The sequence below is a fragment of the Brassica napus genome, chromosome A2 (genome assembly GCF_020379485.1).
Source record: "Brassica napus cultivar Da-Ae chromosome A2, Da-Ae, whole genome shotgun sequence".
NCBI classification, from domain to species: domain Eukaryota; kingdom Viridiplantae; phylum Streptophyta; class Magnoliopsida; order Brassicales; family Brassicaceae; genus Brassica; species Brassica napus.
This window is the reverse complement of record NC_063435.1, coordinates 9,744,202-9,806,824: the sequence shown is the minus strand read 5'-3', so window position 1 is coordinate 9,806,824 and position 62,623 is coordinate 9,744,202. Positions and strand designations below refer to the sequence as shown.

At 37.3% G+C, this 62,623-nt stretch overlaps 4 protein-coding genes across 4 annotated transcripts; 3 read left to right on the top strand and 1 right to left on the bottom strand.

The window, feature by feature from the left end:
• Positions 1–11,149: 11,149 nt before the first annotated feature.
• On the top strand, positions 11,150–13,636 carry LOC125584160. The gene is made up of 5 exons (XM_048752161.1): positions 11,150–11,345; positions 11,427–11,699; positions 11,818–12,001; positions 12,094–12,804; positions 13,378–13,636. Exons 1-5 carry the CDS (start codon positions 11,150–11,152, stop codon positions 13,634–13,636), a joined length of 1,623 nt encoding a protein of 540 aa, XP_048608118.1.
• A 4,096-nt stretch (positions 13,637–17,732) lies between these two features.
• On the top strand, positions 17,733–19,850 carry LOC106393526. Its single transcript, XM_013834220.3, has 6 exons — positions 17,733–17,941; positions 18,043–18,315; positions 18,414–18,623; positions 19,107–19,267; positions 19,341–19,415; positions 19,504–19,850. The coding sequence occupies exons 2-6, from the start codon at positions 18,048–18,050 to the stop codon at positions 19,636–19,638; spliced, it is 849 nt and encodes a 282-aa protein (XP_013689674.2). The 5' UTR covers positions 17,733–17,941; positions 18,043–18,047; the 3' UTR covers positions 19,639–19,850.
• A 5,854-nt stretch (positions 19,851–25,704) lies between these two features.
• On the bottom strand, positions 25,705–26,133 carry LOC125584157. Its single transcript, XM_048752156.1, has one exon. It carries the CDS (start codon positions 26,131–26,133, stop codon positions 25,705–25,707), a length of 429 nt encoding a protein of 142 aa, XP_048608113.1.
• A 1,730-nt stretch (positions 26,134–27,863) lies between these two features.
• LOC125585198 lies at positions 27,864–29,451 on the top strand. Its single transcript, XM_048753811.1, has 6 exons — positions 27,864–28,052; positions 28,154–28,426; positions 28,524–28,733; positions 28,822–28,967; positions 29,041–29,115; positions 29,204–29,451. Exons 2-6 carry the CDS (start codon positions 28,159–28,161, stop codon positions 29,336–29,338), a joined length of 834 nt encoding a protein of 277 aa, XP_048609768.1. The 5' UTR covers positions 27,864–28,052; positions 28,154–28,158; the 3' UTR covers positions 29,339–29,451.
• The last annotated feature ends 33,172 nt before the right edge of the window (positions 29,452–62,623 follow it).

Below are 62,623 nucleotides of genomic sequence, written 5' to 3'. Positions count from 1 at the left end.
GTTGATTCAGATGGTGCGTCATCTGAATATGATAACTTTAGTTCATACAGTGTGGACATAAATTGCTCGATGAATTACACGGTTCTTCAGTGTTTTCCAAGCTGGATCTTCGTCCAGGGTATCACCAAATCAGAATGAGTGAGGCATATATTGAAAAAACAGCTTTTAGAACGCATGAAGGCCACTACGAGTTTGTTGTGATGCTTTTTGGCCTTAGCAATGCTCCAGCTACATTTCAATCCCTCATGAATGCGATCTTCAAGCCATTCTTAAGGAAGTTCGTGTTAGTGTTTTTTGACGACATGTTGGTGTGTAGTAAATCAATGGAGGAACATTGCAAACATCTGAGAATTGTATTGGAAACATTGAAGCGTCATAACCTGCTGGCTAACCATAAGAAATGTCTCTTTTCTCAGGATCATGTAGAGTATCTTGGTCATATAATTTCTCGAGAAGGAGTTTCAACAGATCCTGCAAAGACAGAGGCAATGCAGAAATGGCCGTCTCCGAGAAAAGTTAAAGCGTTGAGAGGATTCTTGGGACTTATGGGCTATTATCGAACATTCGTACTGGGATATGGCGTAATAGCTCGACCATTAACAGATTTACTTAAGAAGGATTGTTTTGACTGGACCGTTAAGACCATCTCCAATGGGGGTTCTCTCCATTGGGGTTCCTAATATATGTATTATGTATATATATATATGTATATATTATATATGCGTAAATAATTGTGGGGGCCACAATTATTGTGGAATCCCATAAATAAAGGTTTTTAAGGATTTTTAAAACCCTCTTTTAAGAACCTTTATCTATGGGGTTCCACAAAAATTATAGACCCCACAATTACTTATGCATATATAATATATACATACATATATATATACATAGCACATATATTAAGAACTCCAATGGGAAGAAACCCCATTTGAATTGCTCTAAGACTCTGTTGGCTTTTCATCAGTTGAAGCAAGCTATGTCTACAGCGCCTGTTTTGTGCTTACCGAACTTTCAAGAGCTGTTTGTGATAGAAGCAGATGCATCGGGGTTTGGATTGGGTGCTGTTTTGATGCAGAATCATCGTCCTATCTGTTATTTCAGTAAAACCTTGACGAACAGAGAGCAGATGAAACCCATTTACGAAAGGGAGTTAATGGCTATTGTGTTGGCGGTTCAGAGATGGAAGCATTACTTAATGGGGCGGCATTTTGTGGTCTATACATATCAGAAGAGTTTGAAGTTCTTACTGGAACAACGAGATGTTTCGATGGATTATCAGAAATGGCTCACAAAGTTGCTGGGCTTTGACTTTGAGATCATTTACAAGGCAGGTTCAGAAAACAGAGCCGCAGATGGATTGTCTCGTATTTCACCTGAAGACAAGTTTGACAGTGAGAGTCTGCTGTGTGCTTTGACAGTTTCTTCTAACTTGCAGATGCAAGATATATTTGAGGAAGTCGATTCTGATCCTGGTATTCAACAAGAAATTCAGGAACTTATTCAAGGGAAGAGTTCGAAGAAGCATTATACGATCATTAAGGGTCGGCTCTTCTATAAAGGCAGATTGGTTATACCTAAGACATCAAAGTATATTGGAATTATATTCCAGGAGTATCATAATGGATTTTTCGGCGGGCATTCTGGCATGTTGAAAACAATCAAGAGAATTCAAAGGTTGTTTCATTGGTCTAAGTTAAAAGACGATGTTCAACACTACGTGTCGGAGTGCACTGTATGCCAGACCCACAAATACTCTACTCTGAACCCTGGTGGTCTCTTACAACCAATTCCACTTCCTACTGTGATCTAGTCTGAAGTATCTATGGACTTTGACAACTTACCAAAATCAGAGGGATTTACGGTGATCATGGTAGTGGTGGACCGTTTGAGTAAATACGCTCACTTCATCGGCTTGAAACACCCATACACAGCCACTTCAGTTGCTGAGAAATTCATACGAGAAGTGGTGAGATTACATGGATATCCAGCTTCGATTATATCAGATCGAGACAGGGTATTTTGAGCAAATTTTGGAGAGAATGCTTTCGTTTGTGATATACCTTGGATTTGACCCATTTTTATCCATAGTATATTAGTATTTTAATATATATATATATATATATATATATATATATATATATATACCTATGTTTTCTACTCTTCTAGGTATGTTTTCAGGTTCAGGTGCATTTCGGAGTAAAGCTATGACTTTGGAGCATTTTGGAGCTTAAAGGACATTTCACCCGAGCTGACCACTTAGAGGTCGACGAGAGGAAGAATAATCGATCGATGTGCATCATTGCTGACGATCGATATCAGGAAATGCCTCGATAGATGAAGATTAATATCGATCGATGTACACAAGTACCATCGATCGATGTCGAGACAACAGACACGACATTTTAGATTCAGCAGACTTAAAAACCAAGGTCAAGCCAAATTACCAAAGTTCACAATTTCAAAAACCCTTTAACAACAACAAGAGCTACTCGAACTCTTACTACCAAAATCCACCACCCCAGACTCAGGAAAGCAAGATCGAAGAAATGCTTGATCGAGTACTGTTGGGACAACAACAAATCACCGTGGATTTCAACGGTAAGATAGACTCCGCCTACAACAATCTGAACACCAAAATCGAGACCTTAGGGACTCAGGTGAGAAAACTTGAAACCAAAGTAATTCAGACGGGCGAGACTATAAAGAGGCAAGAAGCTTTCGCTAGAGAGGCATGAGCCAACAAAGGAAAACACCACGTAAATGCCATCATAGATGATGAATTCTGGCAAGTGGTGAGAAATGAAAACCTTGAGGAAGGAGATTTCGAAATCGAAAGCTCTATGAGTCTCGGCGGATCCCAATGGTGTCGACCGATGTCGATGAACTCGCATCGATCGACAGACCATGATGAAGAATTCACAGCTAAGCATCCTCGGTTGAGCCAACCATCGATCGACATAGTGAGTCCGACGTTGATCGTCAGAACATACCTCCCATCGATCGACAGGCACCTCTGACATACCGAGTGCGGTTACCCTCAATCAATAATGATTACATCAATGCACTCAGACCACCACCTAAACCATTAGCAAACCTACCTGAACCAAAACCCAACCCTTTAAATAGTTCACCAGAATCAGTTCAAGGAGAACAAGAATCTGAAGGGAAAATGTTAAGGAAAAGAAAGGAGAAGATTCCTAAAAACTTTAAGAGGGAAGCTAACGATAAGGAGATGGATGGTTTCACTAAACGAGTCCTAAGAATCCCAATCGAAATTTTTTTTGATGAAGCTTACTTTACACACCAGTTGTGGATGTTCTTCAGAGAAACAAAGGTAACTGAGGAGGACATTAGGAGAATGTTTCATCAAGTTAGAGAGAAGATGAAACACATGATCACATTGACGAAGAAGAGTGATCCTGGGAAGTTTGCAATACCATGCGTAGTCAAGGGTGTTGAATTTCCCCATTCAATGTGTGACACAGGAGCATCAGTTAGTATCCTCCCTAGGATCATGGCAGACCAGCTTGGTTTGACCATCGAACCCTCAACGAAATCCTTCACCTTTGTAGATCTTTCATAGAAACGATCAAGAGGTATCATAAGAGATCTGGAGGTACTGATTGGTAATGCTCTTGTCCCTGTAGATTTTCATGTCTTAGACATCGAGCTTAACTGGAACTCTTCACTTCTGCTTGGAAGATCGTTCCTAGCTACAGTAGGAGCTGTATGTGACATGAACAAAAACAAATTGTGTCTAACGCTCATAGACCCAAACATCCACTACGATCCCATCCGACCTAAGAGAAAGGTAATTAATTATGTGGATTATGGTAAAGAACTCGACTTCATTGGCGCATGCCATTGTGGAGCAGGGTATGAATCGGAGTACGAAACAGAGTACTCGGAATCGATCGACACCCAACCTTTCCATCGATCAATTCCAATGAGTCAACGGTGACCGTTGACCGCAACAACACGTCACTCGACGTAATGCACCCAGTTGACCATTTCGCTTCACCTAATCATTGTTACCAACATTTTGCCTTCCAACCTCCAACCAAGAGAGGACATGATGATTATTCCATAGGCAGTTGGGCAGACAGTGGTTTCCATGAAAGTTTTGCAGTTGACACTGTAATTACTTCACCTAATGAGGAACATACCGAGGAATACGATGAGGATTATTGGAAAGAACGTGCAATAGAAATGTCTTTGCAGGATGAAAGACTTGAAACACATAAGTTCACCAACATGTTTCCAACATCATTCGATGCTTTTTGCACTCCACATCGGTCGATACCCACCCTCGTCCAGCAAAACAACCGCTCACATCGATCGACACCCCGAAAGGAACATCGATCGATAATCGCGCCGCAGCGAAAATTCAGGAGCAGGAGAATATTCCCTCCCTAACTAGGTTTACAGATACCTATATAAATAGTTTTGCACCTCTGAAACTACCTACACACATCAAAGCAAACACACAAGCAAATAAGATGAACACTCTTCCTTTTACATCAACAGAAAAATTCATGAAGAGCGATCATCTCAAGAACACAAGTTCTGCAGAAATTACTCTACCATCAATCGATGTAACTGTATCTACATCGATCGATACTACTCGAAACCCTAATCTCTCTATTTCTAAAATGAATAATTATGCAAACATTGATTACGGTTTTCTAACACCTGATGAATTTGGTATTTTCAGGGACCCAGATGGCAACGCACGTGCAATGGATGGAAGGATTTTACAAGTGTTCAGAGAGGACATAGCAGACATCCTTCAAGTAGCCAATGGACCAGACAACCTATTCTCATAGCAATGTGGCACTCCAGACGTCATTCAAACAGATCGTAACAACCACGCAGGAGTCGCCACAACAGAGACCAACCCAGATTTATCACGCCAACCAAAAGGGCAAGCATCGATCGACGGTTTAACGGGGAAATCGATCGACAGGGTAACACCAACGTCGATCGATATGGATGAACCGACGTCGATCGACAGACGGTATGAATGTGGGAACCGCGTTTTCGACATGTATGGAGCCAAAAAGTTCACTTGGGAACAAAGGGACGAATATGGAGTCTACAGAGATGAGCGTGGACACGCACGAGGCGTAGCTGGTGAGATGATACCTGTTACAAAGGACAACATCAGGAAAATACTGGAAAGAGCATCTCTTTTTGAAGAGAGCCACATTTGTCTTCCAGAACATGCCACTTCCTTCACACTCACAAGACTGGCACCAGAACTCTACACCAAAGATAAAATCGATGAGATGGTGTTTGGTATTTGTCGAGCTCAGGAGAAACTGGAAGAGGAGCTCAAAACATTGGTGGAAGATATACATCAGCCTTTGGATAGAGGCTACAATGAGCTTTTCAGATGTATGGCAGAAATGAGGACAGAAATTGAGAGCTTACGTCAGCAACTTGAGAAGGAAGCTACGACCTCAGCATCGATCGACGCACCACGTGCAACATCGATCGACGTCAGTCTTCCTACAGCTCAGATCCCTGCAGAACCGCAATGTTCAACACAACACATGGATGAATGGGAAGTCTCATACATCGACACAAGGATAAACGACGTTTACTGCCCTCTAAACAACGTGGACTGGCTAAGCACTAAAATCGAGCTACTACAACAAAATCTGGACACCATTCGCAAGAAGGACCAACAACCAGCCACATCGATCGACATGTGTACCTTCACATCGCTCGACGCCAAAGTCTCAGCCATGAATGAGAGGCTGAGGACTTACGAGGATATGCATGACCGCTTTATATCACCAGTCATGACATATTTTAAACAAATTGTCTACTCAATTACTTCATGCCCAAAAGGATATTGAGAACATTACTAATCAAAGTTTTTTGCAGGCAAAATCAGCATCGATCGACAGGCTACGAGGACCCTGGATCGATGGCAAGAAACCTGTGGAGTTACTTCCTTACACAGCAGCAGAGGTTGACAATATCACATCCAAGATCTACACTGCTCTAGACACCATGGAGGAACGACTTGACAAACGCTGCGATGACATCTACTTTCCATTCGACAACAAAATCAGTGGACTAGACAACCACGCAGAATGGCTACAGAAAGAAGTCAAAGCCATTCAGAGGCAACTCGCAGCTCAACACCAGATATCAGCATCGATCGACAGGACAATAGCGAAATCGATCGACGGCAACTCACCGAGATCGACCAACAAACACATAATCGCATCGATCGACGCCGAGTCTACACCAATCGGCGAGCAGCTGATACACAAGACAGTAAAGTCAATGCAAAAGGAACTGACAGATCTTTCAGCATATGCCTATGACAACATAGGCTGGCACCAGGTCAGCATTGACAACGTTCAAGAAAGGCTACAGAACATCTCCAATGTACTTGAGAAGATGGATGACAAATGGACAAGAAATGATGAGGCCACAAGAAGTTTCATTGCATCTTGGTCCAGAATGCGCAGAGATGACGTGGATGCTTGCTTTCCAACAAGCAGCTGCTTCTCTACCCAATAGCCAATCACTACCACAGTCAAGCTAAATGACTATAACCAAGCGCTGAGTGGGAGGCAACCCACTATTAGGTATTTTACTTTGGTTTTATTAGCTAACATTTAATTTCTTTCGTTTTATTTCTTTTAGATTTAGGAGACCCAAGTAGGAGGACTTGAATATCGACCGACGACGAGACGTCAACATCGTTCGACATAGGCAACCACACGACGATCGATGTAACACTTATACATCGATCGATATCTAATCCGGTCAGATGTATCTTCCTTACTTGTTACATTTCGTACATCATAAACTTTTCATCATAACTCCGACTGAGTTACACTGGGACAGTGTAATTTAAGTCTGAGGGGAGATTTACTGATATAATTTATTATATTCTTATGTAAAAAGGAATTTCAAATAAATTATGCTTAGCTATTGAAAATAGAGACTATAATCTTATATTGATTTAAACATGAATATCTAACCAATCTTTAGCACCATTTTAGATTTACTGATTGCAGATAGCACTAAAGATGCTAAAGCGGATCAACCTATCAACTACACACTTACCTTGATCCGTATGAAGTAACCAAAGCTGATTTCCAACACTAAACCTGACATAACCGCTTGTCTTGGGGCTTGGTATACATGGGATCGGATTCTTCAGACAGGTCTGGAAGGTAACGCCTGGTTTAGATTATTTATCACATTTTCTCTCTCTAGATTTCGACCCTAGATTAGTTAGTGAGTATTAAAATAATAATAATAATAATAATAATAATAATAATAATAATAATAATAATAATAATAATAAATAATAATAATAATAAATAAAAAATATAAGATCTATTGTTTAATTAGGATGAGTCTGAACAGGACTTACCATTAAAGCTAGATTCATAAAGACTCAAATACAAGAGTTCGAAACGGGACTTGGAGGCGGCAATCTTCAAGGCTCGCTTTCGCAAAGAACTCTTGGATATAGGTCAAAAAGAAGTGAACAGAACTTGGTGGCAACCACCATTAAGTTTTGATTCATGGAAGCATGTCCAATCTTGGTCACTGATCCTGCAATGGAAGCAGACATTGACTCAAGAGAGAAATTTAGAGAGAGGGAAACTAGGAACTAACTTTTACCTGCAGCTCCAGATACCTGTCTGAAATCCTTGCATCCTGTGATCGATACTCCCAAGGTAAAGCATTCACTTTATATTTATGCTAAGAAATGAAATCAGTAGAGGGAATGTCAGACGTGAATTGATGAGTTGTGTTATGTTAGAAATGGTTGCTAAGCAAAGATATTGCATAGTGTGCTTTTGTGATTAGAACTTTTTAAATGTGGTTGCAAAATTGTTGAGGAAAGATTTCTATGTTTTTAAAATCTTAAGTTCCCGAATATTTTCAAACCTCTTTCAGAGAGATTGCTTGTATGTTTTGCTTGAGGACAAGCAAAAAGGTAAGTCTGGGGAAGTCGATATAGCTTGGATTTGACTCATTTTTATCCATGGTATATTAGTATTTTACTATATATATATATCTATGTTTTCTACTCTTCTAGGTATGTTTTCAGGTTCAGGTGCATTTCGGAGTAAAGCTACGACTTTGGAGCATTTTGGAGCTTAAAGGACATTTCACCCGAGCTGACCACTTAGAGGTCGACGAGAGGAAGAATAATCGATCGATGTGCATCATTGCTGACGATCGATATCAGGAAATGCTTCGACAGATGAAGATTAATATCGATCGATGTACACAAGTACCATCGATCGATGTCGAGACACCAGACGCGACATTTTGGATTCAGCAGACTTAAAAACCAAGGCCAAGCCAAATTACCAAAATGCCCTGACGAGTTTTTAACCTAGTAGAATATATACTGCAAATGTTTTGACGGCAGAGAGAGCCTTTTCTTTCTAGACCTAGTTTTGTTACAAGTTTCATTTGGAGAGAAGATCACTTGTGATTGGAACTCCTTGTTTTCTATTTCTTTTCATCTATTCTATGAGTTCTTATTTCTCTATTAATGAATTGCTTTGCTATGTCTGAGTAGTTCAACTGTTAGATCCAGGGTTCAGATAGGTTTGTGGGATTAGCTCCAAACTATAGATCTGCCTTGTTGTGATATTCATGATAGATTTGTGTTCATTGCTTGTTTTAGCCTTGCTAACTAGAACTTGATCATAGGATTGCATATTCAAGCACCCTTGTTATCCCATCCTGAAATCTATCTATCATATTAGGATTGCTAGAGAGGACTAACCGCCAATTTAGAATCTTAGTAGGGAATTTCATACTCGCGCATAGGCCTGGCTAGAACCCGTCGATCGATGTCCTCAACTGACAATCGATCGATGTTGGCAAAGTGTATCGGTCGACGTCTTAAGACTATCGATCGACACTCTCTTGGTCTGCATCTAACGGTGAGACACAAGATCTAGTCTGTTAACCAGTGGTACATGCGACAGCTGATCACTGAGTTAAGCGAATTGCTCTAATATATCATGCAGGCAACAGTTAGGCATCTATAGGAATTATAATCTCCAACACCTGAATAGTGGCCCTGCATCTAATATCATTTCCAACCAAGACTAGTCTAAGCACTCGGATTATATGATTGTGTGATTATTATATGTTGTTATAGTGTGTATCTCGTGTTGGTACTGTTGTGTGAGAACCTCGTGGTGGTTCTACTAGTAGTTTGCAGGTCGTTGCTTCCTCAAATGGTACCACTAAGCCGGTCGTGGTCCGGAAAGTGGTGGGCTCGGTTTAACTTGGCTTGATCACCAAGGCCGAGTGTCACACGTGGATGTGACAGCCTCCGGCGAGTCCGATAGAGGACCGGGGCACGGTGATTCCGATTGAGGACCGTGACCGGGCGATTCCCGAGCGCCTACGCCTGTGTGGTGTAATAGTGAAGGGATTGTCGGTGTCCCTTATGTGGAGGAAGAATGATTCTGTTGGGCCCTAGGAGTATATATATATATGGCTGATTGATGCGACACTCATAAGAGTGTTTTGATTTATTATGGTTTAATAGTTTATTGCTTAAATCGGTCATGCTTTATTATCTTGATTATTGATTGTTGAACTACCCGTCTTGCTTGTGTTTGGGGATTGGGTTTAGAATGACGGGTAGTTGTATATGCTAGATAGGGAACCCTGGCTCACTGAGTGAAACTAGTTCACTCACTCCTCGCATCCTTTTGCAGGTGACCAATAGAAAGGACCATAGCACTCGCGGAACTGTAGGAGCTGGTGTAGATTGGACATCTTTTACTAAAGACTCGTTTTCAAGATATATGAATGTATGTTTTACTTTCGACTGCGTCCATGGATCCTATGTATAATATTTTGGGCTTGCGAACTTTATGTTTTATATATATGGAATAAAGTATGTTTTATATTCGTGACGTGTTGAATCTGATATTAGGTTATTCCAACCTAACACAACTCTATGACTCGGTATGGGTTGCAAAGCCTCAGGCCGAAGATTAGAGGAAACGAGTTTTGAATGGATATTCTGGGTTACAGAATTATGTTTTGTGACTTGGAAAGTCTATTCTAAACCCGTTGTGACACTTCCGGACTTGGCAGAGGAACGTCGTTCGGGCATGTTCTTGTTTGATTGTTGCCCGACTGATTGACCGATGTCTAAAACGGTTCGGGGGTGTTACAGAGGTGGTATCAGAGCATGGTTTAGATCATGCGGTCAATCACACATTTTTCGTGTTTTATCAAGTCAAATGTGTCGTAAAAGATGTATTAGGAAACCAGCAGAGTTCCGCTCTAATTATTATTCTAAATAGGAAATTCCCTGTTTGTGGATTGCAGATGGCAAGAAGGGGAAGGAGTGAAGGGGGACAGGATTGGATGCTGGGTACAGGAAGAATCTCAAGAAGAAGAGGGCTGGGATATGAATCCGACGTAAGAGTGCAAACACTAGCACACACCAACCAGGAGTTCAGCAAAGATAACATAGTGGGAAACGACAATCTGTTTGGGCACGACCAGTCGAAGCCACAAGAAGAACACTTTCCACCGAATCGTAGTGTAAGGGAAAGACCAAAAGCAGATGATAGTGAGACAAGTGTCCAAGGACCAAGACCAATAAGACGGAACAACCCGATTGAACAAGAATTTCATGGTCAACCACAACAAGGAATAGGAATGGAGCACACTCTGAAGATGCTTCATGACGTGATAGCAAGGTCATTGCAACAACCTCAGGTGCAACCTCAGCTACTCGTACCACCACAACCTACAGTGGCTACACCGATGTTACCATTGATAACTGCCATGAAGAACATGAAGACACCACATTTTGATGGAGGGACAGACTCATTTGAAGCTGACCAGTGGCTTCGAACTATGGAGAAAAACTTTGAGACCCTGACGAGACGCGGCAGAATGGTGGGAAAGTAGGAATCGCCAAGTAAGACATCTGGTCACCACTTGGGCGGCATTCAAAAAGGAATTTGAACGCAAGTATTTCACCCCGGAGTCCAAGCGATGGCTTCAACGCCAGTTTGCAAACTTGGTACAAGGAGATAAGACGGTTAGAGAATATGAATCTGAGTTCATGCGGCTGCGACGACACGTGCTGCGAGGACAAGATGATGAGGAGACCATGATATCTAACTTTCTGTTTGGTCTAAAACCAGAGTTAGAAAATAGACTGGCAGTCGGAAACTACGAGAGTCTCACCGAGCTAGTGGAAAAGGCTGTGAATTTGGAGATCGGATTAGAAGCTGAGAAGGCGGCAAGTAAGAAATCCAAGCAGCATCAAGAAGGAAAGTCTGGTGGAAACCAAAGATCATTTAAGGGTAAAGATAAGGAAAAGGAATTGGGAGGGCCAAGTCGACAATCTCTGTTCACATGAAAATGCTTTAACTGTGGCAAAATAGGCCATAAGTCAAGTGAATGTTTCGGGAAGAAACCTGGATCCTTTCAGTCAAACTCCTACAATCCTACATGTTTCACGTGTGGAAAGAAAATGCACATCTCTACCCAGTGCAACGTCAACCGTTCTATCCCAGCTATGCCAATCAATGTCCATCCTCCTCCAGCTCCACCTGTAATCGCACCAGCGCCAAAAAGGCAAGCTATAGGAGGTAGAGTTTACGCTTTAGAACTAGAGGATACTAAACCTCCAGGTCCATCTAAGGGTCCCATTACAGGTATTTGGGTTCTTTAACCTTACTATATTGATTTTGTGTTGTGTGAATTCTTGTGATGGATTGGTTAATTTCTATTGGATAATTATTATGTTGTTGATATATATTGATGTTGTGGCAGGAACTTTACATGTTGCGGGGCGTCCCACACATGTATTGTTCGACTCCGGGGCAACACATAGTTTTGTGACCCCTGAGGTAGCTGCCGAGTTTGTGGGTTCATTTGTGATTGACATGATGGATGTGGCTGTGATGACTCCCGGAGACCAAACCCTTCAAGCAAAAGAATGCCTCAGAAGAGTTCCGTTAGTCATTTGCGAGAAGATGTTCTTGGCAGATTTGTTGGTGGTGCCCTTAAAAGGATATGAAGTTATCTTGGGCATGGATTGGTTATCAGGCTACTGGGCACAATTAGATTGTGGGAAAGTCGTATTTTGTTCAAGGAGAACAGACAACGGCAAATAGTGTTCTACGGGATCAGTCCAAGCAAGTCTGTGTCTTTGGTAGCTGCCTTGAGAGTGGAAGATTTGCTTAAGGATGGAGAAGCGTATCTGGTAACAGTGACTGCTAGTGAAGGACCCACTAGCAATGGAGTTGAAATTTCGGATATTGCGGTCATACAAGAGTTTGAGGATGTATTTGCGGCGTTAAAGGAGTTACCTCCACCTCGGAGTAACCCTTTCACAATTAACTTGGAATATGGAGCTAAGCCAATAGCAAAGGCTCCTTACCGCATGGGACCTGCAGAGTTGAAGAAACAACTTGAAGATTTAATGGAGAAATGTTTCATAAGACCTAGCTCTTCACCATGGGGAGCTCCGGTCTTATTTGTCAAGAAGAAGGATGGTAGCATGCGACTTTGTATTGATTATCGAGGAATCAACAATATCACAATCAAAGACAAGTATCCTCTCCCAAGGATAGACGAGTTGTTGGATCAGTTAAGGGGAGCAAGTTGGTTTTCAAAGATCGACTTGACGTCTGGCTATCATCAGATTCCAATTTTAGAGGGTGATGTCATGAAGACTGCGTTTAGAACTCGTTATGGACAATACGAATTTGTCACTGCAGCATGCCACTTCGATTTTGAGGATGAATTTGAGACAAAGTATTCAGGATCAATCGATAGCCGAACTCCCCCATCGATTGACATCGCCATTCATCCATCGATCGACAAACATCCCAAAGAATCGATCGACAGCAGTCCTACGACAGCGACATCCAGCCATCGATCAACGCTCATCACACACCAGATTCCAAGTTACATGTTAAAGATAATACCAATGTTTTTAAACCCGACCCGGACACTGAACCGGAGGACTTACCGGGTTGCTGGGTCACTGGGTCGACTGCGGGTGAACCATGGATGAACCGCAAATTAATAAATGAATTTATTTTATTATATAATAATATATCAGCTATGTAAATAAAAATATAGAAACTAAATTTCAATATTTTCTATTTTTTTTAACATAAAATAATAGTTTGGATATGTATATATTTTATGTTTAAAAACATTTAGAAAATACTTAACTTTAGTTTTTATATTTTTATTTTCATTTGACATACAAAATATCAAAAAATAGTTTAGACTATTTAAAATTTTCTCGAACAAGGTAAGAGTTATGACATCTAAAAAAATCAAGACATATCCAACTCCTGATGAATTTGGTATTTTCAGGGATCCAGAAGGCCAAGCAGGAGCAATGGATGAACGCATTCTTCACATATCCAAGGAAGACATAGCTGAAATCATTGCCATGAATGCATCCAGTAACTTCTTCAATCCTAAGAACAAATCAGAGGATCCACCATCGATCGACGACGCAGCTGCACCATCGATCGAGGGTCACTTCGGATCCAGAAAAAGCACACATCATCAAAACAGGAAGTGGAAACCTCATTGGGAGAACACAGAGGTATCCATACCGACCGTGTAAGAGCAGAACAACTACAACAACGCAGAGATTGATAAGTTAGTAGCAGAGATCTACAAAGCTATCAAAACTTCAAATGATTATCATTCAAAGAGGCTCGATGACGTCTACTACTCGTTTGACAACAATATTAGCTGGCTGACCACACGCACATATGAGATGAAGCAAGAAATAGCCATGCTTCAGAAACAACATGCAGTCGGTACATGAAGATCAAAATCGATCGCCACTCACGCTCAACCATCGATCGACGCTCACATCCAAACATTGATCGACGCTCGACTCGCATCATTCGAAGATAGGCTACAATCATTCACCTATCGGCCTGATGGTTTTTAATACCCACTATGTGATGGTGTAGATTTCTTGACCACACGCCTGGATGCTTTGCAACATGAGATGGACACGATTCAGAGACAACTCGATTCTCAAGCATAACCATCACCATTGATCGACATACATACATACCCATCGATCGACAACGGCTATACCAGATCATGAAACAAGCTGGTAACCGAGAAGGCTTTACATGATAAGCTTGGTGAGATCACGTTCTCTCAAGACTTGCTGGAAGAAGATGTCTACCAAGAGCTGAAGGACATCTCAGAATAAACATATGCCAGACTTGGAATGCAACAACGCGACATTGGAAATCTTCAGCATAGGATGCATGATGGTGAGGTTGTTAGAGAAAGATTAAAAAATCAATGGACCAGGGGAGATGAAGGCATTAGAAGCTTCATTGTCACTTGGTTCCAGATGAGCGAAGATGAAGTGGACACTTGCATACAACCAAGTGGTCACTTTGATCATTACTAGCCACAAACAACCTCCAAATTCAAGCTAAATGACTATAACAACTGCTGAGTGAGAGGCAACTCACTATTAGGTAATTTCTTATAGTTTTAATATTTACAAGTTATTTATTTTTGTTTTTACCTTTATTTGGGTTCGGTTCGGTTTGTTTAGTCCGGTTCTAGTATTTTTCTAATTGAAATAAGCCATAGTTAGTTTGGTTTGGTTTGGTTTGTGTTCGGTTCAGTTTATATTCGGTTTGGTTTGTATTCTGTTTGGTTTGTATTCGATTCGGTTCGGTTTGTATTTTGGATCGGTTTAATTAGATTCTTCTTAGTTTAATTTTTTTAAAGATAAGTGAACTAAATTAAATATAAAACTGAAAAAAAAACTTTTCAAAAAGTCACAAAATTATATAAGTATTAAAACAAATGAAAGTTAACTAAGGTAAAAAAAAACAATATCATTAGTAATGTCTCTTATATCATTATTTAAAAATCCTGCAATGAATCATCTTTTTTTTTTTTTTTTGATGAAATGTTAAATTTATTGATCAACTTTAAAAGAATATATGTACAAAAAATGAGTTTTTAGACTACTAAAGGCTACTGCATAAACTCTAGACTATAGATGAGCACTAAACCATCTCTGCATCAGTCCATATAGCTTTTGATTCGAGCGGTAGTTTGCAGCAGTAATCCTATTCCTTATTGACTTATCAATTAGCCGAGCCAGCTGATCTACAGTTTTTCCCGTCCCGTTGTGTCGCCGGTCGTTCCGCTCCCTCCATATGAAGTAAACGGAGGTTTGCAGGGCCAGACACAATAAGATAGAAGTAAGCCGATCATAAGAACCCAAAAGCATACTTTGCAGCGTGATTTCCCAGTCCGGGTCAGGGTCTGAACCAAACAGATTGCCTACAACCTGTAACTAGAGTGTGAAAGTATATGGACAAGCGAAAAAAAGATGGTCTCTTGTCTCATCCGGCTCACCACAGTAAACACACCATTGCACATGCCCCCATTGTCTAGTACGATGACCCGTAGCTAGTCTGTCTCTAATGGCCAACCAGGTTATAAATGCATAGCGGGGAACTCCTTGGGGAAACCAGACTAGCTTGCTCCACCTTACTTCCTCCTTTCGCCCACGTAGCTGTTGCCAAACCTCCGACGCTACAAACACATCCTTATAGTTATCTTCTCCATACTTCCACAACACACCATCAGGGACTGCTGATAGAGATAGCGGAAGGCCGGAGACACTCAGAACTACATCTCTAATGTGTTGATCACGACAGCTTTGAAACCTCCATACACCATCACGCAAGACCTCGCAGATTTTTGACTCCCTTGCTATACCAAGCTTTTGCGTACCGACCTCTCCTGTGATCTCAATCAGGCGGCCTAGTGGGTGCCATATATCAGTCCAGAACCTCACACTGCATCCATCCTTAATATCCATTCTTAGAAAGCCTTTCACCAAAGGTTTAGGCCGCAACAATTTCCTCCAAACCCATGATCCCAGCCCTGTATCCTTTGCATCCCAGAATGTCTCCCCTCTCAAAAGATATTTCTTCACCCAGTCTCCCCACAGAGAAGAGGTGCACGAGAACAGCCTCCATATAAGCTTTAGCATGAGCACAGTACTAACTTCACGCACCCGTCGAATACCCAAACCACCTTCTGCATACGGGTAACACACTTCTTCCCAGGCGATTTTGGCCTTGGAGGAATTATGGGGCGAACCACTCCATAGGAAAGCCGAGCACATACTCTCTATTTCATCAATACATGCTTGAGGAAGACAGAAAGCAGCACACCAAAAGTTGGTCATACTCGCAATTACTGACTTAATGAGCTGAAGCCTACCTGCATAGGAAAGAGCTTTACTTGTCCAGGAGAGAAAGCGTTTCCTAACCTTTGATATTAAAGGCTCATAATCATTCTTAGACATGATTTTAGAGGTGAGAGGAAGGCCCAAATACTTAATAGGCAACGCAGAGATCGACAGCCCCACCACTGCTGCTTCATTTTCCAAAGCATGTTTCTCCCGGCCAGCTGCAAACACCGTAGACTTTGCGATGTTGATTCTCAGCCCTGATAAATCCCCGAACTGCTAGAAGACAGAGAGAGTGTGACGAAGTGATGAGGGTGAGCCATTTGTGAACACAACAATGTCGTCCGCAAAACTCAGATGGGACAAATTCACATCTTTACACTGAGGATGATAGCCAATAAGATCTTCCCCGGCCGCCTTGTTTAGAAGCTTCGATAGCACATTACTAATGATGACATAGAGATATGGAGACAATGAGCATCCCTGTCTAATCCCCCTTCTACTAGCAAAGAAGCCCTCAAGCTCCCCATTTACGGAGACCGAGAACGCCGCTGTGTCGATACAACGCATAATCCAGGCAACAAACATATCCGGGTACCGCATGGCACACAGAGTATCTGAACGACCAACTAACTGTGTCAAAAGCTTTAGATATGTCCAGTTTTATTGTTGCGCGAGATGAGATCGATGGCTTATGGTAGTCCTTGACAAGCTCAGTAGCTAGTAGGACGTTCTCCAGTAGCAGTCGTCCCTCTACAAAAGCACACTGGTTTAGCTCAATGGCTTCCGGAAGAGTAGCTCAATGAATCATCTTCCATGTGACGCTGTGGAGAAGATTTTTTGTTTTTAATAAAATTTGCTTTAGGTTTTAGGTTTAGATTTAACATCTACATTTACATATATATAAGAATATAAGAATAAAAACTTTTCTATTTTTTTTAAATCAAATATTTTGATGATTACATATTAGGTTAGAAGCATATAAGTTACTGAATAAAAATAGAAAATACATAGTTTAGTATTACAATTTTAGTATATTGGTATTATTACTAATATTTGTAATTTAAATAATTAACACATCGGTTTTTTGGTTCGGTTTGGTTTTAAACCGAACTGAACCGAACCATTCGGGTTGGGAAAATTTTCAACCGAATGGTTTGAAATAGACTTTGGTTTGGTTTGAATCGATTTCGGTTTGGTTGGTTTGGTTTGACTCGGTTTGGTTCGGGTTTTTTGCCCACCCCTAGTCAAAAACTCTGACCTAATCCTTTTGTATATATAAGGATTATATCAGTTCTTCTAATGCTATTGGAAAAACACAGACCGAAGCAGAAGATGCGGAAAAAAAAAGGAATTATTTTGATATTGGGCTTAGAGTAGGATTGGGCCCATGTCATTACAATCATCAGCTTGAGCCCAAATCCATACTAATCCTTTTGGTCGGTGGAAGACTTGAAGATGAACGTGGAAAGGTTGTTGGCTCTCAGTTAGGTTTGGAATGGTAGTAAGTCCTCGCCCTTGATTGTTGGTTGAAAAGATGGGGAAAGCCCATCGGCCCATATAAACCAGCCTAACATTTTGTATATAAGGTGAAGCTAGTTAGTTCCCTTTTATCTCGGTCTCATCCATCGCTCGCTCCATAGTTTGCCCTACCTAACGAAACGTTTCACATTCGAGGTGGGTGATCTTGATTCAACAACTTGAGTCAGTATCTTAGGTAGTTTATTAGATCAGCCGCGATTTGATTTTGTTTGTGAATATGAATTTTGATTTTGTAGGGAAAATGAACAAAAACAAGAACATGGCGAGGGAGCAGCATGAGGAGGAGAACGCGTTGGTGATATGGAACATCAGCAACTGCCCGATTCCTGTTGGTCATGATCCTCTCCAGGTGGTTCCGAGAATACAAACGGCGCTGGAGAAGTTAAGACGCGATCGCCCCTATGGTCCTCTCTCCATCACTGCCATTAGCGACAACCTAACAGAGATCCCTGGTGAAGACGTCATGAGGAAGCTTTCTTCCTCTGGAATCTCTCTTAAACATGCTGACCGTTAATCTTCTTTCTTCTCTCTCTCTCTTTTTACATTTTTAGATTTTTTTTTTTAAGTTACTGTTTGGATTCAGCATTGCCTTCCTTTTCTGAAACAGGGGTTCACACGGATTTGTATCAGTGGTCCCGTAGGAATCCTCCTCCGGCTACTATAATGGTCATAACCGGTCATGAGGAACTGGAACATTTAGCTTCTACATTTTCTGGCCTTGAAGTGAAAGGATACAGAATTCTTCCTACTTATCCTCAGTCAAACCCAGCTCCACCCTCTCTGCCTAAACTCTGTTTCTGGGAAACTTTACTGTCAGGTGTTTGTCCTCTCTCTCTCTCCCTCTCTCTCCCTCCTTCCTTCTAACTTTTCCAAATGATTTTGGGTTCAGTAGTCCTAGCTGTGTACCAATAAGGTTCAAAATTGTGTGATTCTTATAAATCAGAATCTTAATAATATATAATTTACATGTGTCATCGTGTTCCAAATAAACCCGTTTTTAATTTTTAATTCCTTTCTCTTGTACCTAACCAAAGTCACACAATTGATTCACGAGGGTTAAAAAAATTTATTAGTAGTTCATCCTTGAGTTTTTCTGTTTATTATTTAGTTAGATCGGATCAAGTTGTATTTGATTTCAGTCGGGTCGATTTGTAATCGCAGTTTCTAAAACGTGAAACAAAATTGTTGAGCTAGATTTTACAGAATTTATTATAACTGTGGAATTAGATCCATAGAAATATACAGTTTAGAATCTTTAAAGTGAATTCAACCCCTTTTATTTTTGTTTTGGTTTTCACAGATGCCGATAATAAACTGGAGACAACATCAAGACTTATTTTTTCTTACCGGTTGGATCGTGGAACGGGTGAATCTCCCTGGTCTTGTTCAGTTTGCCATTTTGATGCCCCAAGTTTTGAAGATTTCACAAAGCACCTCAAGAGTGAAACACATGCTTATTTTGTAAGTATTTCACTGCTGAATTTGTCTATAACGTTTTTCATTCTGATATTTACCACTCTTGGTTGTCAATTAGGTGTGGGACCTGGTCGCAAGCAAAAACAAAGTAGATCGCACCAATCCTGATAACTTGCAGCTTGGTCGCTCAGAGGTAATGTGTTTAAATCATATCCATCCATCTCATATATTCATAACAAGTTGCTTTTTTGATACCCATCTAAGACTGATTTCTTTTGCAGGAGTGGGACCTTCTCGCAAAAGCTGGCATGATGCGACGCGCTGAAGTTCTGAAACTCCGCGGCGCTTTCGCTCCTCCTCGTTCGAGGCCAGTTGATGCCAACTCTTTTAAGGAACCGTTCAAATCTGGAGAATAGGATAAGAGATGTGGACTTTGCAATGAAATTCTTAGTTTCTTTTTACAATAATGTTGGGTGCCTGTATTTGAAACTTTACTATGCATGGTAAAATAAAAGAACTTTATATCTCATTTTCGCTTTTCTTGTTGGGATCAACCTTCTCCATCTTCCGAATATCCAACTGTTTTTGTATATAGTTTCCTATATGTATCGAGTCCGCTTCAACTTTATACGTACCGTGTTCAACCGCTTAGTTAAATACTAACTTTTGTATATCTATCTTATATTATTAAAAGAGAAAGAACAAAAATAAAATACAGCTTTGGTCCCAATTCAGGTTTTACATTAGTGAAAAACATCCAATTCCCTAAGTAACAATTTTTAATTAGGTCTTCTTGGATTTGGATGATCCATAGGACCATAGCTTTGTAAAACTGAATCTGAGCCGACCAACCAAACTAAATAATTATATTAATACTATGTATATAGTTTACCCCAACAAAAAAAGCTCCGACCAGCTCTTCTGAATACCGAGCAGCTTGCGAACACCACGTACGTGCAAAAACAATCACGATCAAATAAAATCGAGATATCTTCAGAAATACACTTTCATACACCATTATAAACAAAAGGAAACTGAAGTGGATTATATTTTTTTAATTTTGTTTATAGGAATTGCATATTATTCTATTTTTTCATTTTGATACTTTTTTTATAAAAGATATTTAAATATAGTTTGACTGTAAGCAGAGCTTGAAAACTCAGAAACTAAAAAATATTTCTTATAAATTTTTCCCATAATTTTAGGAGATTCAACTTTTGTATATAACCTTAAAAAATTCAGGATATCAATTCCAATGTTTCATGTAGTCGTGTCCAGATCCGGTCTTGACTATAAGAGATATTTATGTAAAAGCGAGTTTTCCTATAAGAAAAAATACAAACTTTTAGGGGCTATTATATGAAACCCTAAAATTTGAGGTTCTAAACAAGTATTTCATCCCTAAGGTCGGTCTACGTCTACTAGTTACCATTATATTCCATTTACTTGTTTTGATTTTTGTTTTCTTCTTAGGGGAGATTCTTTTTCCTTTTTATATATATATTCTTAAAACACTTTCATTATAATACTCAAAGAACATACATTCAAAGTACAGAAAGGGATCAAAGGTGATCCAAAGAACAAAAAGAAAACATAGGATTCCTAAATAAAAAGATCCTTAAGGCAATCAGGAAAACCTCTAGCAATGTAGGATTGAAACAAATTTTCCTTAACAACACTATTTAGCAATACGAAAAGCCGCATTAAGGGCCTGGCGTGACGGCGATTCTACTCGCCAAGACAAAAAAATTATTAAGCAAAGAAGAGAATTTCCGATAGTAGAACTTTAAAGCGGGCCAAACAGCTGGTTTGGATAAAGCTCCTACTAGAGTATGATCTTCACTAGAGAAGATAATGTTATCAAAGTGGGGGGATTTCATATTTTCAATTGCCCAGCTCCAACTTTCAAAAAAATATTCTGTCTGGCTGAGAACATTGTTGAAAGACCTTCTTCCATGAAGTAACACTTTTCCATCTGAATTCCTAAGAATCCAAGACGCTCCACATTCAAATCGATTTTTGTCCCAAACATAACCAATGTCACATTTCAACCAAGTAACATGTGGTGGTTTCCAGCCAAAAATAATTTTTTTCTTTCTTTCTAGATTAGTTGCACGCTCTTGGTCTTCTAAATCTTTAACTAAAAATCAGTGATCTATCTCTTCAAAGATTGATCTCGTAAAGGTTGATCCCACTGATAAACTTCCATTGAAGAGAAGACAATTTCTATTCTTCCATATTGACCACATAATCCAAGGGCCACTCCTTCTGATATGATAAGGACAACTTTGATTTTTCCCCATCTGTAGAACGTAGTAAATGTTGGAGTAGATGGAGAAGGGGTCAAAACCATTCTCTGGAATAGGAAAGTTACATAGAGCCCATGACTGCCTTGCAATAGTACAAGTAAAAAGGACATGATTCATTGATTCTCCCTCCAAACCACAAATTTGGCATTGAGTGTCAACCTTCATTCCTCTTTCGACGAGATGATCAACAACAGGGATGGCACCGCTAATGACTTTCCAAAGGAAAATCTTAATTTTTGGTGCAGTTTTAAGAGTCCAGATGCATTGCTTAATACCACTTAGTGAAGGCCGGGCTTGTCATGAAACTAAAGCCTCTTTTCTAGCATTCTTTTCTGCAAACCAATATCCAGACTTTACAGAATACTCTCCAGAGCGCGAATGGTTCCAGAAGTAGAAATCCAGTGAAGAAATAACTGGCTTTTTTTAAAATCAGCTCAATATCCTATCTGTAAAATAGGTTTTCCAACTTCTGAAAGTCCCATAAGTGAGTGTTAGGAAGTAGGAGGTCTGATATCTTGAGGTTTAAGTCTACCAAGATATTCTTCATAAGAGGAATGCACAGCCTTTCTCCATCAACCAACTAAGGCGTACTCCAAACTAAATTGAAAGACCATTACCTATCATATGCCTTAAACCCTTAGCTAGGAGTCCTCTGCCATAGAGGATGCTGCACCAAGCATATGAGGGTCTATTACCAAGAGGAGCTGATAAGAAAGCTCCATTAGGAAAATAGCAACTTTTCAAAAAACGGCTCAGAATAGACGACTGATCAGAGAGAATACGCCAAGCTTGTGTAGCAAGGAGAGCCTGATTGAATAATTCAATATCCTTAAAACTCATTCCTCCCAAATATTTTGAGACACATAGCTTATCCCAGCTGAGCCAATGTATCTTGCCTTTGTCCTCCAAATCTTTCCACAAGAACGTTGCCATAGAAGATGTGAGATTGTTGCATGTGGTCTTTGGTAGTTTAAAACAAGACATAGCGTGAATTAGCATAGCCATGGCAACAAACTTCAAAATGATCTCTTTTCCAACTAGACATCCTGCCTTTCATTTTTTCCTGAATATATGCAAGCATTTCCATTTTCGAGCCACTAAAACATTCTAGAAGACGAAGATAAGTTCCAGCTCCACCTTCTGAATAAATATGAATCTTTGACTGAATATGTTCTTTTAAATTCAGACTGATATTCTTACCAAAAGTGAGGGAGGATTTTGAAAGGTTTATGACCTGTTTTGTTGCTTCACCATACTTGTGTAAAATGTCTTGAAAGATCTGACATTGGTAAATATCAGCCTTGTAGAGGAATAGACTAGCGTCTGCAAAAAACAAGTGGTGAATTTCAGGACCATCCAAGTTGAATTGAATCACATTTAAATCTCCCCTGGAAGCAGCTTGGTTCAGCATATGCGTGAGCCCTTCAGTGCAAAGAACAAAGAGAAAAGGAGATAACAAATCGCCTTGTCTTAAACCTCTCTCAAGGGAAATGAAACCATATGATTGGCCATTCAAAAGAATAGAATAGTTGACCTTGGTTATACAAGACATGATCCATCTAACCCAAAGATTGTCAAAACCAAGAGACTGTAGAAGAGCTTTCAAATAGTTCCATTCAACTTTGTCGAAAGCTTTTGACATATCCGTCTTAGCTACCATGAAATATTTTGAGATTGCACCATGAGTTCTAAGGGTATGGACAGCTTCATGGGTGAGAATAATGTTATCAGATATAAGTCTATCTGATACAAATGTTGATTGAGTTGGAAAAACGATCTTTGGAAGAAAATGCTGAAGTCTGACAGCTAGGATTTTAGAAATAGTCTTGAACATAACCGAACATAAACTAATAAGCCGAAGATCAGACATCAGAGAAGCATTTGTCTTCTTTGGTATAAGAAAAAACTGTGTATAATTCCGTTCCGATGGCATAATACCCGTTTCGAAGAAAAACGGACTTCTTTGGTAAGTTGATCACCCAGAACATCCCAATATTTTTGAAAGAAAAACCCATACATTCCATCAACACCAGGCGCACTATCAGGTTTAATAGAAAAAAAAACTCTTTCCTTAACTTCATCTTTTGTAACTCTTCTAGTAAGAAAAAAATTCATATCACTTGTGACCCTTGCCAGAAGGTCACAAAGGAGATCAAAATAATCCACCGAGTTGGAAGATTTAAAAAGGTTACTGTAGTAATAAATAGCAACTTGACCCTTTGAAGCTTCAGATCTTTGAAAACCCCCATTAACATCTTGTAGCTTAACAATCTCATTCTTAGATCTCAAGACTTTAACTGCAGCGTGAAAGATTTTGGTATTTCCATCCCCATGTAAAATCCAATCTTCTTTGCTCTTCTGTTTCCAAAAAGTTTCTTCTTCTTTAGAAGCATAGACAAGAGATTTCATTAGAAAGTTTAACCTGGAAGTAGATGGGTTCGACGAGGACTGCTCATGTTCTAGATCATCTTGAAGTTTAGAAATCCTTAGTGAAGAGTTAGACTGATTTTCCTTTTTCCATCTGCTTAAAGCCTTCCGACATAATCTGATATGAGAGGCCACACAAAGGTTGGGATTTGAAGAAGAAGAGTTACAGGCTTGATTTATGGTTTCAAAAACAAAAGGTTTACGAAACATCCTTTTATCAAATCTAAATGATCCCATGTAAGCGTCTTGGGACGAGATCAACTTAATCAGAATATGGCGATGATCAGAACCTCTTTTAGCAAGAAAATCTTGATTGGAAGCTGGAAATTGATCAAACCATTTTTGATTTCCGAAAGCTCGATCAAGTTTACTTTGAATCCATAGGTTTCCTCTCCTGCCTCCCCCTGTGAAACTATTCCCGGTACTTGGAAGTTCTAACATACCACATATTTCAATCATGTCTGAGAAGGCTTGAAAGGTGGAATCACTTCTTCTAGTGCCACCAATTTTCTCTGAATTGTTTAAAATTTCATTAAAATCTCCGAACATACACAAACTGCTTCTTCTGTTTATACTGAATCAAATCAATTGTTCCTAGATAATATGTCGTAGACTTATAGTTGGGTTGCCATATACACAAGAGACGTAGAAACACTTATCTTCATATATGCTTTTACATCCAAGACATTCTTGTCTGCATACAAAATGTTTATTTGAATCAAACTGAAACAGATAGGTCACAACACTAGCGTTAACGGGTGACGCTATGTGATAATGTGAACAGAAGAAGAAGCTTTAAAAGGGTTGTTGTTCAATCAAATGAGGAAAGGATTGTGATTAAACTCAGAAAGATCGTCCAACAATCCAGGAGAAAACTGATACGCCCATAACTGGTCATTATCCACCAAAAACTCGTTAATGTCAAATTCTAGGTTCATGATTTGATCCGTGTCTTCTTCGATGGCAGTTGCTTGTTGTTCTACTGGAGCGAGCTGAGGCATGGCCAATTCAGGCATGGCTTGGTCGATTTTTCCGAACCGAATCATCTTGAAACCGTTTGCAATATCATCATTAGTAGGCATGGGACTTCAGATATTCGGATCGGGTTCGGGTAAGATTCATTCGGGTCCGGGTTTTTCGGATAAATGAATTCTCTACCCAATAGGTACTTGGCGAATTTCGGTTCGGGTTTCAGATCGGATACCACCGGATCCGGGTCGGTTCCGGATACCCATTTATTATGTAAATCATATAGATATTTACTAAATAAAATAATTTACATGTAAATTGAAGTGGTTATGTGGTTACATACTCTACTTTTAGTGTGGCCAACCCGGGTTCGAGTCATTTAATTATCAATTTAATAAGAAAAATAATATTGAAATACAATATATATTTACAATATAGAAGAATACATATAAGTTGAAGTGGTCTGGTGGTAACATAACCACTTTTATACCTATCCAACCCGAATATCAATTATTTTGATAACCTAAGAAGCTTGCATGTTTTGAGAGTTGGCCAGGAGAGGACATCTATTTTTTGCATGTGTGAGTCTTTGACAGCGAGTACATCTCTTCTGAACTTTTTCATAGAAAAGGTATATAGTAGTTTGTTCTCCACCAGGTAAATTCAGAACCTTTGATCTCTTGAGGGGCTTGTTTAGTTCAATCCGAATCTTGGCTCGAACATAGTCTTGTGTCTGAGATTTTTCTGGATCAAAAGATACTACTTCCACATGACCAATCAGCCCACAAGCTCTGATATGGCTGGTATTGTGTAGTGATTAATCGGAATATTCCTTATCCTGACCAAAATTGAGACGAATTGTAAATATCCCGATGGAGGTCTTTCTACCCATCTTTCTATAGCTAAACCCCCAGTCTTTGAAGGTTTGCATGCCTTTGTCGAGGACATCTTGAAGGCCATATGCATGCATGAGATGAACTGGAATCTTTCTTTGGTGAGAGCGATACATCTAACTCGATTGACGATTTGCCATTTCCTCGGCATATCAAGTATGAGATCCGCCATGTTTTGATGTTCCGGGTTGAGAAGACGGTCGATTAGACTGCATGCATTCCGTTCTGTAGCATAGTATTGAGGAAGATCTGGTAAATTGTAAGGGGCATTGTCATCATCTTTTAGAGAAAGAGCTAACAGAGCATTATCCATTTCTGAAGATACGATGAGATAAAGAGATAGAGAAAAGAGGAATATGAAAGAGCAGATTTGAGAGATTCTGAGACAAAGTGTGGAATCTAAAGTCTTTCTTGTTGAAGAAACCAAAAAGATGGTCCAAAGCTCTAGAGAGGATTTATCTGTAGAGAGAGAAAAACTCAGTTTATCGCCAAAAATTACACTACAAAAAACTAATATATTATCATTTTCTTCTTTTTTCTTCTTTTTTCTATTTATTTATTTCTTATTTTGGAAATTTTTGGCAAAGAAAAACTAATATATTATCATTTTTCTCTCTCTCTCTCATTTTATTGATGTCTTATATTATATTTTGCAAAAAGAAAGACCGTGGAATTAATTTTCAAAAGTCACAAATGATGAACCATTTACTTAAGCTTAATAGCTTAATTTTTTCTTTGCTTTCATATATTTAGTGTTTAGTGATATAGTCGTTTTGCCAACTTGTTCCCTTTTCTCCCCCAAAACATTAGCTACTATGTTACTTTTCATATTATATTCAATGTTGGGTTACGAATCTATATCGTATGCACGTATTGTAAATATATGTATGTTAATGGAGCTAATAATCAAGGGCGAGCACTTAATTATGTTTATTTTATGTATAAATTTATATTATAGTTTTGTATTTTTGTTTTTGCTTCATTTTTAAAAATTTAAGACTAAATTCGGTTTTGTTTCAGCAGTTTTATAAAGAAACTTTAGTTTTCGGTTTGATAATCGGTTAGTTTGATTTTTTTTTTAAATGTTAATCAAATTTTCAAACTGGAATAACCAGAATTAACCAAAATTTTAACCGAAATGTAATAGAAATTAGAAAACAAAAACTTCAGTTAGTTTTGGTAAAAATATTAAAAAGCAAACTACTGAAGACTGAATTGAACCGTATTTGTTTCGGTTCAATTCGCCGAGATTTTGGTTAACCCGAACTACTCGCAACAAACTGGACCGGCAAGCATATAACTTGGTTAGAAAACAAGAGGAAATAATTCAAATTGGTTCTTTACATTGGAATGAGGCGTGTCTACACTTCTGTGGGTGGAAGACTTGGAGATGGACATCATATTATTTTAGTGTTAGATTTTGTTTCGTGCCATATTATTTTCTGCGGATCCCATTAAAAGAAGGCATCATTTCTGCGTAATATGTTTTCTTTGTGCACTTATTTTGTTAAGCATGAATTTCTTTTTCTTTGAAACTAAATCATACTTTTATTCTTTTTTTTAATGCTAGAGTCTGCTGAAAAAAAATCTAGAACAACTAAGTATCTTATCGTGAACAAAAAAAATATAGTACTTTAAAATAAGGGTTTATTTGCCAAATAACCAAAAAAAAAATGAAAATTAGATTTTGGGAGAGAGAGTAGAGAGAGATAGGAAGAGAAAGTAGGAGAGAGAGGAGAATTTTGGTTAGTTAGTGTATTTAAATTTTTTTCATGTATATAGGATGCAATTTCCGTTAAAATAAATATGTAGTAAAATAAAAATGTAGTCAAAATTTGTATATATAAGGATTATATCAGTTCTTCAAATGCTATTGGAAAAACACAGACCGAAGCAGAAGATGCGAAAAAAAAAAGGAATTATTTTGATATTGGGCTTAGAGTAGGATTGGGCCCATGTCATTACAATCATCAGCTTGAGCCCAAATCCATACTAATCCTTTTGGTCGGTGGAAGACTTGAAGATGAACGTGGAAAGGTTGTTGGCTCTCAGTTAGGTTTGGAATGGTAGTAAGTCCTCGCCCTTGATTGTTGGTTGAAAAGATGGGGAAAGCCCATCGGCCCATATAAACCAGCCTAACATTTTGTATATAAGGTGAAGCTAGTTAGTTCCCTTTTATCTCGGTCTCAGCTCCATAGTTTGCCCTACCTAACGAAACGTTTCACATTCGAGGTGGGTGATCTTGATTCAACAACTTGAGTCAGTATCTTAGGTAGTTTATTAGATCAGCCGCGATTTGATTTTGTTTGTGAATATGAATTTTGATTTTGTAGGGAAAATGAACAAAAACAAGAACATGGCGAGGGAGCAGCATGAGGAGGAGAACGCGTTGGTGATATGGAACATCAGCAACTGCCCGATTCCTGTTGGTCATGATCCTCTCCAGGTGGTTCCGAGAATACAAACGGCGCTGGAGAAGTTAAGACGCGATCGCCCCTATGGTCCTCTCTCCATCACTGCCATTAGCGACAACCTAACAGAGATCCCTGGTGAAGACGTCATGAGGAAGCTTTCTTCCTCTGGAATCTCTCTTAAACATGCTGACCGTTAATCTTCTTTCTTCTCTCTCTCTCTTTTTACATTTTTAGATTTTTTTTTTAAGTTACTGTTTGGATTCAGCATTGCCTTCCTTTTCTGAAACAGGGGTTCACACGGATTTGTATCAGTGGTCCCGTAGGAATCCTCCTCCGGCTACTATAATGGTCATAACCGGTCATGAGGAACTGGAACATTTAGCTTCTACATTTTCTGGCCTTGAAGTGAAAGGATACAGAATTCTTCCTACTTATCCTCAGTCAAACCCAGCTCCACCCTCTCTGCCTAAACTCTGTTTCTGGGAAACTTTACTGTCAGGTGTTTGTCCTCTCTCTCTCTCTTTTTGAAATAACCACCAAAATTGTTTCTGAATTACTTTAAAACTTTTTCTATTTGGTTTTCACAGATGCCGATAATAAACTGGTGACAACATCAAGGCTTATTTTTCATGGAACGGGTGGATATCCCTGGTCTTGTTCAGTATGCTATTTTGATGCCCCAATTTTAGAAGATTTCACAAACCACCTCAAGAGTGAAACACATGCTTATTTTGTAAGTATTTCTCTGCTGCATTTGTTAATAACGTTTTTCATTGTCTTATAACTCACTCTGGTTGTTCAAGCAGGAGTGGGACAGGTTCGCAAGCAAAAACAAAATTGATCGCACCAATCCTGCTAACATGCAGCTTGGTCGCTCAGAGGTAATGTGTTTAAATCATATCCATCCATCTCATATATTCATACCAAGTTGCTTTTTTGATACCCATCTAAGACTGATTTCTTTTGCAGGAGTGGGACCTACTCGCAAAACCTGACATGATGCGACGCGCTGAAGTTCTGAAACTCCGCGGCGCTTTCGCTCCTCCTCGTTCGAGGCCAGTTGATGCCAACTCTTTTAAGGAACCGTTCAAATCTGGAGAATAGGATAAGAGATGTGGACTTTGCAATGAAATTCTTAGTTTCTTTTTACAATAATGTTGGGTGCCTGTATTTGAAACTTTACTATGCATGGTAAAATAAAAGAACTTTATATCTCATTTTCGCTTTTCTTGTTGGGATCAACCTTCTCATCTTCCGAATATCCAACTGTTTTTGTATATAGTTTCCTATATGTTTCGAGTCCGCTTCAACTTTATACGTACCGTGTTCAACCGCTTAGTTAAATACTAACTTTTGTATATCTATCTTATATTGTTAAAAGAGAAAGAACAAAAATAAAATACAGCTTTGGTCCCAATTCAGGTTTTACATTAGTGAAAAACATCCAATTCCCTAAGTAACAATTTTTAATTAGGTCTTCTTGGATTTGGATGATCCATAGGACCATAGCTTTGTAAAACTGAATCTGAGCCGACCAACCAAACTAAATAATTATATTAATACTATGTACGATATATAGTTTTTTTTTTTTTTTGTAACTGCACAGTTACTTTTATGTATTAGAAGCCAGCATGTTAAGACTTTAAGTACCGTCAAAAGTTTACTAAAGGAATCAAAGGTTTGGTGGGGTCGCTTTCTTTTGTCTCGTTTAGTCAATTTTTATTTTACAAAGTCGGTACTTAAGTTGAGGATATACTAATAACGAAACATTCAAAAACCTCCGCTACCAAATGTAATTAAATAGTTTATTTTTATGACACTAATGAAACGCAACCCGAGTCTTGTAAAATCTATAAATAACGTTTAGAAACATACCTCTTCTTGCTCTCTATGTCCTCCTAGACTCTCATCTACAACTCTGAACGAACATGTTTCACGGCGCTGACAAGGCAGTTGAGGCGCTGCTTCGTGGCCAAGAAAGCGCTAATCTCTTGAAGACGGTGCTCGAACACTAGAGGACAAGCTCAGTTTCAATCAAGCCTCTCTTCGACACCCTCCTTGATTCCTTCTCCAGTTTAAATAATGGTCTAATTTAAATATTACGTAAGAAATGAAGTTGTTACTTCTGTTTTATAGACAAAATAATTATTAGCTCCATAAAAATACATCTATTTACAATGTGTGCATACAATATAGATTCTTAACCCAACATTAAATAAACATATGAAAAGTAACATAGTTCTGAGGGAGAAAAGAGAACAAGTGGGCAAAAAAATTATATCACTAAACACTAAATATACACAATATACGAAAGCAAAGAAAAAATTAAGCCAGTGAGCTTAAGTAAATGGTTCATCGTTTGTGATTATTAAAAATTAATTCCAAAATCTTCTTTTTTGCAAAATATAATATAAGAGAAGAGAGAAAGAGAAATGATAATATAATATTTTTTATTTGCCATAAATTTTCAAAATAAGAAATAAATAAATAGAAAAAAGGACGAAAAATCTCCCCTAGGAAAAAAACAAAAATCAAAACAAGTAAAAATGGAATATAATGGTTACTAGTAGATGAAAGCCGACCTTGGGGATGAAATACTTGTTTAGAACCTCAAATTTTATGGTTTCATATAATAGCTCCTAAAAGTTTGTATTTTTTCTTATAGAAAAACTCGCTTTTACATAAATATCTTTTATGTTACAAAAAAAAAAAAACATAAATATCTTTTATAGTCAAGACCGAATCTTGACACGACTACATGAAACATTGAAATTGGTATCCCGAGGCTTTTAAGGTTATATAAAGAAGTTGAATCTCCTAAAACTATAGAAAAAAATTATAAGAAATATTTTTAGTTTCTGAATTCTAAGCTCTGCTTACAGTCTATCTATATTTAAATACCTTTTATAAAAAAAAGGTATCAAAATGGAAAAATAGAATAATATGCAATTCTCATAAACAAAATTAAAAAAATATGATCCACTTCAGTTTCCTTTTGTTTATAATGGTATGAAGGTGTATTTCTGAAGATATCTCGATTTTATTTTTGTATTTAAGACTTCTAATGCTTAGAACGATTCTGAGTCGAAGTATGGACATAAGCTTGCTTATCACGAAACCCAAACATTGGTTATACATATTATATTTGCATGGATGCATTGATCGTTATTGTTTTTGCACGTACGTGGTGTTCGCAAGCTGCTCGGTATTCAGAAGAGTTGGTCGGAGCTCTTTTGTTGGGGTAAACTATAAAACTGCCTCACGTGCATACACTGACCGACTTCGATGGGTTAGTTAAGTTTTATATATGGTATTCTATTGGTATGTATATGTATATTTTTCTTTTGAAACCATGTTTATCCTTGGGAAGTTTACTCAAATATATAATATTTTAAGATAATTGACTATAACCATACATATCTTTTTTTTTTACTGTTATTTTTTTATACCAAGTGTGCCCTTTTTTTTTATGTTATGAGAAAAAACGTATTTACAAGAATGTCATTACTTTTTAGTGCCACATAAGCAAAAACTCGGCGCCACGTAGGAATTTGGTTCTGTGTTTTCATTAAGACAGCTGTAAAGTGCTATATACGTCGCTACGGCTGAGTTATTGCTATGTTGGGGCTGAATTAAACAACGCGGCTGACTTAAGAGAAAACAGCTGACTTAAGAACATAAGTCAGCTGTTAGTTACGGTTGATTTACAGAAATCTGGCTGATTTATTGGATAACGGCTGACTTACGTACACGCGTTACGGCTGACTTATTCATCGGCGGTTTGATTTCTGGAAAATTCGGCTGAGTTATAGTTAAAACATGGCTGAGTTATGTTTCCACGGCTGAGTTAATGAACATCGACTGGCTGAGTTATTGAATTTACGACCTACTTATGGGATGTTGTTACGGCTGAGTTATATTTAATCAGTTATAATTGGATGGATTAACAGTAAACTCAGCTTATTTACGGCTGACTTATTAGCGAAAAATTAATTACTAGAATAGCATTCGTTTGACGGCTGATTTATTTGACGATATGGCTGGCTTATGATTTTGCTACCTAATTAAGGCTGATTTATTAGCAAAAGATTAATTACTGAACTAGTATCCACGTTTCGGCTGACTTACATTGTACATGTGGGCAGACTTATTTAGGCTGAGTTATATATTCGTTTGGTGGCTGACTAACCAATTTTCTATGTCATCTGCCAGGTCATCAACTCGGATTTGCCATGTCATCACTAGTCTAATGTTACAACAGTAAAATAAGGGTCTATGTTATCTTTATTTTTCATATTTTTTATCTATCTTCTTCATCTTATTCTTCATCTTTCTCTCAGATCTTATGGATCTGGTAATTATTGTTTCCGCAACTAGGTCTATAAACATAGATTAAAAAAATTAAAAATCTGAGACAGATCTACTGCAGTCGTCATCGTTTTCGATGATGATCGGTTAAAGAGAAGCTTCCTCTCTTCCAGTGTCATGTATGGCGGTCCGACATCCTGCAAGAATGCGTCTGACATCCTGCAAGAATGATCCCTCTCTCATTGGATTTTTCGTCTTGCATAAGAAGAAAGACTCAAAGAGAGAGATGAAGTAGCTAAGTCAATTGTAAATTGTAAAAAAAGGAGAGAGTTGAACAAAAAAGTAAGAAAATGAGTGAAGACGAAGAAAATGATGAATTTGAAAGCTGATTATATATGTTTGTTGATTCAGATGGTGCGTCATCTGAATATGATAACTTTAGTTCATACAGTGTGGACATAAATTGCTCGATGAATTACACGGTTCTTCAGTGTTTTCCAAGCTGGATCTTCGTCCAGGGTATCACCAAATCAGAATGAGTGAGGCATATATTGAAAAAACAGCTTTTAGAACGCATGAAGGCCACTACGAGTTTGTTGTGATGCTTTTTGGCCTTAGCAATGCTCCAGCTACATTTCAATCCCTCATGAATGCGATCTTCAAGCCATTCTTAAGGAAGTTCGTGTTAGTGTTTTTTGACGACATGTTGGTGTGTAGTAAATCAATGGAGGAACATTGCAAACATCTGAGAATTGTATTGGAAACATTGAAGCGTCATAACCTGCTGGCTAACCATAAGAAATGTCTCTTTTCTCAGGATCATGTAGAGTATCTTGGTCATATAATTTCTCGAGAAGGAGTTTCAACAGATCCTGCAAAGACAGAGGCAATGCAGAAATGGCCGTCTCCGAGAAAAGTTAAAGCGTTGAGAGGATTCTTGGGACTTATGGGCTATTATCGAACATTCGTACTGGGATATGGCGTAATAGCTCGACCATTAACAGATTTACTTAAGAAGGATTGTTTTGACTGGACCGTTAAGACCATCTCCAATGGGGGTTCTCTCCATTGGGGTTCCTAATATATGTATTATGTATATATATATATGTATATATTATATATGCGTAAATAATTGTGGGGGCCACAATTATTGTGGAATCCCATAAATAAAGGTTTTTAAGGATTTTTAAAACCCTCTTTTAAGAACCTTTATCTATGGGGTTCCACAAAAATTATAGACCCCACAATTACTTATGCATATATAATATATACATACATATATATATACATAGCACATATATTAAGAACTCCAATGGGAAGAAACCCCATTTGAATTGCTCTAAGACTCTGTTGGCTTTTCATCAGTTGAAGCAAGCTATGTCTACAGCGCCTGTTTTGTGCTTACCGAACTTTCAAGAGCTGTTTGTGATAGAAGCAGATGCATCGGGGTTTGGATTGGGTGCTGTTTTGATGCAGAATCATCGTCCTATCTGTTATTTCAGTAAAACCTTGACGAACAGAGAGCAGATGAAACCCATTTACGAAAGGGAGTTAATGGCTATTGTGTTGGCGGTTCAGAGATGGAAGCATTACTTAATGGGGCGGCATTTTGTGGTCTATACATATCAGAAGAGTTTGAAGTTCTTACTGGAACAACGAGATGTTTCGATGGATTATCAGAAATGGCTCACAAAGTTGCTGGGCTTTGACTTTGAGATCATTTACAAGGCAGGTTCAGAAAACAGAGCCGCAGATGGATTGTCTCGTATTTCACCTGAAGACAAGTTTGACAGTGAGAGTCTGCTGTGTGCTTTGACAGTTTCTTCTAACTTGCAGATGCAAGATATATTTGAGGAAGTCGATTCTGATCCTGGTATTCAACAAGAAATTCAGGAACTTATTCAAGGGAAGAGTTCGAAGAAGCATTATACGATCATTAAGGGTCGGCTCTTCTATAAAGGCAGATTGGTTATACCTAAGACATCAAAGTATATTGGAATTATATTCCAGGAGTATCATAATGGATTTTTCGGCGGGCATTCTGGCATGTTGAAAACAATCAAGAGAATTCAAAGGTTGTTTCATTGGTCTAAGTTAAAAGACGATGTTCAACACTACGTGTCGGAGTGCACTGTATGCCAGACCCACAAATACTCTACTCTGAACCCTGGTGGTCTCTTACAACCAATTCCACTTCCTACTGTGATCTAGTCTGAAGTATCTATGGACTTTGACAACTTACCAAAATCAGAGGGATTTACGGTGATCATGGTAGTGGTGGACCGTTTGAGTAAATACGCTCACTTCATCGGCTTGAAACACCCATACACAGCCACTTCAGTTGCTGAGAAATTCATACGAGAAGTGGTGAGATTACATGGATATCCAGCTTCGATTATATCAGATCGAGACAGGATATTTTGAGCAAATTTTGGAGAGAATGCTTTCGTTTGTGATATACCTTGGATTTGACCCATTTTTATCCATAGTATATTAGTATTTTACTATATATATATATATATATATACCTATGTTTTCTACTCTTCTAGGTATGTTTTCAGGTTCAGGTGCATTTCGGAGTAAAGCTATGACTTTGGAGCATTTTGGAGCTTAAAGGACATTTCACCCGAGCTGACCACTTAGAGGTCGACGAGAGGAAGAATAATCGATTGATGTGCATCATTGCTGACGATCGATATCAGGAAATGCCTCGATAGATGAAGATTAATATCGATCGATGTACACAAGTACCATCGATCGATGTCGAGACAACAGACACGACATTTTAGATTCAGCAGACTTAAAAACCAAGGTCAAGCCAAATTACCAAAGTTCACAATTTCAAAAACCCTTTAACAACAACAAGAGCTACTCGAACTCTTACTACCAAAATCCACCACCCCAGACTCAGGAAAGCAAGATCGAAGAAATGCTTGATCGAGTACTGTTGGGACAACAACAAATCACCGTGGATTTCAACGGTAAGATAGACTCCGCCTACAACAATCTGAACACCAAAATCGAGACCTTAGGGACTCAGGTGAGAAAACTTGAAACCAAAGTAATTCAGACGGGCGAGACTATAAAGAGGCAAGAAGCTTTCGCTAGAGAGGCATGAGCCAACAAAGGAAAACACCACGTAAATGCCATCATAGATGATGAATTCTGGCAAGTGGTGAGAAATGAAAACCTTGAGGAAGGAGATTTCAAAATCGAAAGCTCTATGAGTCTCGGCGGATCCCAATGGTGTCGACCGATGTCGATGAACTCGCATCGATCGACAGACCATGATGAAGAATTCACAGCTAAGCATCCTCGGTTGAGCCAACCATCGATCGACATAGTGAGTCCGACGTTGATCGTCAGAACATACCTCCCATCGATCGACAGGCACCTCTGACATACCGAGTGCGGTTACCCTCAATGATTACATCAATGCACTCAGACCACCACCTAAACCATTAGCAAACCTACCTGAACCAAAACCCAACCCTTTAAATAGTTCACCAGAATCAGTTCAAGGAGAACAAGAATCTGAAGGGAAAATGTTAAGGAAAAGAAAGGAGAAGATTCCTAAAAACTTTAAGAGGGAAGCTAACGATAAGGAGATGGATGGTTTCACTAAACGAGTCCTAAGAATCCCAATCGAATTTTTTTTTGATGAAGCTTACTTTACACACCAGTTGTGGATGTTCTTCAGAGAAACAAAGGTAACTGAGGAGGACATTAGGAGAATGTTTCATCAAGTTAGAGAGAAGATGAAACACATGATCACATTGACGAAGAAGAGTGATCCTGGGAAGTTTGCAATACCATGCGTAGTCAAGGGTGTTGAATTTCCCCATTCAATGTGTGACACAGGAGCATCAGTTAGTATCCTCCCTAGGATCATGGCAGACCAGCTTGGTTTGACCATCGAACCCTCAACGAAATCCTTCACCTTTGTAGATCTTTCATAGAAACGATCAAGAGGTATCATAAGAGATCTGGAGGTACTGATTGGTAATGCTCTTGTCCCTGTAGATTTTCATGTCTTAGACATCGAGCTTAACTGGAACTCTTCACTTCTGCTTGGAAGATCGTTCCTAGCTACAGTAGGAGCTGTATGTGACATGAACAAAAACAAATTGTGTCTAACGCTCATAGACCCAAACATCCACTACGATCCCATCCGACCTAAGAGAAAGGTAATTAATTATGTGGATTATGGTAAAGAACTCGACTTCATTGGCGCATGCCATTGTGGAGCAGGGTATGAATCGGAGTACGAAACAGAGTACTCGGAATCGATCGACACCCAACCTTTCCATCGATCAATTCCAATGAGTCAACGGTGACCGTTGACCGCAACAACACGTCACTCGACGTAATGCACCCAGTTGACCATTTCGCTTCACCTAATCATTGTTACCAACATTTTGCCTTCCAACCTCCAACCAAGAGAGGACATGATGATTATTCCATAGGCAGTTGGGCAGACAGTGGTTTCCATGAAAGTTTTGCAGTTGACACTGTAATTACTTCACCTAATGAGGAACATACCGAGGAATACGATGAGGATTATTGGAAAGAACGTGCAATAGAAATGTCTTTGCAGGATGAAAGACTTGAAACACATACGTTCACCAACATGTTTCCAACATCATTCGATGCTTTTTGCACTCCACATCGGTCGATACCCACCCTCGTCCAGCAAAACAACCGCTCACATCGATCGACACCCCGAAAGGAACATCGATCGATAATCGCGCCGCAGCGAAAATTCAGGAGCAGGAGAATATTCCCTCCCTAACTAAGTTTACAGATACCTATATAAATAGTTTTGCACCTCTGAAACTACCTACACACATCAAAGCAAACACACAAGCAAATAAGATGAACACTCTTCCTTTTACATCAACAGAAAAATCCATGAAGAGCGATCATCTCAAGAACACAAGTTCTGCAAAAATTACTCTACCATCAATCGATGTAACTGTATCTACATCGATCGATACTACTCTAAACCCTAATCTCTCTATTTCTAAAATGAATAATTATGCAAACATTGATTACGGTTTTCTAACACCTGATGAATTTGGTATTTTCAGGGACCCAGATGGCAACGCACGTGCAATGGATGGAAGGATTTTACAAGTGTTCAGAGAGGACATAGCAGACATCCTTCAAGTAGCCAATGGACCAGACAACCTATTCTCATAGCAATGTGGCACTCCAGACGTCATTCAAACAGATCGTAACAACCACGCAGGAGTCGCCACAACAGAGACCAACCCAGATTTATCACGCCAACCAAAAGGGCAAGCATCGATCGACGGTTTAACGGGGAAATCGATCGACAGGGTAACACCAACGTCGATCGATATGGATGAACCGACGTCGATCGACAGACGGTATGAATGTGGGAACCGCGTTTTCGACATGTATGGAGCCAAAAAGTTCACTTGGGAACAAAGGGACGAATATGGAGTCTACAGAGATGAGCGTGGACACGCACGAGGCGTAGCTGGTGAGATGATACCTGTTACAAAGGACAACATCAGGAAAATATTGGAAAGAGCATCTCTTTTTGAAGAGAGCCACATTTGTCTTCCAGAACATGCCACTTCCTTCACACTCACAAGACTGGCACCAGAACTCTACACCAAAGATGAAATCGATGAGATGGTGTTTGGTATTTGTCGAGCTCAGGAGAAACTGGAAGAGGAGCTCAAAACATTGGTGGAAGATATACATCAGCCTTTGGATAGAGGCTACAATGAGCTTTTCAGATGTATGGCAGAAATGAGGACAGAAATTGAGAGCTTACGTCAGCAACTTGAGAAGAAAGCTACGACCTCAGCATCGATCGACGCACCACGTGCAACATCGATCGACGTCAGTCTTCCTACAGCTCAGATCCCTGCAGAACCGCAATGTTCAACACAACACAGGGATGAATGGGAAGTCTCATACATCGACACAAGGATAAACGACGTTTACTGCCCTCTAAACAACGTGGACTGGCTAAGCACTAAAATCGAGCTACTACAACAAAATCTGGACACCATTCGCAAGAAGGACCAACAACCAGCCACATCGATCGACATGTGTACCTTCACATCGCTCGACGCCAAAGTCTCAGCCATGAATGAGAGGCTGAGGACTTACGAGGATATGCATGACCGCTTTATATCACCAGTCATGACATATTTAAACAAATTGTCTACTCAATTACTTCATGCCCAAAAGGATATTGAGAACATTACTAATCAAAGTTTTTTGAAGGCAAAATCAGCATCGATCGACAGGCTACGAGGACCCTGGATCGATGGCAAGAAACCTGTGGAGTTACTTCCTTACACAGCAGCAGAGGTTGACAATATCACATCCGAGATCTACACTGCTCTAGACACCATGGAGGAACGACTTGACAAACGCTGCGATGACATCTACTTTCCATTCGACAACAAAATCAGTGGACTAGACAACCACGCAGAATGGCTACAGAAAGAAGTCAAAGCCATTCAGAGGCAACTCGCAGCTCAACACCAGATATCAGCATCGATCGACAGGACAATAGCGAAATCGATCGACGGCAACTCACCGAGATCGACCAACAAACACATAATCGCATCGATCGACGCCGAGTCTACACCAATCGGCGAGCAGCTGATACACAAGACAGTAAAGTCAATGCAAAAGGAACTGACAGATCTTTCAGCATATGCCTATGACAACATAGGCTGGCACCAGGTCAGCATTGACAACGTTCAAGAAAGGCTACAGAACATCTCCAATGTACTTGAGAAGATGGATGACAAATGGACAAGAAATGATGAGGCCACAAGAAGTTTCATTGCATCTTGGTCCAGAATGCGCAGAGATGACGTGGATGCTTGCTTTCCAACAAGCAGCTGCTTCTCTACCCAATAGCCAATCACTACCACAGTCAAGCTAAATGACTATAACCAAGCGCTGAGTGGGAGGCAACCCACTATTAGGTATTTTACTTTGGTTTTATTAGCTAGCATTTAATTTCTTTCGTTTTATTTCTTTTAGATTTAGGAGACCCAAGTAGGAGGACTTGAATATCGACCGACGACGAGACGTCAACCTCGTTCGACATAGGCAACCACACGACGATCGATGTAACACTTATACATCGATCGATATCTAATCCGGTCAGATGTATCTTCCTTACTTGTTACATTTCGTACATCATAAACTTTTCATCATAACTCCGACTGAGTTACACTGGGACAGTGTAATTTAAGTCTGAGGGGAGATTTACTGATATAATTTATTATATTCTTATGTAAAAAGGAATTTCAAATAAATTATGCTTAGCTATTGAAAATAGAGACTATAATCTTATATTGATTTAAACATGAATATCTAACCAATCTTTAGCACCATTTTAGATTTACTGATTGCAGATAGCACTAAAGATGCTAAAGCGGATCAACCTATCAACTACACACTTACCTTGAACCGTATGAAGTAACCAAAGCTGATTTCCAACACTAAACCTGACATAACCGCTTGTCTTGGGGCTTGGTATACATGGGATCGGATTCTTCAGACAGGTCTGGAAGGTAACGCCTGGTTTAGATTATTTATCACATTTTCTCTCTCTAGATTTCGACCCTAGATTAGTTAATGAGTATTAAAATAATAATAATAATAATAATAATAATAATAATAATAATAATAATAATAATAATAATAAATAAAAAATATAAGATCTATTGTTTAATTAGGATGAGTCTGAACAGGACTTACCATTAAAGCTAGATTCATAAAGACTCAAATACAAGAGTTCGAAACGGGACTTGGAGGCGGCAATCTTCAAGGCTCGCTTTCGCAAAGAACTCTTGGATATAGGTCAAAAAGAAGTGAACAGAACTTGGTGGCAACCACCATTAAGTTTTGATTCATGGAAGCATGTCCAATCTTGGTCACTGATCCTGCAATGGAAGCAGACATTGACTCAAGAGAGAAATTTAGAGAGAGGGAAACTAGGAACTAACTTTTACCTGCAGCTCCAGATACCTGTCTGAAATCCTTGCATCCTGTGATCGATACTCCCAAGGTAAAGCATTCACTTTATATTTATGCTAAGAAATGAAATCAGTAGAGGGAATGTCAGACGTGAATTGATGAGTTGTGTTATGTTAGAAATGGTTGCTAAGCAAAGATATTGCATAGTGTGCTTTTGTGATTAGAACTTTTTAAATGTGGTTGCAAAATTGTTGAGGAAAGATTTCTATGTTTTTAAAATCTTAAGTTCCCGAATATTTTCAAACCTCTTTCAGAGAGATTGCTTGTATGTTTTGCTTGAGGACAAGCAAAAAGGTAAGTCTGGGGAAGTCGATATACCTTGGATTTGACTCATTTTTATCCATGGTATATTAGTATTTTACTATATATATATCTATGTTTTCTACTCTTCTAGGTATGTTTTCAGGTTCAGGTGCATTTCAGAGTAAAGCTACGACTTTGGAGCATTTTGGAGCTTAAAGGACATTTCACCCGAGCTGACCACTTAGAGGTCGACGAGAGGAAGAATAATCGATCGATGTGCATCATTGCTGACGATCGATATCAGGAAATGCTTCGACAGATGAAGATTAATATCGATCGATGTACACAAGTACCATCGATCGATGTCGAGACACCAGACGCGACATTTTGGATTCAGCAGACTTAAAAACCAAGGCCAAGCCAAATTACCAAAATGCCCTGACGAGTTTTTAACCTAGTAGAATATATACTGCAAGTGTTTTGACGGCAGAGAGAGCCTTTTCTTTCTAGACCTAGTTTTGTTACAAGTTTCATTTGGAGAGAAGATCACTTGTGATTGGAACTCCTTGTTTTCTATTTCTTTTCATCTATTCTATGAGTTCTTATTTCTCTATTAATATGAATTGCTTTGCTATGTCTGAGTAGTTCAACTGTTAGATCCAGGGTTCAGATAGGTTTGTGGGATTAGCTCCAAACTATAGATCTGCCTTGTTGTGATATTCATGATAGATTTGTGTTCATTGCTTGTTTTAGCCTTGCTAACTAGAACTTGATCATAGGATTGCATATTCAAGCACCCTTGTTATCCCATCCTGAAATCTATCTATCATATTAGGATTGCTAGAGAGGACTAACCGCCAATTTAGAATCTTAGTAGGGAATTTCATACTCGCGCATAGGCCTGGCTAGAACCCGTCGATCGATGTCCTCAACTGACAATCGATCGATGTTGGCAAAGGTGTATCGGTCGACGTCTTAATAGACTATCGATCGACACTCTCTTGTGTCTGCATCTAACCGGTGAGACACAAGATCTAGTCTGTTAACCAGTGGTACATGCGACAGCTGATCACTGAGTTAAGCGAATGAGCTCTAATATATCATGCATGCAACAGTTAGGCATCTATAGGAATTATAATCTCCAACACCTGAATAGTGGCCCTGCATCTAATATCATTTCCAACCTAAGTTACATTTATTATTTACTCGCTTGTTACTATTGCTATTTCATTTAAACATTTACAACCTTTAGAATTAATAAACACTAGATTTAATTGTTCCCTAGCTCCTTGTGGATTTGATCCCTAAGTACTACATCTGAACCTCTTTTGATGAGAGTAACACTCCTTAGGGTAATTTGAGTGGTATCAGTTTGGCAGGAACATCACTCAAGTTTAGCACAGCCTATCACCCTCAAACTGATGGCCAAACCGAGGTGGTGAATTGATGTCTCGAAGTTTACTTGAGGTGTTTCACATATGCTAACCCGAAACAATGGTATAAATACCTATCATGGTGTGAATATTGGTACAATACATCTTACCATACTTCTATTCATACATCTCCTTTCAAGCTGGTCTATGGTAGAGAGCCACCATCTTTACTTCACTATGAGGAAGGTTCTACTACCAACTTTGAGTTAGAAGAGATGTTGAAGAACAGGGACGAGATGTTAAGCCAAGCTAAAGAGTTCTTGTTGAAGTCACAGGCAACAATGGAAGACAGCGCAGATACGCATAGTCGTGATCTTCAGTTCTCAGTGGGATCTTCTGTTTTTCTGAAACTCCGACCTTATCGTCAGAAGACGCTGTCTAAGACACTCTGTCAGAAACTTTCTGCTAAATATTATGGTCCTTTCACAGTGTTGGAGAAGATCGGATAAGTGGCTTACCGTCTCGACCTTCCTTCGGATTGTAAGATTCATCCGGTGTTTCATGTGTCAAAGTTGAACCAGTGCTAGGAAAGAATCATTCAGTCACGAACTTACCATCTCGTTTACGGCGAACGATGAGATTACTTTGCAGCCTGAGGCATTGGCCAGTTATCGCTATGATTCTGAGGGACATTTGGAGGTTTCGGTGCAGTGGAAGGGTTTGCCAGTACATGAGACGTTTTGGATGCGTGTACGTGATTTGAAGAGAGACTTTCCTGCTTTTGAGCTTGAGGACAAGCTCACTTTCATTGGGGGAAGAGTAATGATAAGCCTTGGAGGATATATTGTCGTAAGAAGAGAGGAGGAGAAGATAGAATCATGGATGCTGACGTGGAGAGTGAGAACTCGAGCTGAGGAGTTTGTTACGAGTCAGTTAGGGACGTTAGAGGAAAAGGGAGACTGAGAAATATAAAAAGTAGTTTGTTTGAGTTTGTAATTAGCTTTTGAGTATTTTGTAAAAGGATTCTTAAACGTGAGGTCTTGGATATTAGCTTGAGTCTCTGAGTGTAGAGATCAAGAGAGGGAGGTTGGGCGGAACGTTAATAAAAATACATTCAATCTCTTATCAGCTACTAAAGCTGGCGGTCCCGTTCTTCTAGTCTCCTTATTGTGGACTGATGATTTTTCAGATGAGTCGCTTCTGCCCTAAATTCCTCAAGTTTAACTTTCATGTTTCGATTCTCAGGCTCCACTTCAGATAATTTACGCTCTTGCTCCTGTAATTACAACAATGAAAGCAAGAACAGGAAACGGATTTGGTGCTTCATAGAGTTTCTGATAGATGTTAAGGAACCTTGGGCATCTTGGTAATTTATCTACTTCTTCCCGATAACCCTTGAGCAAATAAACCAAGTTTGTCCTCAGGTGATGTTTTTTTTTTTTTTTTTAAGTCTATTACCAAGATAAACCATATAGTATGTTAATAGAATGTCATAAACAAATGGACAACAAGGAAACACATAACCAGCTATCCATCCAGAGCCGGGCCTGAATAAAAGTCCATCAAGCATGTGCTTGGGACCTGACGAAAATATATATATTTTAGGGGCCAAATATAAGCATAAAAAACATGTAGCTCTATTGGTAACATTGTTATATTTGTGGGAATGGACCTGAGTTCAAGTCTTCTCAACCACAACTTTTAATATTTTTACTGTTTTTAGAAACAAAAAAGCCAAAAATATCTTTTTGCTTGTGGGCCAATATTTTTGTGGTATCCATCTAAAACTTGTTTCCATGCAATCAAGTGAAACTTTCTCAATCCCATCACATTAAGCTATCATTGCCTTCTCCGGAACATCTAAAAGCAATCTTCTCACATCTCTAGTTTGATTCAGTCGTACTAACTTAAACGGTCTTCACACAGTACTACCTAATAACCAGCGCCGTGATGTCAAACTATGAAAACTATAGCAGCAAAGAGTGGCGCTTGACACCACAGGGCATTCCCAAATACCTCAAAACAGAGCCACTTAAACATCTCATCACTGAATTTTTACAAGAAATAATAGACACTTTGGACTCTAGTTTCTTTCATAATAGCTTATACAGATTTTTACATGTAATGCAATGGAAATAATCGATTCCCAGGCCCTCACCGACCCGGCAAAGGTTGCAGAATGAACAGTGGTAAACAGCCCTGAAGGCAAATAATAGTGTCTCAAGTTTGAATTGCTGACAAACCCAGATGTCGCAATTAATTATTATTATATGCATCAGACTGTTGGGTTTTGGTTACCTTTCATCATCGAAAAGTTTGCAAATACTGCAATAGTGATTTGCCATTGGGAATCCATCGCATGAAGGCGTTGTGCGAATGGGGCCAACAGGTTGCACCTTGAGGCACCGCATACAGAGCATTTCCGACACCAATTTTCTGCAATGTGTTCCAAATATAAATCATATCACTGAGAATGGAAAACTAAGAAAGAGTTTCAATTTAAGCAGAGGAGATTGGCATAAGATCTTACCTGTCCACGGAATGGTCGCTTACTTTTGTCATGGCAAAATCTACAAGTGAACAAGTGATCGCAACATACAGCCACGAAGCTTGCAGTTACGCTTGCAATGATCGCATCCATATATCTGCTTCTCGGGATCTCCAAAAGAGGGGGAACATCCAAGTACAACATCACCATTCGATTCAGTTTCTGTAAAATTCAGCAGCGGAAGTGGAAGATGCTCCAGCACTCTTGATATTTTCAATTAGGCATCGAAACTCGTGAAGCTGATTTTCTTCTCCATCGTGCTCCTCGGAAAATGAAACTCTACTTCTGGAAATACGATCTTGTCCTCTGCAAGACTGCAACAACAAAATAGTTGTCATCACAGAAATAGACCCATGACATTCTCAGAAAACAGAAAATAATATGTTCACACATAATGATAGCAATCTCATGCACAAACATGAGAAGAGGAAAGATGAACAATAGAAGATATTCAGCTTTCAATGTATATAAAAGGATGCAACAAATACCTGTGGAAGATGCAAACTTCAGCACTATATTGCAAGCGTTCATCAAATGCAGATTAATCCGAAAAATCTCAAGACAGCTGAATCTTCCTAGCCTCATCGGCTATTTCTTTCATCTCCTTGTTCATTGACTTGTGCCAAAGCTTTATCTCATCAATTGGGTGCATGTGGGCATCAAAAGAACCATGATTGGTAAGCTCTTGGTACTTTCTCTTCCCGACCTTGGATCCTTCACATGCGCACTGTGCTCTAATAGTTTCGCAAGGAAGCATGCTGCTAGAAGAATCTATACAGCACTGTTACAGAGAATCTTCTATGCGACATGAAGCCGCAGTAACGCTTTTCCTTCCCTGTTCAAGAGTGAAAAAAAGAAAACATCAAAAAACAATTCCAAAAGTCTTTCATCTTTTAAAGTGCCATCTTAATTCAAAAACTTACCTGCTGAAGGAGCTTCTCGTCTGGAACTATCTCACGTCTGCATCTCCTTGCTGGAGGAAGCGAGCCATGGAAGAAACACGGCAAGCATATTCACAGGAATGCAGGCAGCCGGAGATGAGACAGTAACTAAGAAAGAAAGGGAAACTGGATCGTAGGGTGATCAGAAAGGAGGAAGAAGATCATCTGAGGAACCTGAGTCCACGGAGGTTGAAGAGAGAATAAAGATGAGGTGAAGATCGGAGATAGAGAGGTTGAATTCCACTATACGATCCAGAGCTAACGCACCGAGCAAAAAACCAGTAAACTCTGATGAACTCATCCATAAATGTACCAGCTGTGAGAACTTCTGGTCTCGATTCCTGGACGTCGCAGCAGGAATATGACAAGATAGAAAATAAATGAGGGGTTAGTAACTAATAGTTAGTAATATACCATGTTAGTTGCAGAGACGGCGGGAGGATACGCTGTGAGCGTTTGCAGGCAGAACGTTTTGTTATGGACAAAAGAATTATCGACAGAATAACGATAGCATGTTGAATTAATGTCTTTTGTTAAGGCCATGGTCGAAGTAGATCCTAAGAAAAGTAGTAACGAGACTACCAATGAACCAAGAAAGAAACATTTAGAGGAAGAAGTCATGACTTGCTACTTGCTACTTGCTAGAGAATTTATTTCCCTCAACCTCTGTTGTTAGTGTTTTATATTCATATTGTTGTGCTACTTATATATACATTAAAATTATGGATAGAACTTTGGTCATCTCACTGGATACCACCGTAATTATTGTTACTCTTTTTCTTGGTCAATCTTGGTCAAAACCATAAGTATCTTATGATTTGCAAATATCCCCTATATATTAAAGGAGAAGCACTTAAAAAAATTTCCTTAAAAGTCTAATCTGACGTGGCTTCATGAGAAGCTTCTATTTACAAAATTGCACACGTGTCACTTGGAGAACGTTTGTTAAAAAGTGCAAGCTTTAAATGCAAACAAAACATTCCTTAAGTATTACAAAACATTCCTTAAGTATTGTGCCCCTTCTCAAACATAATATTCACGTAACATATATTTGGTTCTCAAACATAACATTCACGTAAAATTTATCCAAGAGCTTCATCTGTGTATAATCTCAGCATGTTGCTCGATCCTGATCCAGCGACGGATCCACCCCCTGATGACGCGCCTCCACCGCCACCGAGTCTGCAACGACGCATACCGGCCGTAGCGGCAGCGGATCCACGGGGAGTGGCCAGACCTGGCCTGGCGGTTGAGGAAGCGGTGGAGGTTGATTGTTGGGACTGGGAAAAGCCTCTTGCCATTGTTGTGTTGTTCAGAAAAGTGGAAAGGGAGAGGTGAGGGAAGATGATAAAGGAGGGTGGTGAAGGGAAGGCAGAATGGTAAATAAAGTCAAATCTGGGGGTAGTTTAAGGTCAATAGAATGATCAGGAAGAGACGTGGAGTCGTAGTAGAAACCAATGAGTCAACTGCTTTGGTTGGGCGTTATTTTCGGTAAGATGAATGCTGTACGATAGATAGTATTTTGGGTCAGGTTTCTATAAATCTACAAATAATTTATATACTACAGTTTGAGAAAAAAACATGGATGAATTATGATGAATATTTTGGTCCTGATGGAAGGGTTTTGTAACTTTTGTTTATGAAATTTAAGATTTTCTAGAATTTGTTGTACTGTATCTAAGCCCCAATCATATGGGGCCTTATGGTTTTGTAGTTTTCATTAGAGAAGATATTGAAATACTTAGAAAAAGAGACATGACATTTGACCAAAAAAAAAAGAGACATGACATAAGAAATTTTGCTAAAAATATGGTGGGACTTGTGTATTTGCAGCACTCTTTTGACACGAAAAAGTTAGCCGACTACATGCTAAATGTACTGTTTTGTTGTTGTTGTCATTTTCTTTTATACTATTTCATGGACCATTTTCTTAAAAAGTTCAAAAGAGCAATGTTACATATAAATATAAATTGTAACGGCTCAAACATCAAATCGAAACATATAATGAAATAGTGTTAAGAGGATGAATAAAGCAAACACCACATGGCTTTCCTCGCTTTGGAAGCATCGCCTTCGCTTGCATCATTATTGTCGGTGTTCTAGCCTAAACGCCATGAAGACCCCCCACAAACACCACTGCCAGTGCCGTGCCTACAACTTTGGGGGCCTAAGGTTAATTTTCAAAAACATGGTTTTTCACAAAAAAAAAAAGTTTATACAAGTTAATGAAATTGTAAATACACTAAAGATGTCTATTAAAAATGAATCTACTAAGTTTATACAAGTTAATGAAATTGTAAATACACTAAAGATGTCTATTAAAAAAGTTTATACAAATTAATGAAATTGTAAATACACTAAATTGTAAAAACTTAAATGTAAAGAACATAATATATGAACAATCGAGCTCTCTCCTTTCTCAAAAAATAAAATAAAAACAATCGAGCTCTCTATAAATATATGTATACACTCATGAACTACTAATGTGTCTTGAAAACATGGGGCCCTAAATATTGATTAAAATGTGGAGGCCTGAGGCTGTTGTCTTTTTTGTAAAGGGTAAGCACGGCTCTGACCACTGCATGTTATTTTCTCCACTGTCATGAAGTTTCACCCCTATCAAGATCGTGTATAAGTGCGGGTGAGACTCATTCCTCTATCTATCACCTAAACTTAATCCTCTTTAATTGCCAAGAGTTAGACTGACTCACGCATTCATCTTGCAAGAGACTTTGCTTATGTAGTTTGCATGAAGGCCCTATCAAGAAAAATAACAAAAATATTTATTCATGTGAGAAAAAAACTAAGCAAGCAAAAAAGAAAAAAATCTCTGATGTACAAAGAGACAAAACTAAAGCAAAGTCCAAATGACTGAATTCCAAGCTAGACCGGAAAATACAACCGTCGAGAACGGGAGTTAAGATTCACCGTTATCAAAATATATTACAACCAAAAAATGAGGTGATTCTCTCTCTGAAGTGTTGAAGAGAGTGATTCTCTTCTACGTAGTTTTTATACTATAATTTTGTCTAAACAGTTAACTCTTTGAAAGCTTTTAAGGATATGGTTTGTATACTTTAATTTTCTAATCATTGATATTTTTTAGTGTGTATCAGCTGTTCGCTTCAGTTGGATAAATAATGGAATTTTCGGTTTCTTTAACAGATGGATAACAAATATATGCAATTAAAATAAATATATTATTTCTTTTTTTCCCACATTGCTGGGTTGGAATTCTAATATATATATAATCATTAGTAACACTTGCAAAGTTGGTTATAATGCTTGGTCCGCAAGTATATTTTGAGTCGTAATATATGTAGGAGATTTTGATGCCATAACTAGGTTTTTTCCTTATTTACAAAGGTGAAATATTCTAACCTAATGTTAACTAGATTCAGACCCGCCTTAAAAGGCGGAAATTGATTTTTCAAATTTTAATTTTAACATTATATATATATGTATATATGTATATTTGACATATATATAATATTTTATTAAATATATATATAATTATATTAAGAGGTAACCAAAGATATTTTAAAGATGTTAGTTAACTACATCGGTTAAGATTTGGTTTAATTTAAGTTGGTAAATTGCATTGTATATGTGACATGATATATTCTAGTAACAACTATGAAAGAGTCCAAAATTTAAATGATAACTTCAAGTAGTAGATAAAAACCAATCCCTAAATTAATAGATTAGATACGATGGTAAATATATATTAACCTTCGCCTCTATTAGTCTCCATCCCAAAAAAATAACCTAGACTACGTCACTACAAGAAAACACGCCGAATTCCGACGGAGGTTCCGACGGATTAAAATTCGTCGGACGTTTGTGACGGATTTCCGACCAATTTCCGACGAAAACAAAAAATTTGAAGTCGTCGGAATTCCGTCGGCCATTTCCGACGAATTTCAGAGGAAAAATGGCTCGTCGGAATATTCCGACGACTTTTCGACGACATTCTGATAAAACATATAACCGTTGTAGTCGTCGGAAATTCGTCGGAATATACCGACGAACTTCCGACGACATTCCGATTGAGAGATATAAATGTTACCGTCGTCGGTATTCCGTCGGAATTTTCTGACGAATTTCCGACGAACCATGTTTCCGTCGGAAATCCCTCGCAAAATACCGACGACATAGCGACGACAAAGGGTTCCATTGAAGTTTGGAAATGTCCTCGGTAATTCGTCAGAATTTACCGACGATATTCCAACGAACTACACAAGTTCGTCGGAATGTCGTCGGTATATTCCGACGAATTACCGAGGACATGTGTTTCTAAAAAATTTCAAACATAAATATCTATAAATTTAGATGCCAAAACTATGAAAATAACACATAATAAGTGTTTAGTATAGTATTAGATCACAACCGTTCAAATATAACAACTCATTAAAATATTTATGTATGCATATCATTGTTTTCATAACATCTCATCTTAACACTCATATACTTATACAATCATATTCATCTAATCTTACACTACAAATGTTACCGTCGTCGGTATTCCGTCGGAATTTTCTGACGAATTTCCGACGAACCATGTTTCCGTCGGAAATCCCTCGCAAAATACCGACGACATAGCGACGACAAAGGGTTCCATTGAAGTTTGGAAATGTCCTCGGTAATTCGTCAGAATTTACCGACGATATTCCGACGAACTACACAAGTTCGTCGGAATGTCGTCGGTATATTCCGACGAATTACCGAGGACATGTGTTTCTAAAAAATTTCAAACATAAATATCTATAAATTTAGATGCCAAAACTATGAAAATAACACATAATAAGTGTTTAGTATAGTATTAGATCACAACCGTTCAAATATAACAACTCATTAAAATATTTATGTATGCATATCATTGTTTTCATAACATCTCATCTTAACACTCATATACTTATACAATCATATTCATCTAATCTTACACTACAAATGTTACCGTCGTCGGTATTCCGTCGGAATTTTCTGACGAATTTCCGACGAACCATGTTTCCGTCGGAAATCCCTCGCAAAATACCGACGACATAGCGACGACAAAGGGTTCCATTGAAGTTTGGAAATGTCCTCGGTAATTCGTCAGAATTTACCGACGATATTCCGACGAACTACACAAGTTCGTCGGAATGTCGTCGGTATATTCCGACGAATTACCGAGGACATGTGTTTCTAAAAAATTTTAAACATAAAAATCTATAAATTTAGATGCCAAAACTATGAAAATAACACATAATAAGTGTTTAGTATAGTATTAGATCACAACCGTTCAAATATAACAACTCATTAAAATATTTATGTATGCATATCATTGTTTTCATAACATCTCATCTTAACACTCATATACTTATACAATCATATTCATCTAATCTTACACTACAAAAAATGTTGTTGTGTAAAATCGTGTTATAAAAACATTTTTATTGTTAAATCTTTATGCAAATACTATATATATTATCAAAGATTTGGATTTTGCATTTAGAAACTTGTAATCAACCCCTAAACACTAAGTCGTCGGAATTCGGTCAGAAAAAGTCGTCAGTATTCCGTCGGAATCTACTGACGGACACCAATTCCGTCGGAATTTCAATTTACCCGGGAAAACCAAACCGCGTGAAAATTTTCGCGAACCGCCAATTGGTATATATTTAATTATCCCGACGGAATACTGACGAACCTGTGTCCGTCGGAAACATTAAATATAATTACCCTTCTTCTTCCTTCTTCGTTATTTCCGCCTCCGCCTCTCTCTCAATCCTCTCCGCGATTTCTCTCCCTTTCACGGCGATTCCGACCATTCTCGAGCTCCTATCACCGGCGAATCCTCTTCTCACCCTCATATCTCTTCCCCAAACCCCAAATCATGTAAGAATCATCCCAACCTTGTTTTATCTCATTTTTTTAGGGTTTTGGAAGTTAGATCTCGGATTTTAGGTTGTTTGATTGAAAATTTTAGGATTGAATGGATAGTTTAGGATATATAAGTTAGGATTGTTGTTTGGATTGTTGTTTTAGTTTTTCTTGGAATTATTTTGTGTGTTTGTTAAAATTCAAAACGTTTTACTATTTTTAAAACGTTTTTTTATTTTTAAAAACGTTTTTCAAGTTTCCAGTAATAAACTATGTATAATAAAATGTTTTTTAAAAATTTTAAAAATATTTAACAACATTTTTCTATATTTATAAAAATTTTATAATTTTGTATACATATATATATATATATATAAATCATGTATAATAAAAAATTTTAAAATTTTTATAATTTTTTATAAGTTTCCTGTAATAAACTATGTATAATAAAAGGTTTAATAGTTTTTTTTAAAACGTTTATAAAACCTTTTGTAAATATATAAATGAAAACATTAAAAATAGAAATGATTTGAAAAGATTTTTGATGTATTAATTTTTTTTTTAGGTCTGAGGATGTACCCCGCCCCGCAGCCCGTCTTCGACGTAGTTTGGTGAGCAGTTCCCGTGCATCGGGATCGTCTCATGAACAAAACTCGGTTCCCGCATATATTCCCGCTCCAGAAGAAGTTCAGCGCCGAGATAATGCAGAAGCTAGATCGTTTGATGTCTTCGAGTTCTTAGTTTTTTCTGCTTTTTAAAACTTTCTGAATGTTTTTTTTCTATTTTGGTTTGTATGAATTTTTAACTTTCTGAATGTTTTTTTTTTCTATTTCGGTTTGTATGAATTTAAATTCTATAATATTATTAGTTTTAAATTTCAGATTTTATTTATTTATTAATTAATTTTTAATATAAAAAAATATATAAAAATGCAAAATTAATTCGTATTTAAAATTGATATATTCCGACGAATTGAGGGCGTCGGAATATACCGACGAACGAAGTCGTCGGAAAATACCGACGGAGAAGGTTCCTCGGAAAATTCCGACGAACCATAGTCCGTCGGTATTTTCCGAGGACTCGGTTCGTCGGTATAGTCCGAGGAACGTGCTCCTTCGGTATATAGTTTTTCCGATGAACTCTGGTCTCGTGTGTCCGCATCGGAATATCGTCGGAAGTTCGTCAGAATGACGTTTCTCGGTATTCGTCAGAAAGTCGTCGGAAGGTCTGACGAAATTCCGACGAATCTTTTTTTTCCGACGAAATTATACCGACGGATTGGTTCGTCAGAAATTCGTCAGGATCGGTCTATTCCGACGAATTTCTGACGATTTCGGCCATCAGAATCCCCCTGTTTTCTTGTAGTGCGTTAGACGTTAAGATGGCTGAAATTTTTGACAAGATTATGGACTTGAATCCTGCGAAAACTACGTGGAAAATTAAGGTCAAGATAATTCGTCTATGCAGGCGATATTGACAGTATTGAGATGGTGTTACTTGATTCAAATGTAAGTTGTTTTATGTTATGATGATCTGAAATAGGAAATCCATTGTTATTATGCAAACTTTATTGAAATATATTGGTTATGATTATTGTCGATATTACTTTATAGGTGGTTTCAATTATGTTACAAACATGGAAGGTGGTTATCATATTTTGTTTGATTCTGACATCTCAGAGATTCAGAGATTCAGTTCTTCAAATCTCAGTAAGCATAGCATTCTAAGTTTGTTATTTTATATGAATAATATATATATATATATATATAAGAAAAACCATTGGTTATTCCTAATATATTGAAATTCTTTTATTGCAGGATTCCAAGCATCGATTTCTGAAGTCTTGAAGTTATTCAATATTATTTTTCTTTTGAATTTCTTTTTACAATACCTATTTATATTTAGACCATTCTTTGTATTTGAAAGAATGAGATATGCATACTTATTATAATGAAATTGAGGTTTTTGATTTAAAATAGATTTCTTTATATTACTAACTTCTTTGTAGTTCTTATATAATTACTACATAAAAGGGTCAATCTATATCCTCCTCATTAACACCCGAAACTATCAATCCAAAGCAAACTAATATACAAATTAATCAGGTTTAATGTTTTTTAATCTAGCAAAGTACAAATTTAATCATCTCATCCCGTGCAAGGCGCGGGTTACTACCTAGTTTACTTCTATTTAAGAAAACCAACTTTCAAAGGAGAATCATTCCACAAATCAACATTATATTTCGAAAAAGGAAATTTTAAAAATAAAAATTTAGAGAAAAAAAAATTCAACAAGAAATTTTGAATATTATTTTAGAAACTAAAAATACAATTAAAAAACTATATAAATTTTATTTATTTTAATATATCTTTAAAATATGATTTTTTAGTCATTTTGACCCTTGTGTTCTATTTTGTGATAAGAAATGTTTTAAGATTATCGTAGAGTATTTCTCTTCAATTTTTATAACACATCCCATATATATTAAAAGCGAATCATTATAACTTTTAAGGTAGCCACGTGTCATCACCACAACGATTCTTAGAATCCTTAGAAAAATAGGTTGGTTCATCTAAATATATAATAAGATTTATTTTTAACTAATCATAAATTAATTATTAATATTTTTAATTTTTCCTTAAGTAAAAATTATGAAATTTCCAAATGTGGTGAAAGTATATATGACAATTAATGATTTTAAATAATAAAGATTTGTTACAAATTAGTGCACCCTCTATCTTTTTTGTTTAAATTTAAATTATTAAAATAAATTAAACAATCACATTAAGCATATAATAAAAATTTAGATTTTTCCGTATCTTGTATTTTTTAAATTTTTAAAAAGTCTCACATTAAAATTTTAATGATCCATGGTTTAAAGTTTTTATATAACAAGAAACAAATGATTACAAAATCATATAAGTATGAAGTCTTATTTAATAAATACCAAAATTAAAATATACATATATATATTAATATCTTTTCAATTAAACTATATATCATAAAAATACATAAATATTTTAATTTTAAAATTTGCTTTGCAAACTTTTTTATAAAAACTTTAAACAAACACTGACAACCTAATATTTAAAATTTAAAATTTGCGTTGAATGTTTTTAAAAATTATACATTACTAAAACTTTTAAATATCACAGAATGAAAATTTGTTATCAATTATTAAAGTTTTTGTTATAAAAAGATACAAATCATCAAAAAAAAAAAACAAATGAGTAGAACGTTTCATTGAAATATATAAATATTAAAAATATACTATATATCTATGTATATTAATCATATATAATATAAAATAGAAAAATTGATTGTTTGGATTAATACAATTTATTTACATATTTGCATCAATTTAATTATATATGTAATAGTTAATGACTTTTTATATATCTAATATATATTATTTTATGATATATAAAAAAATACAATACGTAAAAATAATTAGAGGAAGAAGTCATGACTTGAGAATTTGTTTCCCTCAACCTCTATTGTTAGTATCAAGGTTCTAAAAATCGGTCTAGGCGGCGCCTAGGCCCCCGCCTAGGCGGCAACTCGGTCCTATCCGAAACGATTTTCTTAAAAATCTGATTTATACCGATTTATATGATTCAGATTGATTTAAATTGTTTTAAATCAGTTAAAATTGGTTAAAATCAATCTAAAATTGTCTATATATATGTTAAATTGAGCAATAATAATATTACAAATCTACAATTTATCTACTTTCTTCTGTTTGTATATCTAATTTTGATAATTCATCACAATAATTTTATAATTAAACTTGAAAACTAATATATATCATATAAATGTACAAAATATATAAAATAATTCAACAATTTGCTAACGCCTAGGCCTCGCCTAGGCCCCGAATAATCCACCTAGTCGCTAGTCCTCTATAAAACGCCTAGTTACCTAGTCGCTAGTCCACCTAGTCGCTAGTTCTCTATAGGTGCTTTATAGAAGACTAGCGACTAGTTACCATCTAGCGATTTTTAGAACATTGGTTAGTATCTTTATATATACAATTAAATTATGGATAGAAGGTAACAATTTAAATTAAAGGAACTTTTGTCATCTAACTGAATACCACCGTAATTATTGTTACTCTTTTTCTTTTTGGTAAAAATCGTTACTCTTTTTCTTGGTCAATCATGGTCAAAACCGTAATTGGCATCTTATGATCTGCTAATATTTAATTCAATTTTTAAAAAATCAACTGTCAACATTCACAGGAGAATCATTCCACAAAAGTCATTGCCTTGACTTGTGAAAGGCTCGGTTGTGATTTACCCAAAAATATATAATACAACATATATTAAGTTTTTTTGTTCTTTTTAAGTCGGTTAAACTTTTAGATTACAATGTATAATGTTTTGAGATTCCATAAGATAGATAACTAAATTTATTAGTTATAAATATAATACATTTATTACATACTTGTGAATGTTTTCCTAAATTTTATAAAGATATCCCATATATATTAAAAGAAAAACATTATAACATATTTTTGTAGCCACGTGTCATCACCACAATCATTTTTAGAATCCTTAAAAAATATGTTGGTTCATATAAATATATAATAAGTTTTTTATCAAATTAACCATAAATGTTCTTCATTGTTTTCTTAAATAAAAATCACATAATTACCTAATGTGGCTAAAGTATATATGACAATTAATAATTTTGAATAATAAAGATTTGATAAAAATTAATATATTATCTTTTTTTAAAAATTTTAACTTATGAAAATAAATTAAACAACCACATTAACTATATAATAAAAGTTTAGATTTTTCGAATATGTTATATTTTGAATTTTTAAAAACGACTATAAAATGCTAAAGTAGTTAAAAATCTCAATTGAAATTTTTGTGATTCATGGTTTAAAATTTATATTATAAAAAGATACAAATGATTACAAAATTACATAAGTAGAAAGTCTCTTTTTTTTTGACGTCGAACGGCCATTCTATTACTCAAGCTTGAGGTGGTCTGGGTAACCAGACCGGAATAGAACAACCAATGAATAACAACTCCCTACGAAAGGTCCTAGCAGTCTTAGCTAAGAAATCAGAAAACTGGTTGCGCACTCTTGGCATGTAAGTGATTTTGAAGTCCGGGAAGCAAATCTGCAGCGTTTCTATCTTCTCCAATTCTGTCGCAAAGCTTGGCCACTTCTGGGGTTCCTTTAACATTGCAATCAGCTCTTTGCAGTCAGTTCCAAAACTCTGGCATGGCGAGTGTTGAAGCATGTTCTCCATCGCCCATCGCAGCGCTTCTACCTCCGAGTGTAATGCTGATTCGCATCGAGTGAAATTTCGAGTTCCCATAAGCTGTATGTCCTCCCTACTATCCATCCAGACCCATCCACAGCCACTAAAACGATCAGAGACTGTCCAAGATCCATCTAATAGGCACATATTTCCCAAGCTTAATACTTGGGTGTCATCATTGTTATTATCCTGTACTACTAGTGGTACCATCTCATTTGCATTAAACCATGCTTGGCATTCACTCTCTGCATATCGAACGAGCTCCAAAGGATCTCTGTCTATTCCCCTGAACAGTTTGTCATTGCGAGCCTTCCAAATATACCATATTATCCAGGGATAAGGATCCCTGTCTTGGTCTGGTTCTAGGATATTATTTTTCCTCCAGAATAGATAATCCATGTTTGTGTAGACGCTTGCCACCAGAAATATATCTGGGCTTGTAGGAGTTGCCGATAGTGACCATACTTGCAAAGCTGGAGGGCATTCGAATATTGCGTGAGTCACAGATTCCTCTGTTTCCCCACACCTTGGGCAATAATTATCGCACCTCATATTCCGGCTTACTAGATTCCTCGTCACAGCCACCTGGCCCGTTATCAATTGCCAGATAAGATGACACATCTTCTTTGGCGCTTTCACTTTCCAAGCAAAGGCTTGAAGTTTAGTGATACTCGGTTCTAGTATTTCCTTTTCCTCTTCTGTTTTCAACAGATTTTGAGCAACCCAGTACCCAGTTTTAACTGTGTATTGTCCATTCCTCGTGTAGTTCCAGCAAAAGGTATCACTGCGATGAGTAGAGCTTATGGCCATACTGCGAATGAGTGATATGTCATCAGGATGAACATAATCCTCTAGTAGTCCTACGTCCCATTCCTTCGAGTCCTGATTAATGAGGTCACTAACTCTCATATTTGGGTGCATCACAGGTGATACAGGTGTAGCTGCTCTAGCAGGTATTGTAGGGATCCACGGGTCCTCCCACACCTTGACTTCGTACCCAAAATGAATTTTCTGTCTGATTCCCAAAAGTAAGAGCTTCCGTGCGGCAGAGATGCTTGTCCACACATATGATGGGCTATTCCCAGAAGTAGAAAGTCTCATTTAATAAATATTTTATATATAGTATATTAATATTTTTTAAAAATAAAATATAAACCATATAATATACACAAGTATTTTCATTTTGAAATTTGCTTTGAATTTTTTTGATAAACATTATGAACAAATATTGACTACTTAATATTTAAATTTTAAACTTTGCATTGAATGTTTTTAAAATTATAAATTACAAAAACTATTAAATATCTCACAAATTTTTTATTGTTATAAGTGATTTAAAAATTTTGTAATACAAATGATCAAAAATAGTATGAGTATAAAATATTTTTTAACAGATGTCAATTTTAAAATGTACTATATATCTACGTTAATATCATTTAAACTTAATTTTATACCAATATAAAATAGAAAAAGGTGTTTGTCTCGAATAAAAAAAATTTATTTATGTACTTGCAACAATTTAATTATATACGTAATAGTTACTAAATTTTAATTTTTCAATATATATTTATTATTTCAAAATAATACATAAAAGTATAAATATATAATATTCATTCTGCGCAAGGCGCAGATCTTAACCTAGTTTAACATATTTATCAAGATCTTCCTAAATTTCAAAATATATTATACTTATGAAGATTTACCTAAACTAAATTTTAGAAATATATCTGTATAGTATTAATTGAAAAATCAGTTTCTTATGTGTCGCGCTCACGTTAACGTTCATGACGGTTAATTACATAGAGACCTTTAATGGAATAAAAAAATTAGATGAGATGGGAATCGATCTCCGCGACATTACACCATCTTCTAGATCCCTCCCAGACTTAACGGAGTCTCCGAAATAATGATTGGAACGATCAGGCTCCCAGTCTAAGCATATGGAGTAACACGCATAGTCAAATTATCGGTCATTCGCACGCATCCCCCTATAATGTAATCCTCGGAACTCCTTGGTTACATTCAATGAAGGTGGTGTCGTCCATCTACCACCAATGCGTAAAATTCCCAGGACCAGACGGCCAAATACAAAACGCTCCGAGCAGACCAGCAAGCCGCACAAGACCTCCTTGTTGCCCCAATCAAGATGCAGCGGTCAAATCCTCGCATCTACGCAATCTCAAAGCAGATACATAACATCCACCCCCAAAAGGATGAAATACTCGAGATTCTGATCGACGAAACCAAACCGAGCAAATTGGTCAGATTCGGCGCTTATCTGTCCGACCAGATGCAACAGACAGTCGGCAACTTACTGAAGCAAAACATGTCGACTTTCACATGGACGACCTTGGATATGAAGGGCATTCGACCCAGGTATAACCTCTCACAAGTTAAACGTTGATCCAACCATCAAGCCCATCCGCCAAAAACAACAAAAACTTGGTCCCGAGCGATCAAAAGCAGTAAATGAAGGGGGTCGAACGACTGCTCTCAGCCAATACAGTAGTCGTGAAAAAGAAGAACGGAAAATAGCGCATTTGCGTTGATTTTACCGACTTAAACAATGTTTATCCGAAGGAAAGCTACCCGCTCCTGCACATTGACCAACTCGTTGAGTTGACTGCTGGAAACGAACTCTTGACCTTCATGGATGCATTCTCAGAATACAATCAGATCATGATGCATCCTGATATTTGAGAGAAAACGACGTTCATCATCAAGAGGGGGACTTACTGCTACAAGGTCATGCCATTCAGCCTAAAAACGCAGGAGCGATTTACCAACGACTCGTCAATTGAATGTTCGCTGATAAGCTCGGGAACACAATGGAAGTCTACATCGACGATATGCTGGTCAAGTCACTTCACGCGGTGGATCACCTGAATCGCCTACGAGATTGTTTCAAGACGCTGAACGAATACACATGAAATTCAACCCAGCGAAATGCAACTTTGGTGTTACCTCAGGCGAGTTCTTGGGCTATATCGTTACCAAACAAGGAATCGAAGCGAATCCTAAACAGATCACTGTGATACTCAACTTTCCCAGCCCAAAGAACAGCCGAGAGGTCCAGCGTTTTAACCAGAAGAATCGCATCGTTCAACCGATTTATCTCTCGATCCACCGATAAGTGTCTCCCGTTTTACGAATTACTTCGAGGAAATAAGAAGTTTGTCTGGGACGAGAAATGCAAAGAGGCATTAGGACAGCTCAAGCAGTATCTCACCACCCTCCCGTGTTATCTAAGGCAGAGGTCGGCGATATACTCTCTCTCTTTACATCGCAGTATCTTCTAACGTAGTCAACAGCTTGCTTATCCGAGAGGATATGGGCGGACAAAAACCCATCTTCTATACGAGGAAGCGAATGACTGACCCGGAAACGCGATACTCTACGCTCGAGAAAATGGCCCTCGCCTTCATCACTTCGACGAAAAAATTGCGCCCTTACTTCCAATCACACAAGATTGAAGTACTGACTAACCAGCCCCTTCACACCGTAATTCAGAACACGAATAAGTAAGGTCGACTGTCAAAGTGGGCCATCGAGCTTAGCAAACACGACATCGTATTCGAGAATCGGACAGCCGCTAAATCACAGATTCTAGCCAACTTCCTGATCGAACTTGCACCCGAACTGGAACAAGATCTGATCCTCCCAAGCCAAAATTGGATCCTGCACGTCGACGTTTCATCAACAAACAAAAGATCGGGTGCAGGAGTTCAACTGCAGTCACCGAATGGCGAGTTAATCAGGCAATCGTTCAGTTTTGGCTTTGCCTCCTCCAACAACGAAGCGGAATACGAATCTCTTATCGCAGGCTTACGATTGGCGAAGGCAGTCAAAGCAAAAAGACTTAGCGTATACTGCGACTCACAACTCGTCACCAGCCACTTCAGCGGCGACTACGATACTCGCAACGAACGAATGTACTAACATTTTGTCTACTAATAGTGGACAGATTGCCCTAAAGTGACGTTCATTGCAGTCTCTTACTGACCGAGCTTCACAATCTATTGCACATTCCTCGAAATGTCCAATTTTTTTTACTGCTAAATTAGTAGCAGAACCGTGTGATAAGATACTAGCTCCAAACTTTGAATAACAACTCTCAATTTTTTTTTTTGGAACAACACTTTCATTAAAAAACTTAAAGTTTCGGACTACAAAAGTTCATAGAGCTACAAACATAAAACCATACAACACAAACGATATGTACAAATAATATTATGTCATTTTACTTATACATGTAATTTGGATATATAATATTAATTTGATTTAGTTATTACTTGAGTATACCAGATTGCATTTATTTCTTTATATATAATCATAATATTTTTCTTTCAACAACCATAGTATTTTTTTTGTGCTGAAATAGAATAAAATTTTAATTAATTTTGTTTTTTTTATTTAAACTTTTGATTTTTGGTATAGAAATTTGTATTATGCAAATTACTCATTTGTGGGTTATATTGAGTTACACATGTTTCTTCAAATCGAAGTTAACTACTCTTGTCTCTAGTTAAGCTAATTTTGATTAGTTTTATTTATTACGTTAATTTAGTTCTTCATCTTAAAACTGTAATTATAGTCGTAATTATTTTTTACAATTTTATATTTTGATTATTAAAAATAGTATAAACACTGAAGTGATGATATGTACAAAGTTTATAAACAGACATTATCGATAAAAATTTAAAACGTATGAACTGATATCGATATCTACATAATAATTTTTAAAATTATTAGTAACTTTATACTTCAGTTATATGAGACAAATTAAAAGGAATCTGAATAATACTAACCATAAAAATTCACATTTTTTATTTTTATTATAGGTATCTTATGTTGTATAATATATCAAAATTAAAAACATTAAAGTAAGCATTGAACACAGTTAGTGGTATATTAGGTTTCATTAAATTTTGTAGATATTTTTATTTATGTAATTGATAAACAATTATATACATAATATAAATCAAAATTAAAATTTAAAAAAAAATGAATAAAGATCTCAACAGTAGCAATTATAAAATACTTTAAGTTCATCAAAGATTTTTAGTATATTTTAATTAAATTTACTTTTGTAATAATCTGAGAAAATATTTTGATATCAATAAAATATTTTATTAATTTAAAAAATATTATGCTCTTTTATATTATGTTTTACAAAGATGATTATTTTAACATCAAAACTATTTTTAAAAACTTTTCTTTTTATGAAGTCGCATTATATATAAAATATATTTTCATTCTCATAAATTTACTTTTACAAAATATGTGTTTTATTTTTGTTAATATTTTTTTATTATATGAATATTTCCTTTTTATTATTCATGATTTGAAAATTAGGAAAAAAAGGAAACTAAAATTAATAATTTAATTGGGATAAATTATTAAATAATTTTTAATAGTGCCAGTTAAGAATAATATTTTAATTCATTAAAGGTATCTCAGTGATTAACCATCGTAAAAATTAATGTGAGATCGATACGTAGAAAATTAACTTCTCAAATAATATTATAGAGATACATAATATTCCCTCCATTTCAATAAGATATATGTTTTAAGATTTTCACCTTTATTAATAAAACATTTTAAATTTTTATTATAAATATAATATTTTTATGATTAATTATTTTCCATAAATAGTAGCCGAGCAAAATTCAATAGACACAATTACTTTTCTTAATATTATTATTTATCATTATTACATATACTGAAAACGTAAAATATCTATCTTTTTGAAACAAAAACTTTTTCTAGAATATGGATCATTTTAAAAC

Coding starts and splice junctions, on each gene's coding strand:
- LOC125584160 (XM_048752161.1), top strand. CDS start 11,150: ATGATATCTAACTTTCTGTTTGGTCTAAAACCAGAGTTAGAAAATAGA. Junction 11,346..11,426: donor AAACCAAAGATCATTTAAGG/GTAAAGATAAGG, acceptor GTGGCAAAATAG/GCCATAAGTCAAGTGAATGT. Junction 12,002..12,093: donor GAATGCCTCAGAAGAGTTCC/GTTAGTCATTTG, acceptor ATTGGTTATCAG/GCTACTGGGCACAATTAGAT.
- LOC106393526 (XM_013834220.3), top strand. CDS start 18,048: ATGAACAAAAACAAGAACATGGCGAGGGAGCAGCATGAGGAGGAGAAC. Junction 18,624..19,106: donor CTGGGAAACTTTACTGTCAG/GTGTTTGTCCTC, acceptor TGGTTTTCACAG/ATGCCGATAATAAACTGGAG. Junction 19,268..19,340: donor GTGAAACACATGCTTATTTT/GTAAGTATTTCA, acceptor GTTGTCAATTAG/GTGTGGGACCTGGTCGCAAG.
- LOC125584157 (XM_048752156.1), bottom strand. CDS start 26,133: ATGGATAATGCTCTGTTAGCTCTTTCTCTAAAAGATGATGACAATGCC.
- LOC125585198 (XM_048753811.1), top strand. CDS start 28,159: ATGAACAAAAACAAGAACATGGCGAGGGAGCAGCATGAGGAGGAGAAC. Junction 28,427..28,523: donor CTCTCTTAAACATGCTGACC/GTTAATCTTCTT, acceptor TTTCTGAAACAG/GGGTTCACACGGATTTGTAT. Junction 28,734..28,821: donor CTGGGAAACTTTACTGTCAG/GTGTTTGTCCTC, acceptor TGGTTTTCACAG/ATGCCGATAATAAACTGGTG.